Source organism: Chiloscyllium punctatum, unplaced genomic scaffold (assembly GCF_047496795.1).
Source record: "Chiloscyllium punctatum isolate Juve2018m unplaced genomic scaffold, sChiPun1.3 scaffold_238, whole genome shotgun sequence".
Taxonomy (NCBI): domain Eukaryota; kingdom Metazoa; phylum Chordata; class Chondrichthyes; order Orectolobiformes; family Hemiscylliidae; genus Chiloscyllium; species Chiloscyllium punctatum.
The window spans coordinates 261,998-334,086 of NW_027309972.1; the positions used below are offsets into that span (position 1 = coordinate 261,998).

The 72,089-nt window shown below is 54.2% G+C and overlaps 1 long non-coding RNA gene and 1 pseudogene across 1 annotated transcript; one reads left to right on the plus strand and one right to left on the minus strand.

Annotated features, from left to right (window-relative positions):
• Positions 1-8,986: 8,986 nt before the first annotated feature.
• LOC140472052 (uncharacterized) lies at positions 8,987-12,600 on the plus strand. The gene is made up of 2 exons (XR_011957353.1): positions 8,987-9,073; positions 11,669-12,600. It is a non-coding gene; the product is annotated as an uncharacterized lncRNA (long non-coding RNA).
• Positions 12,601-26,524: 13,924 nt separating this feature from the next.
• On the minus strand, positions 26,525-35,063 carry LOC140472051 (perforin-1-like; annotated as a pseudogene).
• Between the last annotated feature and the right edge of the window lie 37,026 nt (positions 35,064-72,089).

The following is a 72,089-nucleotide window of genomic DNA, read 5'->3' on the forward strand; positions in this document are numbered from 1 at the left end:
GTCCCCACTCCCCCCCTCACACACCGTCCCCACTCCCTCACACACACCGTCCCCACTCCCTCCCTCACACACCGTCCCCACTCCCTCCCTCACACACCGTCCCCACTCCCTCCCTCACACACACCGTCCCCACTCCCTCCCTCACACACCGTCCCCACTCCCTCCCTCACACACCGTCCCCACTCCCTCCCTCACACACCGTCCCCACTCCCTCCCTCACACACCGTCCCCACTCCCTCCCTCACACACCGTCCCCACTCCCTCCCTCACACACCGTCCCCACTCCCTCCCTCACACACCGTCCCCACTCCCTCCCTCACACACCGTCCCACTCCCTCCCTCACACACCGTCCCCACTCCCTCCCTCACACACCGTCCCCACTCCCTCCCTCACACACTCTCCCCACTCCCTCCCTCACACACCGTCCCCACTCCCTCACACACCGTCCCCCACTCCCCCTCACACACCGTCCCCACTCCCTCCCTCACACACCGTCCCCACTCCCTCCCTCACACACCGTCCCCACTCCCTCCCTCACACACCGTCCCCACTCCCTCCCTCACACACCGTCCCCACTCCCCCCCTCACACACCGTCCCCACTCCCTCCCTCACACACCGTCCCCACTCCCTCCCTCACACACCGTCCCACTCCCTCCCTCACACACCGTCCCCACTCCCTCCCTCACACACCGTCCCCCCTCCCTCCCTCACACACCGTCCCCACTCCCTCCCTCACACACCGTCCCCACTCCCTCCCTCACACACCGTCCCCACTCCCTCCCTCACACACCGTCCCCACTCCCTCCCTCACACACTGTCCCCACTCCCTCCCTCACACACTGTCCCCACTCCCTCCCTCACACACCGTCCCCACTCCCTCACACACCGTCCCCACTCCCTCCCTCACACACTGTCCCCACTCCCTCCCTCACACACTGTCCCCACTCCCTCCCTCACACACTGTCCCCACTCCCTCCCTCACACACTGTCCCCACTCCCTCCCTCACACACCGTCCCCACTCCCTCACACACCGTCCCCACTCCCTCCCTCACACACCGTCCCCACTCCCCCCTCACACCGTCCCCACTCCCTCACACACCGTCCCCACTCCCTCCCTCACACACCGTCCCCACTCCCTCCCTCACACACCGTCCCCACTCCCTCCCTCACACACCGTCCCCACTCCCTCCCTCACACACTGTCCCCACTCCCTCACACACCGTCCCCACTCCCTCCCTCACACACCGTCCCCACTCCCTCCCTCACACACCGTCCCCACTCCCTCCCTCACACACCGTCCCCACTCCCTCCCTCACACCGTCCCACTCCCTCCCTCACACACCGTCCCCACTCCCTCCCTCACACACCGTCCCCACTCCCTCCCTCACACACCGTCCCCACTCCCTCACACACCGTCCCCACTCCCTCCCTCACACACCGTCCCCACTCCCTCCCTCACACACCGTCCCCACTCCCTCCCTCACACACTGTCCCCACTCCCTCCCTCACACACTGTCCCCACTCCCTCCCTCACACACTGTCCCCACTCCCTCCCTCACACACCGTCCCCACTCCCTCACACACCGTCCCCACTCCCTCCCTCACACACCGTCCCCACTCCCTCCCTCACACACCGTCCCACTCCCTCACACACCGTCCCCCCTCCCTCCCTCACACACCGTCCCCACTCCCTCACACACCGTCCCCACTCCCTCCCTCACACACCGTCCCCACTCCCTCACACACCGTCCCCACTCCCTCCCTCACACACCGTCCCCACTCCCTCCCTCACACACCGTCCCCACTCCCTCCCTCACACACCGTCCCCACTCCCCTCACACACCGTCCCCACTCCCTCCCTCACACACCGTCCCCACTCCCTCCCTCACACACCGTCCCCACTCCCCCCTCACACACCGTCCCCACTCCCTCCCTCACACACCGTCCCCACTCCCTCCCTCACACACCGTCCCCACTCCCTCCCTCACACACCGTCCCCACTCCCTCCCTCACACACCGTCCCCACTCCCTCCCTCACACACTGTCCCCACTCCCTCCCTCACACACCGTCCCCACTCCCTCCCTCACACACGTCCCCACTCCCTCCCTCACACACCGTCCCCACTCCCTCCCTCACACACCGTCCCCACTCCCTCCCTCACACACCGTCCCACTCCCTCACACACCGTCCCCACTCCCTCCCTCACACACCGTCCCCACTCCCTCCCTCACACACCGTCCCCACTCCCTCCCTCACACACCGTCCCCACTCCCTCCCTCACACACCGTCCCCACTCCCTCACACACCGTCCCCCCTCCCTCACACACTGTCCCCAATCCCTCCCTCACACAACGTCCCCACTCCCCCCCTCACACACCGTCCCCACTCCCTCACACACCGTCCCCACTCCCTCCCTCACACACCGTCCCCACTCCCTCCCTCACACACCGTCCCCACTCCCTCCCTCACACACCGTCCCCACTCCCTCACACACTGTCCCCAATCCCTCCCTCACACAACGTCCCCACTCCCCCCCTCACACACCGTCCCCCCTCCCTCACACACTGTCCCCAATCCCTCCCTCACACAACGTCCCCACTCCCCCCCTCACACACCGTCCCCACTCCCTCACACACCGTCCCCACTCCCTCCCTCACACACCGTCCCCACTCCCTCCCTCACACACCGTCCCCACTCCCTCACACACCGTCCCCACTCCCTCCCTCACACACCGTCCCCACTCCCTCCCTCACACACCGTCCCCACTCCCCCCCTCACACACCGTCCCCCCCTCCCTCACACACCGTCCCCACTCCCTCCCTCACACACCGTCCCCACTCCCCCCCTCACACACCGTCCCCCCTCCCTCACACACCGTCCCCACTCCCTCCCTCACACACCGTCCCCACTCCCTCACACACCGTCCCCACTCCCTCCCTCACACACCGTCCCCACTCCCTCCCTCACACACCGTCCCCACTCCCTCCCTCACACACCGTCCCCCCTCCCTCCCTCACACACCGTCCCCACTCCCTCACACACCGTCCCCACTCCCTCCCTCACACACCGTCCCCACTCCCTCACACACCGTCCCCACTCCCTCCCTCACACACCGTCCCCACTCCCTCACACACCGTCCCCACTCCCTCCCTCACACACCGTCCCCACTCCCTCCCTCACACACCGTCCCCCCTCCCTCACACACCGTCCCCACTCCCTCCCTCACACACCGTCCCCACTCCCTCCCTCACACACCGTCCCCACTCCCTCACACACCGTCCCCACTCCCTCCCTCACACACCGTCCCCACTCCCTCACACACCGTCCCCACTCCCTCCCTCACACACCGTCCCCACTCCCTCCCTCACACACCGTCCCCACTCCCTCCCTCACACACCGTCCCCACTCCCTCACACACCGTCCCCACTCCCCCCCTCACACACCGTCCCCACTCCCTCCCTCACACACCGTCCCCCCTCCCTCCCTCACACACCGTCCCCACTCCCTCCCTCACACACTGTCCCCACTCCCTCCCTCACACACCGTCCCCACTCCCTCCCTCACACACCGTCCCCACTCCCTCCCTCACACACCGTCCCCCCTCCCTCACACACCGTCCCCACTCCCTCCCTCACACACCGTCCCCACTCCCTCCCTCACACACCGTCCCCATTCCCTCACACACCGTCCCCACTCCCTCACACACCGTCCCCACTCCCTCACACACTGTCCCCACTCCCTCCCTCACACACCGTCCCCACTCCCTCCCTCACACACCGTCCCCACTCCCTACCTCACACACCGTCCCCACTCCCTCCCTCACACACTCTCCCCACTCCCTCCCTCACACACCGTCCCCACTCCCTCCCTCACACACCGTCCCCACTCCCTCCCTCACACACTCTCCCCACTCCCTCCCTCACACACCGTCCCCACTCCCTCCCTCACACACCGTCCCCACTCCCTCCCTCACACACTCTCCCCACTCCCTCCCTCACACACCGTCCCCACTCCCTCCCTCACACACCGTCCCCACTCCCTCCCTCACACACCGTCCCCACTCCCTCCCTCACACACTCTCCCCACTCCCTCCCTCACACACCGTCCCCACTCCCTCCCTCACACACCGTCCCCACTCCCTCCCTCACACACCGTCCCCCCTCCCTCACACACCGTCCCCACTCCCTCCCTCACACACCGTCCCCACTCCCTCCCTCACACACCGTCCCCACTCCCTCCCTCACACACCGTCCCCACTCCCTCCCTCACACACCGTCCCCACTCCCTCCCTCACACACCGTCCCCACTCCCTCCCTCACACACCGTCCCCACTCCCTCCCTCACACACCGTCCCCACTCCCTCCCTCACACACCGTCCCCACTCCCTCCCTCACACACCGTCCCCACTCCCTCACACACTCTCCCCACTCCCTCCCTCACACACCGTCCCCACTCCCTCCCTCACACACCGTCCCCACTCCCTCACACACCGTCCCCACTCCCTCCCTCACACACCGTCCCCACTCCCTCCCTCACACACCGTCCCCACACCCTCCCTCACACACCGTCCCCACTCCCTCCCTCACACACTGTCCCCACTCCCTCCCTCACACACCGTCCCCACTCCCTCCCTCACACACCGTCCCCACTCCCTCCCTCACACACCGTCCCCCCTCCCTCACACACCGTCCCCACTCCCTCCCTCACACACCGTCCCCCCTCCCTCACACACCGTCCCCACTCCCTCCCTCACACACCGTCCCCACTCCCTCCCTCACACACCGTCCCCACTCCCTCCCTCACACACCGTCCCCACTCCCTCCCTCACACACCGTCCCCACTCCCTCCCTCACACACCGTCCCCACTCCCTCACACACCGTCCCCACTCCCTCCCTCACACACTGTCCCCACTCCCTCCCTCACACACCGTCCCCACTCCCTCCCTCACACACCGTCCCCACTCCCTCCCTCACACACCGTCCCCACTCCCTCCCTCACACACCGTCCCCACTCCCTCCCTCACACACTCTCCCCACTCCCTCCCTCACACACCGTCCCCACTCCCTCCCTCACACACCGTCCCCACTCCCCCCCTCACACACCGTCCCCACTCCCTCCCTCACACACCGTCCCCACTCCCTCACACACCGTCCCCACTCCCTCCCTCACACACCGTCCCCACTCCCTCACACACCGTCCCCACTCCCTCCCTCACACACCGTCCCCACTCCCTCCCTCACACACCGTCCCCACTCCCTCCCTCACACACCGTCCCCACTCCCTCCCTCACACACCGTCCCCACTCCCTCCCTCACACACCGTCCCCACTCCCTCACACACCGTCCCCCCTCCCTCCCTCACACACCGTCCCCACTCCCTCCCTCACACACCGTCCCCACTCCCTCCCTCACACACCGTCCCCACTCCCTCCCTCACACACCGTCCCCACTCCCTCCCTCACACACCGTCCCCACTCCCTCACACACCGTCCCCACTCCCTCCCTCACACACCGTCCCCACTCCCTCACACACCGTCCCCACTCCCTCCCTCACACACCGTCCCCACTCCCTCCCTCACACACCGTCCCCACTCCCTCACACACCGTCCCCACTCCCTCACACACCGTCCCCACTCCCTCCCTCACACACCGTCCCCCCTCCCTCACACACCGTCCCCACTCCCTCCCTCACACACCGTCCCCACTCCCTCCCTCACACACCGTCCCCACTCCCTCCCTCACACACCGTCCCCACTCCCTCACACACCGTCCCCACTCCCCCCCTCACACACCGTCCCCACTCCCTCCCTCACACACCGTCCCCACTCCCTCCCTCACACACCGTCCCCACTCCCTCCCTCACACACCGTCCCCACTCCCTCACACACCGTCCCCACTCCCTCACACACCGTCCCCACTCCCTCCCTCACACACCGTCCCCCCTCCCTCACACACCGTCCCCACTCCCTCCCTCACACACCGTCCCCACTCCCTCCCTCACACACCGTCCCCACTCCCTCCCTCACACACCGTCCCCACTCCCTCCCTCACACACCGTCCCCACTCCCTCACACACCGTCCCCACTCCCCCCCTCACACACTGTCCCCACTCCCTCCCTCACACACCGTCCCCACTCCCTCACACACCGTCCCCACTCCCTCACACACCGTCCCCACTCCCTCCCTCACACACCGTCCCCACTCCCTCCCTCACACACCGTCCCCACTCCCTCCCTCACACACCGTCCCCACTCCCTCCCTCACACACTCTCCCCACTCCCTCCCTCACACACTGTCCCCACTCCCCCCCTCACACACCGTCCCCACTCCCTCCCTCACACACTCTCCCCACTCCCTCCCTCACACACTGTCCCCACACCCTCCCTCACGCACCGTCCCCACTCCCTCCCTCACACACCGTCCCCACTCCCTCCCTCACACACCGTCCCCACTCCCTCCCTCACACACTCTCCCCACTCCCCCCCTCACACACCGTCCCCCCTCCCTCACACACCGTCCCCACTCCCTCCCTCACACACCGTCCCCCCTCCCTCACACACTGTCCCCACTCCCCCCCTCACACACCGTCCCCACTCCCTCCCTCACACACCGTCCCCACTCCCTCACACACCGTCCCCACTCCCTCCCTCACACACCGTCCCCCCTCCCTCCCTCACACACCGTCCCCACTCCCTCACACACCGTCCCCACTCCCTCCCTCACACACCGTCCCCCCTCCCTCACACACCGTCCCCACTCCCTCCCTCACACACCGTCCCCACTCCCTCCCTCACACACTGTCCCCACTCCCTCCCTCACACACCGTCCCCACTCCCTCACACACCGTCCCCACTCCCTCCCTCACACACCGTCCCCACTCCCTCCCTCACACACCGTCCCCACTCCCTCCCTCACACACCGTCCCCACTCCCTCCCTCACACACCGTCCCCACTCCCTCCCTCACACACCGTCCCCACTCCCTCCCTCACACACCGTCCCCACTCCCTCCCTCACACACCGTCCCCACTCCCTCACACACTGTCCCCACTCCCTCCCTCACACACCGTCCCCACTCCCTCCCTCACACACCGTCCCCACTCCCTCCCTCACACACCGTCCCCACTCCCTCCCTCACACACCGTCCCCACTCCCTCCCTCACACACCGTCCCCACTCCCTCCCTCACACACCGTCACTGCTCGCGGTTATGGAGGGAGGGAGAGTCGAGCGTGGGGTGCTGGAGGAACACAGACCGTCCGGCCGCTCTGAGGACCAGTCGTGTGGAAGGTTTGGGCCAAAGTCCTTCCTGAGGAACAAGGCCTCTCTGATTTGGGGGGGGTGGGGAGAGAAATGGGAGGGGGTGGGGCTTTGGCCAGGTCACCGAGAGAGAGATAGTGACTGTGCTGTGGGAGAGGGGTTGTGGACTGGGGATGGGGGTAGTGACCGTGCTGTGGTGAGGGAGGGGTCAGTGTCCCCGCCGTGGGAACGGGTGTCTGTGACTGTGCTGTGGGGAGGGGGATTGTGGGCTGGGGAAGGGGGGAAGTGACCGTGCTGTGGGGGGTGGGGGGGGTCAGTGTCCGCACCCTGGGGAGGCGGGTCAGTGTCCGCTCCCTGGGGACAGGGGGGTCAGTGTCCGCGCCCTGGGGACTGGGGGGTCAGTGTCCCCGCCCTGGGGACGGGGGGTCAGTGTCCCCGCCCTGGGGACGGGGATCAGTGTCCCCGCCCTGGGGACGGGGGGTCACTGTCCGTGCCCTGGGGACGGGGGTGGTCAGTGTCCCCGCCCTGGGGACGGGGGGTCACTGTCCGTGCCCTGGGGACGGGGGGTCAGTGTCCCCGCCCTGGGGACGGGGGGTCACTGTCCGTGCCCTGGGGACGGGGGGTCAGTGTCCCCGCCCTGGGAACGGGGGGTCAGTGTCCCCGCCCTGGGGACGGGGGGTCACTGTCCGTGCCCTGGGGACGGGGGGTCAGTGTCCGTGCCCTGGGGACGGGGGGTCAGTGTCCCCGCCCTGGGGACGGGGGGGTCAGTGTCCCCGCCCTGGGGACGGGGGGTCAGTGTCCGTGCCCTGGGGACGGGGGGTCAGTGTCCCCGCCCTGGGGACGGGGGGGTCAGTGTCCCCGCCCTGGGGACGGGGGGTCACTGTCCGTGCCCTGGGGACGGGGGGTCAGTGTCCCCGCCCTGGGAACGGGGGGGTCAGAGTCCCCGCCCTGGGGACGGGGGGGTCAGTGTCCCCGCCCTGGGGACGGGGGTCAGTGTCCCCGCCCTGGGGACGGGGGGGTCAGTGTCCCCGCCCTGGGGACGGGGGGGTCAGTGTCCGTGCCCTGGGGACGGGGGGTCAGTGTCCCCGCCCTGGGGACGGGGGGGTCAGTGTCCCCGCCCTGGGGACGGGGGGGTCAGTGTCCGTGCCCTGGGGACGGGGGGTCAGTGTCCCCGCCCTGGGGACGGGGGGGTCAGTGTCCCCGCCCTGGGGACGGGGGGGTCAGTGTCCGTGCCCTGGGGACGGGGGGGTCAGTGTCCGTGCCCTGGGGACGGGGGGTCAGAGTCCCCGCCCTGGGGACGGGGGGTCAGTGTCCGTGCCCTGGGGACGGGGGGTCAGTGTCCCCGCCCTGGGGACGGGGGGTCAGTGTCCCCGCCCTGGGGACGGGGGGTCAGTGTCCGCGCCCTGGGGACGGGGGGGTCAGTGTCCCCGCCCTGGGGACGGGGGGGTCAGTGTCCGTGCCCTGGGGACGGGGGGGTCAGTGTCCGCGCCGTGGGGACGGGGGCGTCAGTGTCCCCGCCCTGGGGACGGGGGGGTCAGTGTCCGTGCCCTGGGGACGGGGGGTCAGTGTCCCCGCCCTGGGGACGGGGGGGTCAGTGTCCCCGCCCTGGGGACAGGGGGGGGTCAGTGTCCCCGCCCTGGGGACGGGGGGCAGTGTCTGCCCCACACCGGGCCAGTCTCCATGTCTGATGGAGCGTTACGACTCTCTCTGCTTTGGTTGTGTTTTAGGTGAGACAGACTGAGGAGAACAGAATCGTATTGAGAGCCAGCGATAGGCACCAGCTTCACTCGCCTGAGCTGAGAGCAGTGACAGGTGACTAGAGCCAGCCTGGAGATGAGACCATAGGGTGGGACTGTTCCTGCACACAGCCCTGTGCCTGAGAGCACAGACAGACACGCTCCACACCCACCCACCCTTCCAACCAAGTGGACAGTACCCACCCCAAACAGTTCACCCAGTCACCTTCCTCCTCTCTTCCCCCATCTCCCTCCCTCCCTCCCTCTGGGTCCCTCCCCCATCTCCCTCCCTCCCTCCCTCTGGGTCTCTCCCCCATCTCCCTCAATCCCTGTCCCTCCCTCTGGGTCTCTCCCCCATCTCCCTCAATCCCTGTCCCTCCCTCCCTCTGGGTCTCCCTCCCCCATCTCCCTCAATCCCTGTCCCTCCCTCCCTCTGGGTCTCTCCCCCATCTCCCTCCATCCCTGTCCCTCCCTCCCTCTGGGTCTCTCCCCCATCTCCCTCAATCCCTGTCCCTCCCTCCCTCTGGGTCTCCCTCCCCCATCTCCCTCAATCCCTGTCCCTCCCTCCCTCTGGGTCTCTCCCCCATCCCCCTCAATCCCTGTCCCCCCCTCCCCCTGGGTCCCTCCCCCATCTCCCTCAATCCCTGTCCCCCCCTCCCTCTGGGTCCCTCCCCCATCTCCCTCAATCCCTGTCCCTCCCTCCCTCTGGGTCTCCCTCCCCCATCTCCCTCAATCCCTGTCCCTCCCTCCCTCTGGGTCTCTCCCCCATCTCCCTCCATCCCTGTCCCTCCCTCCCTCTGGGTCCCTCCCCCATCTCCCTCAATCCCTGACCCTCCCTCCCTCTGGGTCTCTCCCCCATCTCCCTCAATCCCTGTCCCTCCCTCCCTCTGGGTCCCTCCCCCATCTCCCTCGATCTGTGACCCCTCGTCCCTGGAGCTGTCTCTACTCATCCACTCGGTCCAAACTCCCTTCCCTGACTTTGTGCGCCTGGAGTGGACGTGCCCACCAATGAACCCTCTGTGCGATTGTTGGGAATGACGACGACCTCTCTGCAATCTCTCCCGGGAAGTGGAGACCCTGTCCTCTGCTCTGCTGCCCCCACCCACCAGAAGCTGGGCTGATCAGTCTGACAGAAAGAGAGTCTGTTGCGCCTTTCGTGAGTGTGTAGCGTGAATGTGCAGCTCTACTTGTTTAATGCTGTCTTTCCCTCCCGTGTGTGTCTCTCTCTCTCTCTCTCTCTCTCTCTCTTCCCCCCCCCGTCTCTCTCTGTCTCTCTCTCTCGCTCTCTGTCTGTCTGTCTGTGTGTGTCTCTCTCTCACCTCTTTTTCTCTCTCTTTCTGTCTCTCTCTCTCTCTCCCTCTCTGACTCTCCCTCTCTCCCTTTATCTCCGTCTCTCCCTTTATCTCCGTCTCTCTCTCTCTCTCTCTCGGTCTCTCTCTCTCTCCCTCGGTCTCTCTCCCTCTCTCTCTCTGTCTCTCTCTCTCTCTTTCTCTCTTCCCCCCCCCCCCCTCTCTGTCTCTCTCTCTCTCTCTCTCTTCCCCCCCCCTTCCTTCTCTCTCTCTCTCTCCCCCCCCCCGTCTCTCTCGCTCTCTCTCTCTGTCTCTCTCTCTCTCTCCCTCGGTCTCTCTCCCTCTCTCTCTCTGTCTCCCTCTCTCTCTCTCTCTCTCTGCCTCTCCCTCTCTCCCTCTCTCCCTCTCTCCCTCTCTCTCTCTCTGCCTCTCCCTCTCTCCCTCTCTCTTTCTCTCTTTCTCCTTCTCTCCCTCTCTCCGTGTCTCTCCCTCTCCCTCTCTCTCTGTCCCTCTCTCCGTGTCTCTGTCTCTGTCTCTGTCTCCCTCTCTCTCTCCCTCTCTGACTCTCCCTCTCTCCCTTTATCTCCGTCTCTCCCTTTATATCCGTCTCTCTCTCTCTCTCTCGGTCTCTCTCTCTCTCTCTCTGTCTCCCTCTCTCTCTCTCTCTCCCTCGGTCTCTCACCCTCTCTCTCTGTCTCCCTCTCTCTCTCTCTCTCCCTCCCTCTCTCTCTCTCCCTCTCTCCGTGTCTCTCTCTCTCTCCCCCTCTCTCCCCCTCTCTCCCTCTCTCTCCACCTCCCTCTCCTTCTCTCTCCCTCTCTCCGTGTCTCTCTCTCTCTCCCTCTCTCTCCCCCTCCCTCTCCTTCTCTCTCCCTCTCTCTCCCTCCCTCCGTGTCTCTCCCTCTCCCACTCTCCCTCTCTCTCTGTCCCTCTCTCCGTGTCTCTGTCTCTGTCTCTGTCTCCCTCTCTCTCTCCCTCTCTGACTCTCCCTCTCTCCCTTTATCTCCGTCTCTCCCTTTATATCCGTCTCTCTCTCTCTCTCGGTCTCTCTCTCTCTCTCTCTCTGTCTCCCTCTCTCTCTCTCTCTCCCCCTCTCTCTCTGTCTCCCTCTCTCTCTCTCTCCCTCCCTCTCTCTCTCTCCCTCTCTCCGTGTCTCTCTCTCTCTCCCCCTCTCTCCCTCTCTCTCCCTCTCTCTCCACCTCCCTCTCCTTCTCTCTCCCTCTCTCCCTCTCTCCGTGTCTCTCTCTCTCTCCCTCTCTCTCCCCCTCCCTCTCCTTCTCTCTCCCTCTCTCCGTGTCTCTCTCCCTCCCTCTCTCTCTCTCCCTCTCTCCGTGTCTCTCTCTCTCCCTCCCTCCGTGTCTCTCTCCCTCCCTCTCTCTCTCAGAGCTGGTGGAGGAGGATGAACCCATCGTTGTGCCCCAAGCTGGGAGATCCCTGAAGCTGCCGGTTACCAGTGTGCTGATCTGAAGAGGGGCCCGCTCTCTGGCTGTCCTGCTGCAGAGGGGGGGGGGAAGTGGGAGAGTGGGGAGCACCATCTGATTCCTTCGCCTTCACCTCCCCCTTCCCCTCTGTGCCCCCCCCCCCCCGCCATCAGTCAGGCTCCGATGACTGTACAGAGTCCCTGCACTAGCGGGGGAGGGGGTGGGGGTGGGGGTGGGAGCTGTCTCCGTTGGGAATGGTGGAGGGGGTGGGGGTTTGAACCAGTGATTAATAATAACGAGAGATCGCCGTCAGGAGGGAGGAGCCACCGGAGTGGGGGGGGCACACTGAGAGACCCATGGAGTGAATTCCCCCCCCCACACACACACACACTTTGTGGGAGGGAGGGGAGGAGTGGGGGGTATTAGCTGAGAGAAGGACACTAATGGCACACCGCACACAACGCTGAACACTAACTGTCCCCGCGAGCAGTCAGATCGTGTGGGGTGGGGGGAGTGACCCGAGGGGGGTGGTCAGTGCGAGTCGGTCTGGGGTGGGAGGGGAGCAGGCGCCTTTCTCTCCTCACCCCCCCTCCCCAAGCGCAGCATTCCCCACCCCTGACAGCAATAATGGCCTGCCCTTGGCGATATCAGGCTGTCACCTCTCACCGGGGGGGGGGGCAAGCTGGTACACTACAGCGGGTGGGGGGGGGAGAAGGGTGTGGACGGGGGGTGTGTGGAGGGAAGCTCATCAGGCACCATCTCCCTGTCGCAAAGGTGTTTTTGAACTACTACCAATCTGGGCTGACTTGATGTAATAAATCCGCGTGTGTACTGGGTTTGTACTTGGTGGTGGTGGTGGGGGGAGTGGCAATAAACGTCGGAAATTGGTCTCGTCTGTCCGCGTTCTGGAAGGAAGTTACTGGCGTTTGCAAATTCGCATCCGCCCACACCTTCCCGTTCGCCCCTTTGTTCTCCACCAAGCCCGTGTACAGCCTCCCACCCGCTCAACCAACTCACTGACCCTGCAGACCCGGAACAGGCTAAACGCCAAAGGGGGTTGAGTTTATCGAAAAATGTAAGGTTACACAAATGCGCGCGGAAACCGGTGTGGGGTTTTTTGCTGTTCGTGTGCTGCGCGTCTTGGCGTGCTGCACCCACTGGCGTGCTTGGAAAAGCGTTTCGTTTTAATGGCACAAAGCCTCCGACCTTGCGAGAGAATGTCAATACCGCTGTTGACCGTCTTGGCGAAGGTGCTGCAAGGGTCTGGAGCAATGGACCGTGGTCATTGAGAGCGAGTGGGTTAGGACCGTGTGGCAATGGGCAGTGCCCAAGTGAGGCGTGAAGGGCAGGGCACGTAGGCCGGGTAGATGCCCCCACATGCGTCGGGGGGGGGGGCTGCAGCTGAAGGTGGGAGTGATGCCGACCGGGGGTTGACAAGCCCCTGGAATCCAGCGTCTGCAGTTTTGTTTTTGGATCTAACCACGGCAAAGTCTCTTCTAAGGATGCCCACTTTGAGGGGGTTCTCTGCCAATCCTGAACGAGGGTTGCACCCGAAATGTTGATGTAATCTTAATGTAAAATACAGTAACTTAACCTACTCACCCCTCAACTCACTGCTCTCCACGAGTATGCCCAGCTATCGATTAAATGTCCCCAATGACTTCGCTTCCACCACCTCAACTGGCGACACATTCCACGCATTCACAACTCTCTGCGCAAAGAGCCTTCCTCTGACATCTCCTTTATTTCTTCCTCCTCATATCTTCAAACGATGACTTCTCGTACCAGTCAATCCTGCCCTGGGGAAAACTCTCTGGCTATTGACTCTATCTATTCCTCTCGTTGTTTTGTACACCTCGATCAGGTCTCCTCTCTTCCCCCTTCTCTCCAGAGAGAAAAGTCTGAGCTTATTCAACATAAGGCAAACCCTCCAGTCCAGGCAGCATCCTGGTAAACCTTCTTTGCCCCCTCTCCAAAGCCTCTGTATCCTTCCTGTAGTAGGGCGACCAGAACTGGACACAGTATTCCAAGTGTGGTCTCACCAGGGACTTGTAGAGCTGCAGCAAAACCTCACAGCTCTTAAACTCGATCCCCCTGTTAATGAAAGCCAAAACACCATATGCTTTCTTAACAACCCTATCCACTTGGGTGGCAACTTTGAGGGATCTATGTACTTGCACACCCAGATCCCTCTGTTCCTCCACCCTGCCGAGAATCCTGTCTTTAATCCTATCTTCAGCATTCGAGTTCAGCCTTCCAAAATGCATCCCTTCGCATTTATCCAGGGTGAACCCCATCTGTCATTTCTCAGCCCAGCTCTGCGTCCTGTCTGTGTCGCGTTGTAGCCTGCAGTAGCCCTCTATGCTATCGACGACACCTCCGACCTTAGTATCATCTGCAAATTTACGAACCCGCCCCTTCAACCTCCTCGTCCAAGTCATTTTACAGAAGCTACAAAGAGCAGAGGCCCAAGAACAGAGCCCGGCAGGACCCCACTCAACACTGTCTTCCAGGCAGAATACTGTCCACCAAAACCACTCTGCCTTCTGTCAGCCAACCAAGAAGTGAAACAGGAACAGATGGAAGACAAAGTGGGTTTTTTCAGTTAAGAGAAATGAACTGAATTCGATTCCCCAAGCTGTGGAAGCAGGCCCTTCGGCCCAACCAGTGCACACCAAGCCCTCCGAAGAGTAACCCAACTCGAGCCGTATTCCCTCTGACTAATGCACCTAACACTTCGGGCAACTTAGCAAGGCCAAATCGCCTGACCTGCGTGGGATTTCACTGCTGCCTCACAGAGCCCGGGACCCGGGTTCAATTCTGGCTTCCTCTGGGTGCTCTGGTTTCCTCCAACAGACCAAAGATGTGCAGGTTAGGGTGGATTGGCCATGCTCAGTTGCCCGTAGTGTTGGGTGAAGGGTCATACGTAAGGGAATGGGTCTGGGTGGGTTGCTCTTCGGCGGGTCGGTGTGGACTTGTTGGGCCGAAGGGCCTGTTTCCACACTGTACGCAATCTATAATCCATCTTTGGACTGCGGGACGAAACTGGAGCACCCGGAGGAAACCCACACAGACACGGGGGGCGAATGTGCAAACTCCGCACAGACTGTTGCCCGAGGCTGGAATCGAACCTGCGACTCTGGCGCTGTGCGTTAGCAGCGCTAACCGCTGAACCCTCAACATTACGGGAGAAAGATGCAAAAGAAAAACCGAAAGCAGTTTTTGCCAGAACCATCTACAGGGGAAGAATCTGAGTTGAGCTCAGAATGCAACTACAGAGGAGCCTTGATTATCTAACATTCGATCAACTGGGTTTCGGATTATCCGAACGAGGTCCCGGTGCTTGACGCACTGTTACCCGCCACTCGATTAAGCGAATGAACTCCCCGTCCGTGTCCTTCAGACATTCGGGATGTTAAAAATGAAGTATTCAACCAGGGAATGGAGACAGTTGCATACTCAAGTGGATGAGAAAGGAGTTGTGGTTACTCCATGAATTACCAACGGACGTTCACTTGGAAGGAAGGACGATTCAAGGCAAAACGCAAAAACATTTTTGCGCGCATGAAGCCATGGTTGGCTTTTGCCAGACATGTCCGCTCGTTGGGAGAAAGTAGGAACTGCAGATGCTGGAGATCAGAGCGACGAGTGTGGCGCTGGAAAAGCACAGCAGGTCAGGCGGCATCTGAGGAGCAGAAGAATCGACGTTTTGGGCGTAAATCCTGATGAAGGGCTTTTGCCCGAAACGTCGATTCTCCTGCTCCTCGGATGCTGCCCGACTTGCCGTGCTTTCCCAGCGCCACACTCTCGATGTCACGTAGAGTCGTAGAGCACTGAAACAGACCCTTCGGTCCAACCCGTCCATGCCGACCAGATATCCCAACATAATCTAGTCCCACCTGCCAGCACCCGGCCCATATCCCTCCAAATCCTTCCTAGTCATATACCCATCCAAATGCCTCTTAAATGTTGCAATTGTACCAGCCTCCACCACTATCTCTGGGAGCTCATTCCATACACGTACCAACCTCTGCGTGAAAAAGTTGCCCCTTAGGTCTCTTTTATATCTTTCACCCTAAACCTATGCTCTCTAATTCTGGACTCCCCGACCCCAGGGAAAAGACCTTGCTTATTTACCCTATCCATGCCCCTCATAATTTTGTAAACCTCTATAAGGTCACCCCTCAGCCTCCGACGCTCCAGGGAAAACAGCCCCAGCCTGTTCAGCCTCTCCCTGTAGCTCAAATCCTCCAACCCTGGAAACATCCTTGTAAATCTTTTCTGAACCCCTTCAAGTTTCACAACATCTTTCCGATAGGAAGGGGACCAGAATTGTACACAATATTCCAACAGTGGTCTAACCCAATGATCTGTACAGCCGCAACATGCCCTCCCAACTCCTGTACTCAATACTCTGACCAATAAAGGAAAGCATACCAAACGCCTTCATTATCCTATCTACTGGCGACTCCACTTTCAAGGAGCTATGAACCTGCACTCCAAGGTCTCTTTGTTCGGCAACACTCCCTTGGACCTCGCCATTAAGTCCTGCTAAGATTTGCGATCCCAAAATGCAGCACTTCGCCTTTATCTGAATTAAACTCCATCTGCCACTCCTCAGCCCGTTGGTTTGCTCATCTGAAGGAAATGGGTTGGATGGTGGTCGATCTTTGACCTCCCTGTACTATATCCATGTCCTGAGGATACCTTCAGTTGCTGAAGGCATTGCTGCTGTCCCTCGGCTCCCTGGCACATTTCCTCCATTTCCCTGCACCTTCACTGCTATGTCTCGAGTGACAAGAACCTCTGGCATGACTAGATGCATTGGTCACAGCTCCAGTGAGCCTGTGTAGGGAATCTCAGAAACCGAACAGGCCCTTCAGTATTTGCAGCACACATAAATAATACTTTGACCAGCACCCTTCATACCCCATTCCCGTATTTGAGGAGCCTCATACAACAACCTCAATTGATTGCCTAGGACCACCACCTACAACAAAAGTGGTAGTTGGTATTTGTTGGCCATAGTGGATGTGGCAACTAGATTTCCAGACACCTTTCCGTTACACAGTAGCATGGTTAAAAGGATTGCAGAAGAGTCACTCTTTTTTTATCAAGAGATACAGAATACCCACAGAAATACAATCAGATCAAGGTCACATTTTACATCAAAATTATTCAAGGAAGTTACGGTTAACTTAGGAATAAAGCGATTCAAATCCAACTGCGTACCATCCTGAATCGCAGGGAGCACTCGAACGCTGGCAATAAACTGTAAATACCACATTGAGGGCTTAACATTAATGCTACCCAGAGGACGAGGATAAAGAAATTCCAGTGTGCTTTTTGGTCATTAGGGATGCACCGAATGAATCAACCAAATTTAGTCCATTTGAATTCGTTTTCAAGCATGAGATGAGAGGACCACTGAAATAAATTCAGGAGAAAATTGGTGAGTCAGAGTTCAAAAATCACACATTTGGAGTGTGTGTTAAATCTTAGGGAAAGCTTAAATAGACCAGGTGAGTTACCGAGATAGTACTTAAAAGTAGGACAACGTATGATGATACAGATAGAAGACAAGAATTCAAAAACTCATTATTTTGATAGTAGCGATAAAACGTTAGTGTTCATCCCAGTGGTAGGTGAATCTTTCAAGGACCAGGTTTCGTGGGCCTTCGCAAATCGAGTGAGTAGAATTATTTAGAAAGGACGGCAGATAAGAGGAGATCTCTTCATGTGTGTCGTGTGAATATGCTGAAAGGGTAATTTGAAAGGGAAGGAAAGACTGTGTCACTGGGTACGACACAGAGTGAATAATCAAGTTGAGATGATTGTGAATTGGCTATTTCTCAAATTAGGTTGGGCAATGTGCAGGTTCTCAAAGATCGGGGTAAATTATCGAGCTACCTTCAGAGGGAAACAAATGTGACCTGGAACTACATGGGGAGATATGTAGAAATCACTGGTCGACACTAATCTAATTACGTAAGACATAGAGAAAGGAAATGCTGTTCCAATGAAGCAACATTCTTATGAACTTAACCCTGTAAAATTGACGCAAGTTTAAAAGAGATTGAAGGCATGTTCAAAGCCAACAGAATTGAGTGAGTTGCAGTGACTGGAGCTGACCCCCCACCCCCGACAGGAATGCTTCCAGTTAGGCTATTGCAAAGTGTAAACCCCTCTGCTAATTTAAACCCTACTCACTTCTGTTAAATCTCGAGGGGCAAAGAACAACTCCAGATTTCACAATTTAATGTAAAAATTAACCATTTTGTTTTTTAAGCCCAACAGAGAGCAATACAACCATTATTCACAACTCCTCTCTCTTAAACCTATCTTTTACCTCCCCCTCTGCCATACTGATCCAATTTTTTTTTAAAAACCCCAATTAAGATTTCCCCCCCCCCAAAAAAATCACATTTTAAAACCAGTCAGCTTTGTCGATTCTCCTCTGGGTTTTCTCTTCAATGTTCCAGTGCACAACCTTTTTTTTAAATGGACAGCTACCCTCCGAAGAGTCACCCACCCAGACCCATTCCCCTCTGACTAATGTACCAAACACGATGGACAATTTCCCACGGCCAATTCACCTGATCGGCACATCTTTGGACTGTGGGAGGAAACCGGAGCACCCAGAGGAAACCCACGAGGAGAGTGTGCAAACTCCACACAGTCATCCGAGGGGGGAATTGAACCTGGGTCCCTCGCGCAGTGAGGGCAGGAGTATGAGCCACTGGGTCATCCCTTTCACATAACTATTTAGTTAGCAGTCTACAACTGTTGGTGCTTGGCAGTTCTCCCCCGATGTGTGTGTGTGAGAGTGAGTGAGACGACGTGTGTGTGTGAGAGAGTGAGTGAGACGACATGTGAGAGAGTGAGTGAGACGACGTGTGTGTGTGAGAGTGAGTGAGACGATGTGTGTGTGAGTGAGTGAGACGATGTGTGTGTGTGTGAGAGTGAGTGAGAGACGTGTGTGTGTGAGAGTGAGTGAGACGACGTGTGTGTGTGTGAGAGACGTGTGTGTGAGAGAGAGAGAGACAACGTGTGTGTGAGTGAGACGACGTGTGTGTGTGTGTGAGAGTGAGTGAGACGACGTGTGTGTATGAGAGTGAGTGAGACGTGTGTGTGTGTGTGAGAGACGTGTGTGAGAGAGAGACAACGTGTGTGTGTGAGTGAGACGACGTGTGTGTGTGTGAGAGTGAGTGAGACGACGTGTGTGTGTGAGAGTGAGTGAGACGACGTGTGTGTGTGTGAGTGAGAGACGTGTGTGTGAGAGAGAGTGAGACAACGTGTGTGTGTGAGAGTGTGAGACGATGTGTGTGTGTGAGTGTGAGACGATATGTGAGTGAGTGAGTGAGACGACGTGTGTGAGTAAGTGAGACGACGTGTGTGTGTGAGAGTGAGTGAGACGACATGTGTGTGTGAGTGAGAGACGTGTGTGTGAGAGAGAGACAACGTGTGTGTGTGAGAGTGAGTGAGACGACGTGTGTGTGTGAGTGAGTGAGACAACGTGTGTGTGTGAGAGTGAGTGAGACGACGCGTGAGTGAGACGACGTGTGTGTGTGAGAGAGTGAGACGATGTGTGTGTGTGTGAGAGTGAGTGAGACGACGTGTGTGTGTGAGAGAGAGAGTGAGACGACGTGTGTGTGAGAGTGAGACGACGTGTTTGTGAGAGTGAGTGAGACGACGTGTGTGTGTGAGAGTGAGTAAAACGACGTGTGTGAGAGTGAGACATGTGTGTGAGAGTGAGTGAGACGACGTGTGTGTGTGAGAGTGAGTGAGATGACGTGTCTGTGTGAGAGAGTGAGTGAGACGTGTGTGTGTGTGAGTGAGACGACGTGTGTGTGTGAGAGTGAGTGAGACGACGTGTGTGAGAGAGTGAGACGACGTGTGTGTGTGAGTGAGTGAGATGACGCGTGTGTGTGAGAGTGAGTGAGACGACGTGTGTGTGAGAGAGAGTGAGACGACGTGTCTGTGTGAGAGAGTGAGTGAGACGTGTGTGTGAGTGAGACAACGTGTGTGTGAGAGTGAGATGACGTGTGTGTGTGTGAGAGTGAGTGAGATGACGTGTGTGTGTGAGAGTGAGTGAGATGACGTGTGTGTGTGAGAGTGAGTGAGATGACGTGTGTGTGTGAGAGTGAGTGAGACGTGTGTGTGTGAGAGAGAGTGAGTGAGATGACGTGTGTGTGTGTGAGAGTGAGTGAGATGACGTGTGTGTGTGAGAGTGAGTGAGACGACGTGTGTGTGTGAGTGAGTGAGACGACGTGTGTGTGTGAGTGAGTGAGACGACGTGTGTGTGTGAGAGTGAGTGAGACGATGTGTGTGTGTGAGAGAGTGAGACGTGTGTGTGTGAGAGTGAGTGAGACGACGTGTATGTGAGAGAGAGTGCGACGACGTGTGTGTGAGTGAGACGACGTGTGTTTGTGAGCGTGAGTGAGACGACGTGTCTGTGTGAGAGAGTGAGTGAGACGTGTGTATGTGAGAGTGAGTGAGACGTGTGTGTGTGAGAGTGAGTGAGATGACGTGTGTGAGAGAGAGAGAGTGAGACGACGTGTGTGTGTGAGAGAGTGAGTGAGACGACGTGTGTGTGTGAGAGAGTAAGTGAGACATGTGTGTGTGTGAGTGAGACAACGTGTGTGCGTGAGAGTGAGACGACGTGTGTGCGAGAGTGAGTGAGACGACGTGTGTGGCTGAGAGTGAGACGACATGTGTGTGTGTGAGAGTGAGATGACGTGTGTGTGTGAGAGTGAGTGAGACGTGTGTGTGTGAGAGAGTGAGTGAGACAACGTGTGTGTGTGAGAGTGAGACGACGTGTGTGTGTGAGTGAGACAATGTGTGTGTGTGTGAGTGAGACGACGTGTATGTGTGAGAGTGAGACGACGTGTGTGTGTGAGAGTGAGACGACGTGTGTGTGAGAGTGAGACGACGTGTGTGTGTGAGTGAGACGATGTGTGTGTGAGTGAGACGACGTATGTGTGAGAGTGAGACGACGTGTGTGTGAGAGTGAGACGACGTGTATGTGTGAGAGTGAGATGACGTGTGTGTGTGAGAGTGAGACAACGTGTGTGTGTGAGAGTGAGACGACGTGTGTGTGAGAGTGAGACGACGTGTGTGTGTGAGAGTGAGACGACGTGTGTGTGAGAGTGAGTGAGACGACGTGTGTGTGTGAGAGTGAGTGAGACGACGTGTGTGAGAGAGTGAGTGAGACGACGTGTGTGTGTGAGTGAGTGAGACAACGTGTGTGTGTGAGTGAGTGAGACGACGCGTGAGTGAGACGATGTGTGTGTGTGAGAGAGTGAGACGATGTGTGTGTGTGAGAGTGAGTGAGACGACGTGTGTGTGTGAGAGAGAGAGTGAGACGACGTGTGTGTGAGAGTGAGACGACGTGTTTGTGAGAGTGAGTGAGACGACGTGTGTGTGTGAGAGTGAGTAAAACGACGTGTGTGAGAGTGAGACATGTGTGTGAGAGTGAGTGAGACGACGTGTGTGTGTGAGAGTGAGTGAGACGACGTGTCTGTGTGAGAGAGTGAGTGAGACGTGTGTGTGTGTGAGTGAGACGACGTGTGTGTGTGAGAGTGAGTGAGACGACGTGTGTGAGAGAGAGTGAGACGACGTGTGTGTGTGAGTGAGTGAGATGACGTGTGTGTGTGAGAGTGAGTGAGACGACGTGTGTGTGAGAGAGAGTGAGACGACGTGTCTGTGTGAGAGAGTGAGTGAGACGTGTGTGTGAGTGAGACAACGTGTGTGTGTGAGAGTGAGTGAGATGACGTGTGTGTGTGTGAGAGTGAGTGAGATGACGTGTGTGTGTGAGAGTGAGTGAGATGACGTGTGTGTGTGAGAGTGAGTGAGACGACGTGTGTGTGTGAGTGAGTGAGACGACGTGTGTGTGTGAGTGAGTGAGACGACGTGTGTGTGTGAGAGTGAGTGAGACGATGTGTGTGTGTGAGAGAGTGAGACGTGTGTGTGTGAGAGTGAGTGAGACGACGTGTGTGTGAGAGAGAGTGCGACGACGTGTGTGTGAGTGAGACAACGTGTGTGCGTGAGAGTGAGACGACGTGTGTGCGAGAGTGAGTGAGACGACGTGTGTGGCTGAGAGTGAGACGACATGTGTGTGTGTGAGAGTGAGATGACGTGTGTGTGTGAGAGTGAGTGAGATGACGTGTGTGTGTGAGAGTGAGTGAGACGTGTGTGTGTGAGAGAGTGAGTGAGACAACGTGTGTGTGTGAGAGTGAGACGACGTGTGTGTGTGAGTGAGACAATGTGTGTGTGTGTGTGAGTGAGACGACGTGTATGTGTGAGAGTGAGACGACGTGTGTGTGTGAGAGTGAGACGACGTGTGTGTGAGAGTGAGACGACGTGTGTGTGTGAGTGAGACGATGTGTGTGTGAGTGAGACGACGTATGTGTGAGAGTGAGACGACGTGTGTGTGAGAGTGAGACGACGTGTATGTGTGAGAGTGAGATGACGTGTGTGTGTGAGAGTGAGACAACGTGTGTGTGTGAGTGAGACGACGTGTGTGTGAGAGTGAGACGACGTGTGTGTGTGAGAGTGAGACAACGTGTGTGTGTGAGAGTGAGACAACGTGTGTGTGTGAGAGTGAGACGACGTGTGTGTGTGAGTGAGACGACGTGTATGTGTGAGAGTGAGACGACGTGTGTGTGAGAGTGAGTGAGACGACGTGTGTGTGTGAGAGTGAGTGAGACGTGTGTGTGTGTGAGAGAGTGAGTGAGACGTGTGTGTGAGAGAGTGAGTGAGACGACGTGTGTGTGAGTGAGAGACAATGATTGTCTCTGGGTCTTTCTTTCTCACCGTAACCGAGACAGAGAGAGGGTGAAGTTGGCCCCTCCGAAAGGGACCAGGAGAAGGGGTCCCATCTGAACGCCGGCTGGGGGGGAGCTGACCGAGAGAGGAACCGTGCGGTCAGCTGTGACCCCGACAGAGCCGAGGGGATCGGGGGGGTCATTGGTACGGGATGTGTAATCCCCGCTGTGTGACAAACCACCCCAACAGCTGAGGGAGATGGTCAACGCCATTGCTGTCAGTTACCTGGCAATTTTCAACATGGCAGACGTAGTTCAAAGGTGTGCGTGTGAGAAAGGGGGAGTCTCTGTCTCTCTCTCTCCCTCTCTTCCCCCCCACCAATCAGGAACCCCTTTTAAAGAGGACCTCTCTCTCTCTCTCTCTCTCTGGGTCGGTCGCTGTCCGGACTTTGAGAAGGAAATGAGCTCGGAAATGGCACTTTCTCGCACCCCAGAAGGTCAAGCCCAGATCGGGTGGAGCTGTGTCAGCTGGTGGAAGGAGGACCATATAAAGCATTTCCCTCGTGTGTGACTGACCCCTGTGAGAGCACGGCTCAGAATGAGCTGTCAGTGACTGCCCCCTGCTGTTCAATCTCCCTGTGTGCAGCTGTCAGACTGATACCCCCACCCCCACCCCCACGCCCCCCCCCCACCCCCAATCAGTGGGAAACCTTCACAGAGTCTTTTCAGACACAGTTTGGACATGGGACACCATTCCAATGGACCCCTATCCTTTCCCATTGGACACCGACCCTTTTCCCATTCACCTCCATTCATCACAATCCCAATGGACCCCTACCCTTTCCCATTCACCACAACCCCAATGGACCCCGACCCTTTCCCATTCACCACAATCTCAATGGACCCCGACCCTTTCCCATTCACCACAATCTCAATGGACCCCTACCCTTTCCCATTCACCACAATCCCAATGAACCCCGACCCTTTCCCATTCACCACAATCCCAATGGACCCCGACCCTTTCCCATTCACCACAATCCCAATGGACCCCGACCCTTTCCCAATCACCACAATCCCAATGGACCCCGACCCTTTCCCATTCACCACAATCCCAATGGATCCCGACCCTTTCCCATTCACCACAATCACAATGGACCCGACCCTTTCCCATTCACCACAATCCCAATGGACCCCGACCCTTTCCCATTCACCACAATCCCAATGGACCCCGACCCTTTCCCATTCACCACAATCTCAATGGACCCCTACCCTTTCCCATTCACCACAATCCCAATGGACCCCTACCCTTTCCCATTCACCACAATCCCAATGGACCCCGACCCTTTCCCATTCACCACAATCTCAATGGACCCCGACCCTTTCCCATTCACCACAATCCCAATGGACCCCAACCCTTTCCCATTCACCACAATCCCAATGGACCCCGACCCTTTCCCATTCACCACAATTTCAATGGACCCCGACCCTTTCCCATTCACCACAATCTCAATGGACCCCGACCCTTTCCCATTCACCACAATCCCAATGGACCCCTACCCTTTCCCATTCACCACAATCCCATTGGACCCCTACCCTTTCCCATTCACCACAATCCCAATGGACCCCTACCCTTTCCCATTCACCACAATCCCAATGGACCCCGACCCTTTCCCATTCACCACAATCCCAATGGACCCCGACCCTTTCCCATTCACCACAATCCCAATGGACCCCTACCCTTTCCCATTCACCACAATCCCATTGGACCCCTACCCTTTTCCCATTCACCACAATCCCAATGGACCCCGACCCTTTCCCATTCACCACAATCTCAATGGACCCCGACCCTTTCCCATTCACCACAATCTCAATGGACCCCGACCCTTTTCCCATTCACCACAATCCCAATGGACCCCGACCCTTTCCCATTCACCACAATCCCAATGGACCCCGACCCTTTCCCATTCACCACAATCTCAATGGACCCCGACCCTTTTCCATTCACCACATTCCCAATGGACCACTACCCTTTCCCATTCACCACAATCCCAATGGACCCCGACCCTTTCCCATTCACCACAATCTCAATGGACCCCGACCCTTTCCCATTCACCACAATCTCAATGGACCCCGACCCTTTTCCATTCACCACATTCACAATGGACCCCTACCCTTTCCCATTCACCACAATCCCAATGGACACCGACCCTTTCCCATTCACCACAATCTCAATGGACCCCGACCCTTTCCCATTCACCACAATCCCAATGGACCCCGACCCTTTCCCATTCACCACAATCTCAATGGACCCCTACCCTTTCCCATTCACCACAATCCCAATGGACCCCGACCCTTTTCCCATTCACCACAATCCCATTGGACCCCTACCCTTTTCCCATTCACCTCCATTCACCACAATCCCAATGGACCCCTACCCTTTCCCATTCACCTCCATTCACCACAATCTCAATGGAACCCTACCCTTTCCCATTCACCACAATCCCATTGGACCCCTACCCTTTCCCATTCACCACAATCCCAATGGACCCCGACCCTTTTCCCATTCACCACAATCCCAATGGACCCCGACCCTTTCCCATTCACCACAATCTCAATGGACCCCGACCCTTTCCCATTCACCACAATCTCAATGGACCCCGACCCTTTTCCATTCACCACATTCCCAATGGACCCCTACCCTTTCCCATTCACCACAATCCCAATGGACCCCGACCCTTTCCCATTCACCACAATCTCAATGGACCCCGACCCTTTCCCATTCACCACAATCCCAATGGACCCCGACCCTTTCCCATTCACCACAATCCCATTGGACCCCGACCCTTTTCCCATTCACCTCCATTCACCACAATCTCAATGGACCCCTACCCTTTCCCATTCACCACAATCCCATTGGACCCCTACCCTTTCCCATTCACCACAATCCCAATGGACCCCGACCCTTTCCCATTCACCACAATCTCAATGGACCCCGACCCTTTCCCATTCACCACAATCCCAATGGACCCCGACACTTTCCCATTCACCACAATCCCAATGGACCCCGACCCTTTCCCATTCACCACAATCCCAATGGACCCCTACCCTTTCCCATTCACCACAATCTCAAAGGACCCCAACCCTTTCCCTTCACCACACTCTCAATGGACCCCTACCCTTTCCCATTCACCACAATCCCAATGGACCCCTACCCTTTCCCATTCACCACAATCCCATTGGACCCCGACCCTTTTCCCATTCACCTCCATTCACCACAATCCCAATGGACCCCTACCCTTTCCCATTCACCACAATCCCATTGGACCCCGACCCTTTTCCCATTCACCTCCATTCACCACAATCCCAATGGACCCCTACCCTTTCCCATTCACCACAATCTCAATGGACCCCTACCCTTTCCCATTCACCACAATCCCAATGGACCCCGACCCTTTCCCATTCACCACAATCTCAAAGGACCCCAACCCTTTCCCATTCACCACAATCTCAATGGACCCCGACCCTTTCCCATTCACCACAATCCCATTGGACCCCTACCCTTTCCCATTCACCACAATCCCAATGGACCCCTACCCTTTCCCATTCACCACAATCCCAATGGACCCCTACCCTTTCCCATTCACCACAATCCCAATGGACCCCTACCCTTTCCCATTCACCACAATCCCAATGGACCCCTACCCTTTTCCCATTCACCTCCATTCACCACAATCCCAATGGACCCCTACCCTTTCCCATTCACCACAATCCCAATGGACCCCTACCCTTTCCCATTCACCACAATCCCAATGGACCCCTACCCTTTTCCCATTCACCTCTATTCACCACAATCTCAAGGACCCCTACCCTTTTCCCATTCACCTCCATTCACCTCAATCTCAATGGACCCCTACCTATTCCCATTTTCCCTCATTCACCACCATCTCAATGGACCCCTACCCTTTTCCCATTCACTCCCATATTACACATTACCAGTGCCCAGCCTCTCATCAGTCCACAGGCCCAAGTGCAGACGAATCATATGACACAGGCTAAATTGCAAAGAGTTGGGTTTATTGAAAAAAATGTAAGATTACACTGATGCTTTGGTTTTTATGCTTGTTGCTGCACATCTGAGAGTGTTGCGCAGAATACGCGTTTGGATAAAGCTTTAAAGCATTTCAATGAGCATGCCCCCATTGACTGAGGGGCACGGCACAAGGAGCCAATGATTCGTGCAGAGCGCGGTGCGTTCAGGGGTAGTAGATCCCTGGGAAGGCCGGTTCTGGGGGTTTGGGCAGGATCGTGTCGAGGTGGAGGGTGCCGTTGCCGGTTCCCAAGTACGGAGTGAACAGCGTGCCGCAAGGGCTGGGCACATAGGCCTGGCAGGTGGTACCACCCAGGTGGGGGCCACAGGTGAAAGTGTACTCGTAGGTCACCTTGCCATACTTCAGGTAGCAGGCCTTGTCGTGGGTGCCGGAGGTCAGGCGGATGGAGCACTTGCCGAGGAGGTCATCATGTTTGATGACGTCCTGGTCCCAGACTTCGATCGTCAACTTGTGCCCGCTCTCGGCCTTGACCTGTCCCAGGTCCAGCTTGGCGTCCCACCTGGGGTTGTTGTTGTTCGAGACGGTGCGGGTCCTGGCCTGCGCCAGGCCATACTTGACCACCACGTAGCCGTCGGTGCCCGAGAAGACGTCCCCCCAGAGATCCCGGCCCTCCCGGACGGTGACCACCAGGCGGCCCAGACCCTTCCCCTTGGAGCAGCAGTTCCGGTCCACGTAATTGTCGGCGCGGCACAGGCAGGAGCAGGGTTGGCGCGGGTCGGGGTAGGACCCGTGCGGGCAGCGAGGGCCCGCCCCGCACCTCTGGCCGAGGGCGTTGCCCGCGATGTAGTCGCTGATGTAGCGCCGCAGGGTCTTCTGCCTGGGGTCGCCGGAGGGCAGCAGGTGGTGGAGCGGCGCCAGGGCGTAGCGCACCAGGCCCGGGTAGGTGAGCAGGCTCCCCGTCCAGCGGCCGAAGGCCGAGCCGTCCCCGGAGAAGAAGAGGTCGGCCCCCTGGCGGGCCCGGCCCCCCGTCACCTCCGTCTCCCGGTCGCTGAAGGCCTGGTAGACCTTATGGTAGTTCCCCATGGAGCGTGCCAACCTCTGGCACTGGCCGGCACTCACTGAGACCTGTGCCTGCAGCCCTCGCGTCTCTCTGGCCTCCAGGGCGAGGCAGTCCTTCACCTCCTCGATGCTGTAGCCCTGAGAGACCGCCTTGCAGGTCTGAATTGCTGTGACGTCCTTGTAGCGGCCGCCCAGCTGCACCGACTTGAGGAAGTGGGTGCCGTAGGTGGCCACCAGTCTCCGGTACAGGTGCCGGGAGCCCCCATTCAGGACGGTGGGGAGGTGGGAAAGGGCGCGGGCGAACTCGGGTGCCAGGAGGGGCCGGGCCTTCACCCGAAACTGGTAGTAGGCGCACTGGAACTGGTGGCTGGTGAAACTCTGGTGGTCGCGGCTGGAGTGGCTGGCGCTGAACCCCACCAGCTGGGACTTGGAGCCAGCCAGCACCTCTGTGGAGCTGCCCGATTTGGTCTGGAAGAGCAGGTCCCATCGCCAGTCGTTGGTGATGGCCGCGGTGGCGGACCTTGCCAGCTCGGCCGCCGAGCGGTAGAGCCGGCTGGAGAGCGAGCGCCGGCAGGAGCTGAGGGTGTGCCAGTCCACCAGCGAGACGGGCAGCCGCTGGGCGGCGTTGCCGAGGTGCCCGTTCCGGCAGAGGGTGCAGGTCCCGTTGGCCGAGCGCCAGGCGTTGACGTCGATGACAAAGGCGCCCTTGGTCCGCAGGGTCACCACGTCGTAGCCCAGCCCCGCCAGCCGGGCCCCCGGCACGAAGCCGGCGTTGCGGCACTGGCTGGCGCTGCTGGTGGTGCAGGCGCTCAGGGCCTCCTGGCAGAGGAGGCAGAGCAAGAGGAAGCAGCCCCGTTTCAAAGGCCCGGTTGCCATCTTGGGCATCGGTGAGCAGACCTGCAAGAGGAAAAGGAAAAGCAGTCACGCTGAGAGGTCGGAGAGAGAGAGAGGGTCACCGCCAGGGATCTCCAGCTGACCGCCAATCCGTGTCTCGGCTCCGCAGGAGTTGTTGGCACAGCTGCACGGGCGACGTAGCAGATTTTGACAGATTTATGAGCTGTTAAAAACCAGGATGCTGATCGAAGTCGATAATGAATATGACAGGTCAATGCAGTTTTTTTTAAAGTCCCCTACATTAGAGTCATAGAGATGTCCAGCCATGGAAACAGACCCTTCGGTCCAACCTGTCCATGCCCAGACCGAGATACCCCAACTCAATCCAGCTCCCCCCCCCCGCCCCCCCCCCCCCCACCGCCAGCACCCGGCCCATATCCCCCCAAACCCTTCCTATTCATATACCCATCCAAATGCCTCTTAACTGTTGCAATTGTCCCAGCCTCCACCACATCCTCTGGCAGCTCATTCCATACACGTACCACACTCTGTGTGAAAATGTTGCCCCTTTCGGTCTCTTTTATATCTTTCCCCCTCTCACCCTAAACCTATGCCCTCTAGTTCTGGACTCCCCGACCCCAGGGAAAAGACTTTGTCTATTTATCCTATCCATGCCCCTCATAATTTTGTAAACCTCTATATACACCACCAGAACGCTTGATTAGATTCCAATCTGTACCACTCTCTGAGGTAGCTATTGTTCCGTCTATACAGACCTCCCAAACCACTTGATCCGATTTCAGTCTGTAACTCCCTCCCGGGCATCTGTTATTCTGTATATAAACCACCCCGAACCCCTCGATTAGATTCCAGTCTGTAACTCCCTCCTGGGTATCTGTCATTCAGTATATAAACCACCTCGAACCCCTCGATTAGATTCCAGTCTGTAACTCGTTCCTGGGGATCCGTTATTCTGTATATAAACCACCCCGAACCCCTCGATTAGATTCCAGGCTGTAACTCCCTCCCGGGTATCTGTTATTCTGTATATAAACCACCCCGAACCCCTCGATTAGATTCCAGTCTGTACCTCCCTCCCGGGTATCTGTTATTCTGTATATAAACCACCCTGAACCTCTCGATTAGATTCCAGGCTGTAACTCCCTCCTGGGTATCTGTTATTCTGTATATAAACCACCCCGAACCCCTCGATTAGATTCCAGTCTGTAACTCCCTCCCAGGTATCTGTTATTCTGTATATAAACCACCCTGAACCCCTCGATTAGATTCCAGTCTGTAACTCCCTCCCAGGTATCTGTTATTCTGTATATAAACCACCCTGAACCCCTCGATTAGATTCCAGTCTGTAACTCCCTCCCCGGGGTATCTGTTATTCTGTATATAAACCACCCCGAACCCCTCGATTAGATTCCAATCTGTAACTCCCTCCTGGGTATCTGTTATTCTGTATATAAACCACCCTAAGCCATTCAATTCGACTCCAATCTGTGATTTAAAGTTAGATATCTTTTATTGTGTGTGTGAAAACCTCAATGGCATTCTGAAGTGTCATTCAACCTCTGATGTCTATGCTTCTATATTTTCATGGATTCTAGTCTGGAATGTATTTCCCGCTAGTTGGTATTCCATATATAAAACACCCTTAAACCCCTTGGTCAGATTCAAGTTGATCTCACTCCTGGATATCTGTTATTCCACGTACAAATAAATCCCTTTTATTCCAGTCTGTCAGTCACACCCAGATATCTGTTAGTTTGTATAGAAACCCACCAAACCCTTGGTTAGATTCCAGACTGTCTCACAAACCCAGGTATCTGTTATTCCATAGATAAATTACATGAACAACTTGATTCGATTCCAGGCTGTAACTCACTCCCAAGTTACCTGTTCATCTTTATCAAAACTCCCCGAGCCCAGCAATTAGATTCCAAATTATACCCCACTCCTGGTTATCTGTTGTTCAGTCTGTTTTAACCACCCTGAACCCCTTGATCAGGTTCCAGTCTGTAATCCACTCCCGGGTCCCTGTTATTCCACATACAAACCTCACCGCACTCGTTGGGTACATTGCCGGGTGTAACTGACTCACTGCAGTCTGTTTTTCTACACAGCAACCCCTCAAACTCTTTGATCTGATTCTCATCTGTTGCACCTTGCTAGGTATCTGTTATCCTATGCAGAGAAACAACTCAAACCCTTTCATCCAGTCTGTAACTCATTCCCAGATATCTATTATTCGATACATAAACCACCTGAACACTTGATGAGATCCCAGCGTGTAACTCAATCTCATTTATCTGTCAACTTTATAGAATCCCACCCAAACATGTCGATTCGACACCAATCTCTACCTCACCCCTGGTAATCTGTTGTCCTATCTATATGAACGACCCAGACCACTTGATCAGATTCCAGTCTGTAACTCACTCCCTTGTATCTAATATTGTCTATACAAACATCTAAATCATTCCCTGTTACAGCCTGTAACTCAGGGATCTGTAATTTGATAGATATATATAGATTCCAGACTGTAACTCAATTCAGTGGATATGTTATTCTCGTTATAAAACACCCAAATTTCGTGATTTGATTCCTGACTGTAATACAGTCCTGAGTAATGGTTGACATATCTATATGAACTACTCAAATCCCTTGAATAGATTCCAGGCTGTAACTCTCTCTCAGGTATCTGTTATTCTATACCCAAACCACCTGAACTCCTCGGTTGGATTCCAGGCTGCAACACAGTCCCCGATCCCTGTTAAGCACAGAATCCCTACAGTTTGGAAGCATGTCATTCGACTCCACCCAGACCCTCTGAAGACGGTTTGACCCAGATCCACCCCCCCCCCCATTGTATCCCTGTGCTTCCCCACGGCTCACCGACACAGCCTGCACATACCTGGCCAATTCACCCAAAGATCAACATCTTTCGGACAGCGGGAGGGGAACAGGAGCACCCGGAGGAAAACCACGCAAACTCTGAGAGAATGTGCAAACTCCACACAGACAGACAGTCGCCCGAGGCTGGGATCGAACCCGGGTCCCTGGCGCTGTGAGGCCACAGTGGGAACCATGGCGTCACCGTGTCACTGTAATGTATCAGCTCCCAAACCCCTTGATTAGACACCAGAGCCTAACTCACTCCCAGAGTATCTGTTCATCTTTATAGAAACCCACCAAACCCATTGATTGCACTCCAATCTGGACCAAGGCTCCCAGCTTCCTCTTGTATTGTCGAAATGAACCAGCCCGTACCCCTTTGATCAGAGTCTGGTCTGTAACTCATTCCCAGGGCCCTGTTTTTGGGGCTGCAGAAACCATCCAAAACCCTGGATGAGATTGCACTGTGTAACTCACTCCCAGAATATCTGCTGCATAGATAAACCACCCTGACCTATGGGATTAGATTTAAACGGGGAATTTATGGCCAAGGTATCAGTTGTTCTGTTTATGAAACACCTCGAACACATCAATTGGATTTCAGTTTGTAACATTCCCCCTGGTGACTCTGATTCCATACACTACCCAATCAGTCCATTGAGATTCCAAACCCAGAAACTGTCATTCTATATGTAAACTACTCGAAACCCCTCAATTAGATTCCAGTCTGTAACTCACCCTCAGGTATTTATTATTCTGTATATAAACCACTCTGAACCTCTCGATCGGATTTCAGTCTGTAACCCCCTCCCGGGTATCTGTTATTCTGTATATAAACCACCCCGAACCCCTCGATTAGATTCCAGTCTGTAACTCCCTCCCGGGTCTCTGTTATTCTGTATATAAACCACCCCGAACCCCTCGATTAGATTCCAGTCTGTAACTCCCTCCCGGGTATCTGTTATTCTGTATATAAACCACCCTGAACCCCTCGATTAAATTCCAGTCTGTAACCACCTCCTGGATATCTGTTATTCTGTATATACACCACCCTGAACCCCTCGATTAGATTCCAGTCTGTAACTCCTTCCCGGGTATCTGTTATTCTATATATAAACCACCCTAAACCCCTCGATTAGATTCCAGTCTGTAACTCCCTCCCGGGTATCTGTTATTCTGTATATAAACCACTCCGAACCCCTCGATTAGATTCCAGTCTGTAACCCCCTCCTGGGTATCTGTTATTCTGTACATAAACCACCCTGAACCCCTCGATTAGATTCAAGTCTGTAACTCCCTCCCGGGTATCTGTTATTCTGTATATAAACCACCCCGAACCCCTCGATTAGATTCCAGTCTGTAACTCCCTCCCGGGTATCTGTTATTCTGTATATAAACCACGCCGAACCCCTCGATTAGATTCCAGTCTGGAACTCCCTCCCGGGTATCTGTTATTCTGTATATAAACCACGCCGAACCCCTCGATTAGATTCCAGTCGGGAACACCCTCCCGGGTATCTGTTATTCTGTATATAAACCACCCTGAACCCCTCGATTAGATTCCAGTCTGTAACTCCCTCCCGGGTATCTGTTATTCTGTATATAAACCACCCCGAACCCCTCGATTAGATTCCAGTCTGTAACTCCCTCCCGGGTCTCTGTTATTCTGTATATAAACCACCCTGAACCCCTCGATTAGATTCCAGTCTGTAACTCCCTCCCGGGGTATCTGTTATTCTGTATATAAACCACCCCGAACCCCTCGATTAGATTCCAGTCTGTAACTCCCTCCCGGGGCATCTGTTATTCTGTATATAAACCACCCTGAACCCCTTGATTAGATTCCAGTCTGTAACTCCCTCCCGGGTATCTGTTATTCTGTATATAAACCACCCCGAACCCCTCGATTAGATTCCAGTCTGTAACTCCCTCCCGGGGCATCTGTTATTCTGTATATAAACCACCCTGAACCCCTTGATTAGATTCCAGTCTGTAACTCCCTCCCGGGTATCTGTTATTCTGTATATAAACCACCCCAAACCCCTCGATTATATTCCAGTCTGTAACTCCCTCCCGGGTATCTGTTATTCTGTATATAAACCACCCCAAACCCCTCGATTAGATTCCAGTCTGTAACTCCCTCCCGGGTATCTGTTATTCTGTATATTAACCCCCCTGAACCCTTCGATTAGATTCCGGTCTGTAACTCCCTCCCGGATATCTGTTATTCTGTATATACACCACCCCAAACCCATCGATTAGGTTGCAGTCTGTAACTCCCTCCCGGGTATCTGTTATTCTGTATATAAACCACCCCGAACCCCTTGACTAGATTCCAGTCTGTAACTCCCTCCCGGGTATCTGTTATTCTGTATATAAACCCCCCCGAACCCCTCGATTAGATTCCAGTCTGTAACTCCCTCCCGGGTTTCTGTTATTCTGTATATTAACCCCCCTGAACCCATCGATTAGATTCCGGACTGTAACTCCCTCCCGGATATCTGTTATTCTGTACATACACCACCCCAAACCCATCGATTAGATTCCAGTCTGTAACTCCCTCCTGGGTATCTGTTATTCTGTATATAAACCACCCCGAACCCCTTGATTAGATTCCAGTCTGTAACTCCCTCCCGGGGTATCTGTTATTCTGTATATAAACCACCCCGAACCCCTCCATAAGATTTCACTCTGTAACTCCCTCCCGGGTATCTGTTATTCTGTATATTAACCCCCCTGAACCCATCGATTAGATTCCAGTTTGTAACTCCCTCCCGGGTATCTGTTATTCTGTTTTTAAACCACCCTGAACCCCTCGATTAGATTCCAGTCTGTAACTCCCTCCCGGGTATCTGTTATTCTGTATATAAACCATCCTGAACCCCTCGATTAGATTCCAGTCTGTAACCCCCTCCCGGGTATCTGTTATTCTGTATATAAACCACCCCGAACCCCTCGATTAGATTCCAGTCTGTAACTCCCTCCCGGGTATCTGTTATTCTGTGTATAAACCCCCCCGAACCCCTCAATTAGATTCCAGTCTGTAACTCCCTCCCGGGTATCTGTTATTCTGTATATAAACCACCCCAAACCCCTCGATTAAATTCCAGTCTGTAACTCCCTCCCGGGGTATCTGTTAGTCTGTATATAAACCACCCCGACCCCCTCGATTAGATTCCAGTCTGTAACTCCCTCCCGGGTATCTGTTATTCTGTATATAAACCACCCTGAAACCCTCGATTAGATTCCAGTCTGTAACTCCCTCCCGGGTATCTGTTATTCTGTATATACACCACCCTGAACCCCTCGATTAGATTCCAGTCTGTAACTCCCTCCCGGGTATCTGTTATTCTGTATATAAACCACCCTGAACCCCCCGATTAGATTCCAATCTGTAACTCCCTCCCGGGTATCTGTTATTCTGTATATAAACCACCCTGAACCCCTCGATTAGATTCCAGCCTCTAAGTCGTACCCTGTTATCTGTTATTCTTAATAGCAACAATCTGAAAACTCTGCTTTTTCCTCTCTGTGTGCTGTATCCTGTGTCTTTGTCTGCTGGTGAGTTTGCCCTCAGTGTTGTATCTATACTTTGTCGTCATTGAGTGCAGTGTTTTGTTTAGACGTACCTCAGTGCTGTCCTTCTTGCTGAGTGTCTCTGCCCTCACACCAGTTGTGTCTGACGGAGAGTGTGGAGGACAGGGAAGTAAGGCACTTTAGTTGCCTGGCTGTTGTCCATCCCACATTTGCGTGTATCTGACGTTGAGAAGTCTCCAACTCTGGGTCGTGTGAAGTGAAGTCACATTTCTAGAATGTGTGTTCTCAGACTGCAAACATGTCAGTGGCCCCAACCCCTTCCCATTCACTCCCACGGCACACAATCCCAATGGACACCCCAACCCCTTCCCATTCACGCCCACGGCACACAATCCCAATGGACACCCCAACCCCTTCCCATTCACTCCCACTGTACACAATCCCAATGGACACCCCTCCCCCTTCCTATTCACTCCCACGGCACACAATCCCAATGGACCCCCCAACCCCTTCCCATTCACTCCCACGGCACACAATCCCAATGGACCCCAACCCCTTCCCATTCACTCCCACTGTACACAATCCCAATGGACACCCCTCCCCCTTCCTATTCACTCCCACGGCACACAATCCCAAAGAACCCCAACCCCTTCCCATTCACTCCCACTGTACACAATCCCAAAGAACCCCAACACCTTCCCATTCACTCCCACTGTACACAATCCCAAAGAACCCCAACCCCTTCCCATTCACTCCCACGGCACACAATCCCAATGGACCCCAACCCCTTCCCATTCACTCCCACGGCACACAATCCCAATGGTCCCCAACCCCTTCCCATTCACTCCCACGGCACACAATCCCAATGGACCCCAACCCCTTCCCATTCACTCCCACTGTACACAATCCCAAAGAACCCCAACCCCTTCCCATTCACTCCCACGGCACACAATCCCAATGGACCCCAACCCCTTCCCATTCACTCCCACGGCACACAATCCCAATGGTCCCCAACCCCTTCTCATTCACTCCCACGGCACACAATCCCAATGGACCCCCAACACCTTCCCATTCACTCCCACTGTACACAATGCCAAAGAACCCCAACCCCTTCCCATTCACTCCCACGGCACACAATCCCAATGGACCCCAACCCCTTCCCATTCACTCCCACGGCACACAATCCCAATGGACTCCCCAACCCCTTCCCATTCACTCCCACTGCACACAATCCCAATGAACCCCAACCCCTTCCCAATCACTCCCACGGCACACAATCCCAATGGACCCCAACCCCTTCCCATTCACTCCCACGGCACACAATCCCAATGGACCCCCCAACCCCTTCCCATTCACTCCCACTGCACACAATCCCAATGGACACCCCAACCCCTTCCCATTCACTCCCACGGCACACAATCCCAATGGACACCCCAACCCCTTCCCATTCACTCCCACGGCACACAATCCCAAAGAACCCCAACCCCTTCCCATTCACTCCCACTGTACACAATCCCAATGGACCCCCCAACCCCTTCCCATTCACTCCCACGGCACACAATCCCAATGGACCCCCAACACCTTCCCATTCACTCCCACTGCACACAATCCCAATGGACACCCCAACCCCTTCCCATTCACTCCCACGGCACACAATCCCAATGGACACCCCAACCCCTTCCCATTCACTCCCACAGCACACAATCCCAAAGAACCCCAACCCCTTCCCATTCACTCCCACGGCACACAATCCCAATGGACCCCCCAACCCCTTCCCATTCACTCCCACTGTACACAATCCCAATGGACACCCCAACCCCTTCCCATTCACTCCCACTGCACACAATCCCAATGGACACTCCAACCCCTTCCCATTCACTCCCACGGCACACAATCCCAATGAACCCCAACCCCTTCCCATTCACTCCCACGGCACACAATCCCAATGAACCCCAACCCCTTCCCATTCACTCCCACGGCACACAATCCCAATGAACCCCAACCCCTTCCCATTCACTCCCACTGCACACAATCCCAATGAACCCCAACCCCTTCCCATTCACTCCCACGGCACACAATCCCAATGAAACCCAACCCCTTCCCATTCACTCCCACGGCACACAATCCCAATGAACCCCAACCCTTCCCATTCACTCCCACTGCACACAATCCCAATGGACCCCAACCCCTTCCCATTCACTCCCACTGCACACAATCCCAAAGAACCCCAATCCCTTCCCATTCACTCCCACGGCACACAATCCCAAAGAACCCCAATCCCTTACCATTCACTCCCACGGCACACAATCCCAATGGACCCCCCAACCCCTTCCCATTCACTCCCACAGCACACAATCCCAATGAACCCCAACCCCTTCCCATTCACTCCCATGGCACACAATCCCAATGGACACCCCAACCCCTTCCCATTCACTCCCACGGCACACAATCCCAATGGACCCCAACCCCTTCCCATTCACTCCCACGGCACACAATCCCAATGGACCCCAAACCCCTTCCCATTCACTCCCACGGCACACAATCCCAAAGAACCCCAACCCCTTCCCATTCACTCCCACGGCACACAATCCCAAAGAACCCCAACCCCTACCCATTCACTCCAACTGCACACAATCCCAAAGAACCCCAATCCCTTCCCATTCACTCCCACGGCACACAATCCCAATGGACCCCAAACCCCTTCCCATTCACTCCCACGGCACACAATCCCAAAGAACCCCAACCCCTTCCCATTCACTCCCACGGCACACAATCCCAAAGAACCCCAACCCCTTCCCATTCACTCCCACTGTACACAATCCCAAAGAACCCCAACCCCTTCCCATTCACTCCAACTGCACACAATCCCAAAGAACCCCAATCCCTTCCCATTCACTCCCACGGCACACAATCCCAATGGACCCCAACCCCTTCCCATTCACTCCCACTGCACACAATCCCAATGGACACCCCAACCCCTTCCCATTCACTCCCACGGCACACAATCCCAAAGAACCCCAACCCCTTCCCATTCACTCCCACTGTACACAATCCCAATGGACACCCCAACCCCTTCCCATTCACTCCCACTGCACACAATCCCAATGGACACCCCAACCCCTTCCCATTCACTCCCACGGCACACAATCCCAATGAACCCCAACCCCTTCCCATTCACTCCCACGGCACACAATCCCAATGGACCCCCCAACCCCTTCCCATTCACTCCCACAGCACACAATCCCAATGAACCCCAACCCCTTCCCATTCACTCCCACGGCACACAATCCCAAAGTACCCCAATCCCTTCCCATTCACTCCCACGGCACACAATCCCAATGGACACCCCAACCCCTTCCCATTCACTCCCACTGCACACAATCCCAATGAACCCCAACCCCTTCCCATTCACTCCCACGGCACACAATCCCAAAGAACCCCAACCCCTTCCCATTCACTCCCACTGTACACAATCCCAATGGACACCCCAACCCCTTCCCATTCACTCCCACTGCACACAATCCCAATGGACACCCCAACCCCTTCCCATTCACTCCCACGGCACACAATCCCAATGGACCCCAACCCCTTCCCATTCACTCCCACGGCACACAATCCCAATGGACCCCAACCCCTTCCCATTCACTCCAACTGCACACAATCCCAAAGAACCCCAATCCCTTCCCATTCACTCCCACGGCACACAATCCCAATGGACCCCCCAACCCCTTCCCATTCACTCCCACTGCACACAATCCCAATGAACCCCAACCCCTTCCCATTCACTCCCACGGCACACAATCCCAATGGACCCCAACCCCTTCCCATTCACTCCCACTGCACACAATCCCAATGGACCCCAACCCCTTCCCCTTCACTCCCACTGTACACAATCCCAATGGACGCCCAACCCCTTCCCATTCACTCCCACTGCACACAATCCCAATGGACCCCAACCCCTTCCCATTCACTCCCACTGTACACAATCCCAATGGACCCCCAACATCTTCCCATTCACTCCCACTGCACACAATCCCAATGGACGCCCAACCCCTTCCCATTCACTCCCACGGCACACAATCCCAATGGACCCCCAACACCTTCCCATTCACTCCCACGGCACAGAATCCCAATGGACACCCCAACCCCTTCCCATTCACTCCCACTGCACACAATCCCAATGAACCCCAACCCCTTCCCATTCACTCCCACTGCACACAATCCCAAAGAACCCCAATCCGTTCCCATTCACTCCCACGGCACACAATCCCAAAGTACCCCAATCCCTTCCCATTCACTCCCACGGCACACAATCCCAATGGACCCCAACCCCTTCCCATTCACTCCAACTGCACACAATCCCAAAGAACCCCAATCCCTTCCCATTCACTCCCACGGCACACAATCCCAATGGACCCCCCAACCCCTTCCCATTCACTCCCACTGCACACAATCCCAATGAACCCCAACCCCTTCCCATTCACTCCCACGGCACACAATCCCAATGGACCCCAACCCCTTCCCATTCACTCCCACGGCACACAATCCCAATGGACCCCAACCCCTTCCCATTCACTCCAACTGCACACAATCCCAATGGACCCCCAACACCTTCCCATTCACTCCCACGGCACACAATCCCAATGGACTCCCCAACCCCTTCCCATTCACTCCCAGTGCACACAATCCCAATGGACACCCCAACCGCTTCCCATTCACTCCCACTGCACACAATCCCAATGGACACCCCAACCCCTTCCCATTCACTCCCACGGCACACAATCCCAATGGACACCCCAACCCCTTCCCATTCACTCCCACTGCACACAATCCCAATGGACCCCAACCCCTTCCCATTCACTCCCACGGCACACAATCCCAATGGACCCCCCAACCCCTTCCCATTCACTCCCACTGCACACAATCCCAAAGAACCCCAACCCCTTCCCATTCACTCCCACGGCACACAATCCCAATGGACCCCCAACCCCTTCCCATTCACTCCCACTGTACACAATCCCAAAGAACTCCAACCCCTTCCCATTCACTCCCACAGCACACAATCCCAAAAAACCCCAACCCCTTCCCATTCACTCCCACGGCACACAATCCCAATGGACCCCAACCCCTTCCCATTCACTCCCACTGCACACAATCCCAATGAACCCCAACCCCTTCCCATTCACTCCCACGGCAAACAATCCCAATGGACACCCAACACCTTCCCATTCACTCCCACGGCAAACAATCCCAATGGACCCCCAACACCTTCCCATTCACTCCCATTGTACACAATCCCAATGAACCCCAACCCCTTCCCATTCACTCCCACTGTACACAATCCCAATGGACCCCCAACCCCTTCCCATTCACTCCCACGGCACACAATCCCAATGGACGCCCAACCCCTTCCCATTCACTCCCATTGTACACAATCCCAATGAACCCCAACCCCTTCCCATTCACTCCCACTGTACACAATCCCAATGGACTCCCCAACCCCTTCCCATTCACTCCCACGGCACACAATCCCAATGGACCCCAACCCCTTCCCATTCACTCCCACTGCACACAATCCCAATGGACACCCCAACCCCTTCCCATTCACTCCCACTGCACACAATCCCAATGGACACCCCAACCCCTTCCCATTCACTCCCACTGTACACAATCCCAATGGACGCCCAACCCCTTCCCATTCACTCCCACAGCACACAGTCCCAATGGACACCCCAACCCCTTCCCATTCACTCCCACGGCACACAATCCCAAAGAACCCCAACCCCTTCCCATTCACTCCCACTGTACACAATCCCAATGGACACCCCAACCCCTTCCCATTCACTCCCACTGTACACAATCCCAATGGACACCCCAACCCCTTCCCATTCACTCCCACAGCACACAGTCCCAATGGACACCCCAACCCCTTCCCATTCACTCCCACGGCACACAATCCCAAAGAACCCCAACCCCTTCCCATTCACTCCCACTGTACACAATCCCAATGGACACCCCAACCCCTTCCCATTCACTCCCACTGTACACAATCCCAATGGACCCCAACCCCTTCCCATTCACACCAACTACAGACAATCGCAAGAGGCCCAACCCCTTCCCATTCACTCCCACTGCACACAATCCCAATGGACACCCCAACCCCTTCCCATTCACTCCCACTGTACACAATCCCAATGGACCCCAACCCCTTCCTATTCACTCCCACTGCACACAATCCCAATGGACCCCCAACCCCTTCCCATTCACTCCCACTGCACACAATCCCAATGGACCCCAACCCCTTCCTATTCACTCCCACTGCACACAATCCCAATGGACCCCAACTCCTTCCCATTCACTCCCACTGCACACAATCCCAATGGACCCCAACCCCTTCCCATTCACTCCCACGGCACACAATCCCAATGGACCCCAACCCCTTCCCATTCACTCCCACGGCACACAATCCCAATGGTCCCAAACCCCTTCCCATTCACTCCCACCGTAGACAATTCCAGTGACCCCCAAACCCATTCCATTCACACCCACTGCAGACAATCCTGGTGCCTTTGTGTCTAGGCCCAGCTTTGTTCCGTGGATACGTTGTTAGGGGGTGTATCTCTCCAGGATAACTGCAGCCTTTTATATGATATTAAAATCACTAACATCTGGCCGCTGTGTTTGCCCTGTGTCTGGAGCCTGGGTCTCTTGATTCAGCGGTGAACTTGGCCAATTGTCCCAGCATCCCTTGCTGTTCAGTCAAGTTTGCAATCCAATCTGAGTCGTTCTCCCAGTTGCAAGTGGCCGTGGGTTTGGAAGATGTCGGCAACTGAGTTTTGGTGAATATTTGGCAACGCATCGTGGAAATGTTAGGCACTGTGCGAGTGAGCACCTGCGGTTGGAGGGAGTGGACGTTTTTGGATGTGGTGCTAAACAAATTCAAAACTTCAGTTTGCAGCAGCGGATCGGACAGAATTGGTGGGTGTCACTGTGACCGGGATGTTTTCAGAAAGTTGTGGTAAATGTGTGAGATTCACATTCTGTACGTGTGAAGGAACATCAGGGATAAAGATAGATAGAGTAAAAATGTGGCAAAATCCCCGAGCAAAATGACTAATCACAACAAAATGTGCTCCACACCCAGTACCACACCACTCAGAAGGATTTGCAGAAAATCCCCTCTCTCTCAGGGAGATATCTGTACACTGACTGGTGTCTCTCAGTCCCCTCTCTCTCTCTCTCAGGGAGATATCTGTACACTGACTGGTGTCTCTCAGTCCCCTCTCTCTCAGGGAGATATCTGTACACTGACTGGTGTCTCTCAGTCCCCTCTCTCTCAGGGAGATATCTGTACACTGACTGGTGTCTCTCAGTCCTCTCTCTCTCAGGGAGATATCTGTACACTGACTGGTGTCTCTCAGTCCCCTCTCTCTGTCTCAGGGAGATATCTGTACACTGACTGGTGTCTCTCAGTCCTCTCTCTCTCTCAGGGAGATATCTGTACACTGACTGGTGTCTCTCAGTCCCCTCTCTCTCAGGGAGATATCTGTACACTGACTGGTGTCTCTCAGTCCCCTCTTTCTCTCTCAGGGAGATATCTGTACGCTGACTGGTGTCTCTCAGTCCCCTCTCTCTCAGGGAGATATCTGTACACTGACTGGTGTCTCTCAGTCCCCACTCTCTCTCAGGGAGATATCTGTACACTGACTGGTGTCTCTCAGTCCCCTCTCTCTCTCTCTCAGGGAGATAACTGTACACTGACTGGTGTCTCTCAGTCCCCTCTCTCTCTCTCAGGGAGATATCTGTACACTGACTGGTGTCTCTCAGTCCCCTCTCTCTCTCTCTCAGGGAGATAACTGTACACTGACTGGTGTCTCTCAGTCCCCTCTCTCTCTCTCAGGGAGATATCTGTACACTGACTGGTGTCTCTCAGTACCCCCCGCTTCTCTCTCTCAGGGAGATATCTGTACACTGACTGTTGTCTCTCAGTCCCCTCTCTCTCTCTCTCAGGGAGATATCTGTACACTGACTGGTGTCTCTCAGTCCCCTCTCTCTCTCAGGGAGATGTCTGTACACTGACTGGTGTCTCTCAGTCACCTCTCTCTCTCTCTCAGGGTGATATCTGTACACTGACTGGTGTCTCTCAGTCCTCCCTCTCTCTCTCAGGGAGATATCTGTACACTGACTGGTGTCTCTCAGTCCCCTCTCTCTCTCAGGGAGATGTCTGTACACTGACTGGTGTCTCTCAGTCCCCTCTCTCTCTCTCTCAGGATGATATCTGTACACTGACTGGTGTCTCTCTGTCCTCCCTCTCTCTCTCAGGGAGATATCTGTACACTGACTGGTGTCTCTCAGTCCCCTCTCTCTCTCTCTCAGGGAGATATCTGTACACTGACTGGTGTCTCTCAGTCCCCTCTCTCTCTCTCTCAGGGAGATATCTGCACACTGACTGGTGTCTCTCAGTCCCCTCTCTCTCTCTCAGGGAGATATCTGTACACTGACTGGTGTCTCTCAGTCCTCTCTCTCTCTCAGGGAGATATCTGTACACTGACTGGTGTCTCTCAGTCCCCTCTCTCTCAGGGAGATATCTGTACACTGACTGGTGTCTCTCAGTCCCCTCTTTCTCTCTCAGGGAGATATCTGTACGCTGACTGGTGTCTCTCAGTCCCCTCTCTCTCAGGGAGATATCTGTACACTGACTGGTGTCTCTCAGTCCCCACTCTCTCTCAGGGAGATAACTGTACACTGACTGGTGTCTCTCAGTCCCCTCTCTCTCTCTCTCAGGGAGATAACTGTACACTGACTGGTGTCTCTCAGTCCCCTCTCTCTCTCTCAGGGAGATATCTGTACACTGACTGGTGTCTCTCAGTCCCCTCTCTCTCTCTCTCAGGGAGATAACTGTACACTGACTGGTGTCTCTCAGTCCCCTCTCTCTCTCTCAGGGAGATATCTGTACACTGACTGGTGTCTCTCAGTACCCCCCGCTTCTCTCTCTCAGGGAGATATCTGTACACTGACTGTTGTCTCTCAGTCCCCTCTCTCTCTCTCTCAGGGAGATATCTGTACACTGACTGGTGTCTCTCAGTCCCCTCTCTCTCTCAGGGAGATGTCTGTACACTGACTGGTGTCTCTCAGTCACCTCTCTCTCTCTCTCAGGGTGATATCTGTACACTGACTGGTGTCTCTCAGTCCTCCCTCTCTCTCTCAGGGAGATATCTGTACACTGACTGGTGTCTCTCAGTCCCCTCTCTCTCTCAGGGAGATGTCTGTACACTGACTGGTGTCTCTCAGTCCCCTCTCTCTCTCTCTCAGGATGATATCTGTACACTGACTGGTGTCTCTCTGTCCTCCCTCTCTCTCTCAGGGAGATATCTGTACACTGACTGGTGTCTCTCAGTCCCCTCTCTCTCTCTCAGGGAGATATCTGTACACTGACTGGTGTCTCTCAGTCCCCTCTCTCTCTCTCTCAGGGAGATATCTGCACACTGACTGGTGTCTCTCAGTCCCCTCTCTCTCTCTCAGGGAGATATCTGTACACTGACTGGTGTCTCTCAGTCCCCTCTCTCTCTCTCTCAGGGAGATATCTGTACACTGACTGGTGTCTCTCAGTCCCCTCTCTCTCAGGGAGATATCTGTACACTGACTTGTGTCTCTCAGACCCCCCACTCTCTCTATCTCTCAGGGACATATCTGCACAGTGACTGGTGTCTCTCAGTCCCCTCTCTCTCTCAGGGAGATATCTGTACACTGACTGGTGTCTCTCAGTCCCCTCTCTCTCTCTCTCTCAGGGAGATATCTGTACACTGACTGGTGTCTCTCAGTCCCCTCTCTCTCTCTCTCTCAGGGAGATATCTGTACACTGACTGGTGTCTCTCCGTCCCCTCTCTCTCTCAGGGAGATATCTGTACACTGACTGGTGTCTCTCAGTCCCCTCTCTCTCAGGGAGATATCTGTACACTGACTGGTGTCTCTCAGTCCCCTCTTTCTCTCAGGGAGATATCTGTACACTGACTGGTGTCTCTCAGTCCCCCCTCTCTCTCTCAGTGAGATATCTGTACACTGACTGGTGTCTCTCAGTCCCCTCTCTCTCTCAGGGAGATATCTGTACACTGACTGGTGTCTCTCAGTCCTCTCTCTCTCAGGGAGATATCTGTACACTGACTGGGGCCTCTCAGTCCCCTCTCTCTCTCTCAGGGAGATATCTGTACACTGACTGGTGTCTCTCAGTCCCCCGTCTCTATGTCAGGGAGATATCTGTACACTGACTGGTGTCTCTTAGTCCCGTCTCTCTCAGGGAGATATCTGTACACTGACTGGTGTCTCTCAATCCCCACTCTCTCTTAGGGAGATATCTGTACACTGACTGGTGTCTCTCAGTCCCCTCTCTCTCAGGGAGGTATCTGTACACTGACTGGTGTCTCTCCGTTCCCTCTCTCTCTCAGGGAGATATCTGGACACTGACTGGTGTCTCTCAGTCCCCTCTCTCTCTCAGGGAGATATCTGTACACTGACAGGTGCCTCTCAGTCCCCTCTCTCTCTCAGGGAGATATCAGTACAGTGACTGGTGTCTCTCAGTCCTCTCTCTCTCTCTCTCAGGGAGATATCTGTACACTGACTGGTGTCTCTCAGTCCCCTCTCTCTCAGGGAGATATCTGTACACTGACTGGTGTCTCTCATTCCCCTCTCTCTCTCAGGGAGATATCTGTACACTGACTGGTGTCTCTCAGTCCCCTCTCTCTCTCAGGGAGATATCTGTACACTGACTGGTGTCTCTCAGTCCCCTCAATCTCTCAGGGAGATATCTGTACACTGACTTGTGTCTCTCAGTCCCCCCACTCTCGCTCTCTCTCTCAGGGACATATCTGCACACTGAATGGTGTCTCTCAGTCCCCTCTTTCTCTCAGGGAGATATCTGTACGCTGACTAGTGTCTCTCAGTCCCCTCTCTCTCTCTCAGTGAGATATCTGTACACTGACTGGTGTCTCTCAGTCCCCTCTCTCTCTCAGGGAGATATCTGTACACTGACTGGTGTCTCTCAGTCCTCTCTCTCTCAGGGAGATATCTGTACACTGACTGGGGTCTCTCAGTCCCCCCTCTCTCTCTCAGGGAGATATCTGTACACTGACTGGTGTCTCACAGTCCCCCCTCTCGATCTCAGGGAGATATCTGTACACTGACTGGTGTCTCTCAGTCCCCTCCCTCTCTCTCTCAGGGAGATATCTGTACACTGACTGGTGTCTCTCAGTCCCCACTCTCGCTCAGAGAGATATCTGTACACTGAATGGTGTCTCTCAGTCCCCTCTCTCTCTCACTCAGAGAGATATCTGTACATTGAATGGTGTCTCTCAGTCCCCTCTCTCTCTCTCTCAGGGAGATATCTGTACACTGACTGGTGTCACTCAGTCCCCTCCCTCTCTCTCAGGGAGATATCTGTACACTGACTGGTGTCTCTCAGTCCCCCCTCTCTCTCACAGGGGGATATCTGTACACTGACTGGTGTCTCTCAGTGCCCTCTCTCTCTCTCAGGGAGATATCTGTACACTGACTGGTGTCTCTCAGTCCCCTCTCTCTCAGGGAGATAGCTGTACACTGACTGGTGTCTCTCAGTCCCCCCTCTCTCTCTCAGGGAGATATCTGTACACTGACTGGTGTCTCTCTGTCCCCTCTCTCTCTCTCAGGGAAATATCTGTACACTGACTGGTGTCTCTCAGTCCCCCCTCTCTCTCTCAGGGAGATATCTGTACACTGACTGGTGTCTCTCAGTCCCCTCTCTCTCTCAGGGAGATATCTGGACACTGACTGGTGTCTCTCAGTCCCCTCACTCTCTCAGGGAGATATCTGTACACTGACTGGTGTCTCTCAGTCCCCCCCTCTCTCTCAGGGAGATATTTGTACACTGACTGGTGTCTCTCAGTCCCCTCTCTCTCTCTCAGGGAGATATTTGTACACTGACTGGTGTCTCTCAGTTCCCCCCTCTCTCTCTCTCAGGGAGATATCTATACACTGACTGGTGTCTCTCAGTCCCCCCTCTCTCTCACAGGGAGATATCTCAACACTGACTGGTGTCTCGGAGTCCCCTCCCTCTCTCTCAAGGTGATATCTGTACACTGACTGGTGTCCCTCAGTCCCCTCTCTCTCTCAGGAAGATATCTGTACACGGACTGGTTTCACTCAGACCCCTCTCTGTCTCTCAGGGAGATATCTGTACACTGACTGGTGTCTCTCAGTCCCCTCTCTCTCTCAGGGAGATATCTGTACACTGACTGGTTTCACTCAGACCCCTCTCTCTCTCTCAGGGAGATATCTGTACATTGACAGATGTCTCTCAGTCACCCCTCTCTCCCTCTCAGGGAGATATCTGTACACTGACTGGTGTTTCTCAGTCTCCTCTCTCTCAGGGTGATATCTGTACACTGACTGGTGTCTCTCAGTCCCCTCTCTCTCTCAGGGAGATATCTGTACACTGACTGGTGTCTCTCAGTCCCCCCTCTCTCTCAGGAAGATATCTGTACACTGACTGGTTTCACTCAGACCCCTCTCTCTCTCTCAGGGAGATATCTGTATATTGACTGATGTCTCTCAGTCACCCCTCTCTCCCTCTCAGGGAGATATCTGTACACTGACTGGTGTCTCTCAGTCCCCCCTCTCTCTCACAGGGGGATATCTGTACACTGACTGGTGTCTCTCAGTCCCCTCTCTCTCTCTCAGGGAGATATCTGTACACTGACTGGTGTCTCTCAGTCCCCTCTCTCTCAGGGAGATAGCTGTACACTGACTGGTGTCTCTCAGTCCCCCCTCTCTCTCTCAGGGAGATATCTGTACACTGACTGGTGTCTCTCTGTCCCCTCTCTCTCTCTCAGGGAAATATCTGTACACTGACTGGTGTCTCTCAGTCCCCCCTCTCTCTCTCAGGGAGATATCTGTACACTGACTGGTGTCTCTCAGTCCCCTCTCTCTCTCAGGGAGATATCTGGACACTGACTGGTGTCTCTCAGTCCCCTCACTCTCTCAGGGAGATATCTGTACACTGACTGGTGTCTCTCAGTCCCCCCCTCTCTCTCAGGGAGATATTTGTACACTGACTGGTGTCTCTCAGTCCCCTCTCTCTCTCTCAGGGAGATATTTGTACACTGACTGGTGTCTCTCAGTTCCCCCCTCTCTCTCTCTCAGGGAGATATCTATACACTGACTGGTGTCTCTCAGTCCCCCCTCTCTCTCACAGGGAGATATCTCAACACTGACTGGTGTCTCGGAGTCCCCTCCCTCTCTCTCAAGGTGATATCTGTACACTGACTGGTGTCCCTCAGTCCCCTCTCTCTCTCAGGAAGATATCTGTACACGGACTGGTTTCACTCAGACCCCTCTCTGTCTCTCAGGGAGATATCTGTACACTGACTGGTGTCTCTCAGTCCCCTCTCTCTCTCAGGGAGATATCTGTACACTGACTGGTTTCACTCAGACCCCTCTCTCTCTCTCAGGGAGATATCTGTACATTGACAGATGTCTCTCAGTCACCCCTCTCTCCCTCTCAGGGAGATATCTGTACACTGACTGGTGTTTCTCAGTCTCCTCTCTCTCAGGGTGATATCTGTACACTGACTGGTGTCTCTCAGTCCCCTCTCTCTCTCAGGGAGATATCTGTACACTGACTGGTGTCTCTCAGTCCCCCCTCTCTCTCAGGAAGATATCTGTACACTGACTGGTTTCACTCAGACCCCTCTCTCTCTCTCAGGGAGATATCTGTATATTGACTGATGTCTCTCAGTCACCCCTCTCTCCCTCTCAGGGAGATATCTGTACACTGACTGGTGTCTCTCAGTCCCCTCTCCCTCTCTCAGGGAGATATCTGTACACTGACTGGTGTCTCTCAGTCCCCCCCCCCTCTCTCCCTCTCAGGGAGATATCTGTACACTGACTGGTGTCTCTCAGTCCCCTCTCTCTCTCAGGAAGATATCTGTACACTGACTGGTTTCACTCAGACCCCTCTCTCTCTCTCAGGGAGATATCTGTATATTGACTGATGTCTCTCAGTCACCCCTCTCTCCCTCTCAGGGAGATATCAGTACACTGACTGCTGTTTCTCAGTCTCCTCTCTCTCAGGGAGAAATCTGTACACTGACTGGTGTCTCTCAGTTACCTCTCCCTCAGGGAGATATCTGTACACTGACTGGTTTCACTCAGACCCCTCTGTCCCTCTCAGGGAGATATCTGTACAATGACTGGTGTCTCTCAGTCTCCTCTCTCTCTCTCTCTCAGGGAGATATCTGTACACTGACTGGTGTCTGTCAGTCCCGCCTCCCTCAGGGAGATATCTGTACACTGACTGGTTTCACTCAGACCCCTCTGTCCCTCTCAGGGAGATATCTGTACAATGACTGGTGTCTCTCAGTCCCCTCTCTCTCTCTCAAGGAGATATTTGTACACTGACTGGTTTCACTCAGACCCCTCTCTCTCTCTCAGGGAGATATCTGTATATTGACTGATGTCTCTCAGTCACCCCTCTCTCCCTCTCAGGGAGATATCTGTACACTGACTGGTGTTTCTCAGTCTCCTCTCTCTCAGGGAGATATCTGTACACTGACTGGTGTATCTCAGTCCCCTCTCTCTCAGGGAGACAGCTGTACACTGACTGGTGTCTCTCAGTCCCCCCTCTCTCTTTCAGGGAGATATCTGTACACTGACTTGTGTCTCCCTGTCCCCTCTCTCTCTCTCAGGGAAATATCTGTACACTGACTGGTGTCTCTCAGTCCACTCTCTCTCTCTCAGGGAGATATTTGTACACTGACTGGTGTCTCTCAGTCCCCTCTCTCTATCTCAGGGAGATATCTGTACACTGACTGGTGTCTCTCAGTCCCCTATCTCTCTCAAGGAGATATCTGTACACTGACTGGCGTCTCTCAGTCCCCCCTCTCTCTCTCAGGGAGATATTTGTACACTGACTGGTGTCTCTCAGTTCCCCCCTCTCTCTCTCTCAGGGAGATATCTGTACACTGACTGGTTTCACTCAGACCCCTCTCTCTCTGTCAGGGAGATATCTGTACATTGACTGATGTCTCTCAGTCACCCCTCTCTCCCTCTCAGGGAGATATCTGTACACTGACTGGTGTTTCTCAGTCTCGTCTCTCTCAGGGAGATATCTGTACGCTGACTGGAGTCTCTCAGTCCCCTATTCCTCTCTCTCAGGGCGATAATTGTTCACTGACTGAGGTCTCTCAGTCCCCTCTCTCTCTCTCAGGGAGATATCTGTACGCTGACTGGAGTCTCTCAGTCCCCTATTCCTCTCTCTCAGGGCGATAATTGTTCACTGACTGAGGTCTCTCAGTCCCCTCTCTCTCTCTCAGGGAGATATCTGTACACTGACTGGTTTCACTCAGATCCCTCTGTCACTCTCAGGGAGATATCTGTACAATGACTGGTGTCTCTCAGTCCCCTCACTCTCTCTCAGGGAGATATCTGTACACTGACTGGTGTCTCTCAGTCCCCTCTCTCTCAGGGAGATATCTGTACACTGACTTGTGTCTCTCAGTCCCCCCACTCTCGCTCTCTCTCTCAGGGACATATCTGCACACTGAATGGTGTCTCTCAGTCCCCTCTTTCTCTCAGGGAGATATCTGTACGCTGACTAGTGTCTCTCAGTCCCCTCTCTCTCTCTCAGTGAGATATCTGTACACTGACTGGTGTCTCTCAGTCCCCTCTCTCTCTCAGGGAGATATCTGTACACTGACTGGTGTCTCTCAGTCCTCTCTCTCTCAGGGAGATATCTGTACACTGACTGGGGTCTCTCAGTCCCCCCTCTCTCTCTCAGGGAGATATCTGTACACTGACTGGTGTCTCACAGTCCCCCCTCTCGATCTCAGGGAGATATCTGTACACTGACTGGTGTCTCTCAGTCCCCTCCCTCTCTCTCTCAGGGAGATATCTGTACACTGACTGGTGTCTCTCAGTCCCCACTCTCGCTCAGAGAGATATCTGTACACTGAATGGTGTCTCTCAGTCCCCTCTCTCTCTCACTCAGAGAGATATCTGTACATTGAATGGTGTCTCTCAGTCCCCTCTCTCTCTCTCTCAGGGAGATATCTGTACACTGACTGGTGTCACTCAGTCCCCTCCCTCTCTCTCAGGGAGATATCTGTACACTGACTGGTGTCTCTCAGTCCCCCCTCTCTCTCACAGGGGGATATCTGTACACTGACTGGTGTCTCTCAGTCCCCTCTCTCTCTCTCAGGGAGATATCTGTACACTGACTGGTGTCTCTCAGTCCCCTCTCTCTCAGGGAGATAGCTGTACACTGACTGGTGTCTCTCAGTCCCCCCTCTCTCTCTCAGGGAGATATCTGTACACTGACTGGTGTCTCTCTGTCCCCTCTCTCTCTCTCAGGGAAATATCTGTACACTGACTGGTGTCTCTCAGTCCCCCCTCTCTCTCTCAGGGAGATATCTGTACACTGACTGGTGTCTCTCAGTCCCCTCTCTCTCTCAGGGAGATATCTGGACACTGACTGGTGTCTCTCAGTCCCCTCACTCTCTCAGGGAGATATCTGTACACTGACTGGTGTCTCTCAGTCCCCCCCTCTCTCTCAGGGAGATATTTGTACACTGACTGGTGTCTCTCAGTCCCCTCTCTCTCTCTCAGGGAGATATTTGTACACTGACTGGTGTCTCTCAGTTCCCCCCTCTCTCTCTCTCAGGGAGATATCTATACACTGACTGGTGTCTCTCAGTCCCCCCTCTCTCTCTCAGGGAGATATCTGTACACTGACTGGTGTCTCTCAGTCCCCTCCCTCTCTCTCAAGGTGATATCTGTACACTGACTGGTGTCCCTCAGTCCCCTCTCTCTCTCAGGAAGATATCTGTACACGGACTGGTTTCACTCAGACCCCTCTCTGTCTCTCAGGGAGATATCTGTACACTGACTGGTGTCTCTCAGTCCCCTCTCTCTCTCTCTCAGGGAGATATCTGTACACTGACTGGTGTCTCTCAGTCCCCTCTCTCTCTCAGGGAGATGTCTGTACACTGACTGGTGTCTCTCAGTCACCTCTCTCTCTCTCTCAGGGTGATATCTGTACACTGACTGGTGTCTCTCAGTCCTCCCTCTCTCTCTCAGGGAGATATCTGTACACTGACTGGTGTCTCTCAGTCCCCTCTCTCTCTCAGGGAGATGTCTGTACACTGACTGGTGTCTCTCAGTCCCCTCTCTCTCTCTCTCAGGATGATATCTGTACACTGACTGGTGTCTCTCTGTCCTCCCTCTCTCTCTCAGGGAGATATCTGTACACTGACTGGTGTCTCTCAGTCCCCTCTCTCTCTCTCAGGGAGATATCTGTACACTGACTGGTGTCTCTCAGTCCCCTCTCTCTCTCTCTCAGGGAGATATCTGCACACTGACTGGTGTCTCTCAGTCCCCTCTCTCTCTCTCAGGGAGATATCTGTACACTGACTGGTGTCTCTCAGTCCCCTCTCTCTCTCTCTCAGGGAGATATCTGTACACTGACTGGTGTCTCTCAGTCCCCTCTCTCTCAGGGAGATATCTGTACACTGACTTGTGTCTCTCAGACCCCCCACTCTCTCTATCTCTCAGGGACATATCTGCACAGTGACTGGTGTCTCTCAGTCCCCTCTCTCTCTCAGGGAGATATCTGTACACTGACTGGTGTCTCTCAGTCCCCTCTCTCTCTCTCTCTCAGGGAGATATCTGTACACTGACTGGTGTCTCTCAGTCCCCTCTCTCTCTCTCTCTCAGGGAGATATCTGTACACTGACTGGTGTCTCTCCGTCCCCTCTCTCTCTCAGGGAGATATCTGTACACTGACTGGTGTCTCTCAGTCCCCTCTCTCTCAGGGAGATATCTGTACACTGACTGGTGTCTCTCAGTCCCCTCTTTCTCTCAGGGAGATATCTGTACACTGACTGGTGTCTCTCAGTCCCCCCTCTCTCTCTCAGTGAGATATCTGTACACTGACTGGTGTCTCTCAGTCCCCTCTCTCTCTCAGGGAGATATCTGTACACTGACTGGTGTCTCTCAGTCCTCTCTCTCTCAGGGAGATATCTGTACACTGACTGGGGCCTCTCAGTCCCCTCTCTCTCTCTCAGGGAGATATCTGTACACTGACTGGTGTCTCTCAGTCCCCCGTCTCTATGTCAGGGAGATATCTGTACACTGACTGGTGTCTCTTAGTCCCGTCTCTCTCAGGGAGATATCTGTACACTGACTGGTGTCTCTCAATCCCCACTCTCTCTTAGGGAGATATCTGTACACTGACTGGTGTCTCTCAGTCCCCTCTCTCTCAGGGAGGTATCTGTACACTGACTGGTGTCTCTCCGTTCCCTCTCTCTCTCAGGGAGATATCTGGACACTGACTGGTGTCTCTCAGTCCCCTCTCTCTCTCAGGGAGATATCTGTACACTGACAGGTGCCTCTCAGTCCCCTCTCTCTCTCAGGGAGATATCAGTACAGTGACTGGTGTCTCTCAGTCCTCTCTCTCTCTCTCTCAGGGAGATATCTGTACACTGACTGGTGTCTCTCAGTCCCCTCTCTCTCAGGGAGATATCTGTACACTGACTGGTGTCTCTCATTCCCCTCTCTCTCTCAGGGAGATATCTGTACACTGACTGGTGTCTCTCAGTCCCCTCTCTCTCTCAGGGAGATATCTGTACACTGACTGGTGTCTCTCAGTCCCCTCAATCTCTCAGGGAGATATCTGTACACTGACTTGTGTCTCTCAGTCCCCCCACTCTCGCTCTCTCTCTCAGGGACATATCTGCACACTGAATGGTGTCTCTCAGTCCCCTCTTTCTCTCAGGGAGATATCTGTACGCTGACTAGTGTCTCTCAGTCCCCTCTCTCTCTCTCAGTGAGATATCTGTACACTGACTGGTGTCTCTCAGTCCCCTCTCTCTCTCAGGGAGATATCTGTACACTGACTGGTGTCTCTCAGTCCTCTCTCTCTCAGGGAGATATCTGTACACTGACTGGGGTCTCTCAGTCCCCCCTCTCTCTCTCAGGGAGATATCTGTACACTGACTGGTGTCTCACAGTCCCCCCTCTCGATCTCAGGGAGATATCTGTACACTGACTGGTGTCTCTCAGTCCCCTCCCTCTCTCTCTCAGGGAGATATCTGTACACTGACTGGTGTCTCTCAGTCCCCACTCTCGCTCAGAGAGATATCTGTACACTGAATGGTGTCTCTCAGTCCCCTCTCTCTCTCACTCAGAGAGATATCTGTACATTGAATGGTGTCTCTCAGTCCCCTCTCTCTCTCTCTCAGGGAGATATCTGTACACTGACTGGTGTCACTCAGTCCCCTCCCTCTCTCTCAGGGAGATATCTGTACACTGACTGGTGTCTCTCAGTCCCCCCTCTCTCTCACAGGGGGATATCTGTACACTGACTGGTGTCTCTCAGTGCCCTCTCTCTCTCTCAGGGAGATATCTGTACACTGACTGGTGTCTCTCAGTCCCCTCTCTCTCAGGGAGATAGCTGTACACTGACTGGTGTCTCTCAGTCCCCCCTCTCTCTCTCAGGGAGATATCTGTACACTGACTGGTGTCTCTCTGTCCCCTCTCTCTCTCTCAGGGAAATATCTGTACACTGACTGGTGTCTCTCAGTCCCCCCTCTCTCTCTCAGGGAGATATCTGTACACTGACTGGTGTCTCTCAGTCCCCTCTCTCTCTCAGGGAGATATCTGGACACTGACTGGTGTCTCTCAGTCCCCTCACTCTCTCAGGGAGATATCTGTACACTGACTGGTGTCTCTCAGTCCCCCCCTCTCTCTCAGGGAGATATTTGTACACTGACTGGTGTCTCTCAGTCCCCTCTCTCTCTCTCAGGGAGATATTTGTACACTGACTGGTGTCTCTCAGTTCCCCCCTCTCTCTCTCTCAGGGAGATATCTATACACTGACTGGTGTCTCTCAGTCCCCCCTCTCTCTCACAGGGAGATATCTCAACACTGACTGGTGTCTCGGAGTCCCCTCCCTCTCTCTCAAGGTGATATCTGTACACTGACTGGTGTCCCTCAGTCCCCTCTCTCTCTCAGGAAGATATCTGTACACGGACTGGTTTCACTCAGACCCCTCTCTGTCTCTCAGGGAGATATCTGTACACTGACTGGTGTCTCTCAGTCCCCTCTCTCTCTCAGGGAGATATCTGTACACTGACTGGTTTCACTCAGACCCCTCTCTCTCTCTCAGGGAGATATCTGTACATTGACAGATGTCTCTCAGTCACCCCTCTCTCCCTCTCAGGGAGATATCTGTACACTGACTGGTGTTTCTCAGTCTCCTCTCTCTCAGGGTGATATCTGTACACTGACTGGTGTCTCTCAGTCCCCTCTCTCTCTCAGGGAGATATCTGTACACTGACTGGTGTCTCTCAGTCCCCCCTCTCTCTCAGGAAGATATCTGTACACTGACTGGTTTCACTCAGACCCCTCTCTCTCTCTCAGGGAGATATCTGTATATTGACTGATGTCTCTCAGTCACCCCTCTCTCCCTCTCAGGGAGATATCTGTACACTGACTGGTGTCTCTCAGTCCCCCCTCTCTCTCACAGGGGGATATCTGTACACTGACTGGTGTCTCTCAGTCCCCTCTCTCTCTCTCAGGGAGATATCTGTACACTGACTGGTGTCTCTCAGTCCCCTCTCTCTCAGGGAGATAGCTGTACACTGACTGGTGTCTCTCAGTCCCCCCTCTCTCTCTCAGGGAGATATCTGTACACTGACTGGTGTCTCTCTGTCCCCTCTCTCTCTCTCAGGGAAATATCTGTACACTGACTGGTGTCTCTCAGTCCCCCCTCTCTCTCTCAGGGAGATATCTGTACACTGACTGGTGTCTCTCAGTCCCCTCTCTCTCTCAGGGAGATATCTGGACACTGACTGGTGTCTCTCAGTCCCCTCACTCTCTCAGGGAGATATCTGTACACTGACTGGTGTCTCTCAGTCCCCCCCTCTCTCTCAGGGAGATATTTGTACACTGACTGGTGTCTCTCAGTCCCCTCTCTCTCTCTCAGGGAGATATTTGTACACTGACTGGTGTCTCTCAGTTCCCCCCTCTCTCTCTCTCAGGGAGATATCTATACACTGACTGGTGTCTCTCAGTCCCCCCTCTCTCTCACAGGGAGATATCTCAACACTGACTGGTGTCTCGGAGTCCCCTCCCTCTCTCTCAAGGTGATATCTGTACACTGACTGGTGTCCCTCAGTCCCCTCTCTCTCTCAGGAAGATATCTGTACACGGACTGGTTTCACTCAGACCCCTCTCTGTCTCTCAGGGAGATATCTGTACACTGACTGGTGTCTCTCAGTCCCCTCTCTCTCTCAGGGAGATATCTGTACACTGACTGGTTTCACTCAGACCCCTCTCTCTCTCTCAGGGAGATATCTGTACATTGACAGATGTCTCTCAGTCACCCCTCTCTCCCTCTCAGGGAGATATCTGTACACTGACTGGTGTTTCTCAGTCTCCTCTCTCTCAGGGTGATATCTGTACACTGACTGGTGTCTCTCAGTCCCCTCTCTCTCTCAGGGAGATATCTGTACACTGACTGGTGTCTCTCAGTCCCCCCTCTCTCTCAGGAAGATATCTGTACACTGACTGGTTTCACTCAGACCCCTCTCTCTCTCTCAGGGAGATATCTGTATATTGACTGATGTCTCTCAGTCACCCCTCTCTCCCTCTCAGGGAGATATCTGTACACTGACTGGTGTCTCTCAGTCCCCTCTCCCTCTCTCAGGGAGATATCTGTACACTGACTGGTGTCTCTCAGTCCCCCCCCCCTCTCTCCCTCTCAGGGAGATATCTGTACACTGACTGGTGTCTCTCAGTCCCCTCTCTCTCTCAGGAAGATATCTGTACACTGACTGGTTTCACTCAGACCCCTCTCTCTCTCTCAGGGAGATATCTGTATATTGACTGATGTCTCTCAGTCACCCCTCTCTCCCTCTCAGGGAGATATCAGTACACTGACTGCTGTTTCTCAGTCTCCTCTCTCTCAGGGAGAAATCTGTACACTGACTGGTGTCTCTCAGTTACCTCTCCCTCAGGGAGATATCTGTACACTGACTGGTTTCACTCAGACCCCTCTGTCCCTCTCAGGGAGATATCTGTACAATGACTGGTGTCTCTCAGTCTCCTCTCTCTCTCTCTCTCAGGGAGATATCTGTACACTGACTGGTGTCTGTCAGTCCCGCCTCCCTCAGGGAGATATCTGTACACTGACTGGTTTCACTCAGACCCCTCTGTCCCTCTCAGGGAGATATCTGTACAATGACTGGTGTCTCTCAGTCCCCTCTCTCTCTCTCAAGGAGATATTTGTACACTGACTGGTTTCACTCAGACCCCTCTCTCTCTCTCAGGGAGATATCTGTATATTGACTGATGTCTCTCAGTCACCCCTCTCTCCCTCTCAGGGAGATATCTGTACACTGACTGGTGTTTCTCAGTCTCCTCTCTCTCAGGGAGATATCTGTACACTGACTGGTGTATCTCAGTCCCCTCTCTCTCAGGGAGACAGCTGTACACTGACTGGTGTCTCTCAGTCCCCCCTCTCTCTTTCAGGGAGATATCTGTACACTGACTTGTGTCTCCCTGTCCCCTCTCTCTCTCTCAGGGAAATATCTGTACACTGACTGGTGTCTCTCAGTCCACTCTCTCTCTCTCAGGGAGATATTTGTACACTGACTGGTGTCTCTCAGTCCCCTCTCTCTATCTCAGGGAGATATCTGTACACTGACTGGTGTCTCTCAGTCCCCTATCTCTCTCAAGGAGATATCTGTACACTGACTGGCGTCTCTCAGTCCCCCCTCTCTCTCTCAGGGAGATATTTGTACACTGACTGGTGTCTCTCAGTTCCCCCCTCTCTCTCTCTCAGGGAGATATCTGTACACTGACTGGTTTCACTCAGACCCCTCTCTCTCTGTCAGGGAGATATCTGTACATTGACTGATGTCTCTCAGTCACCCCTCTCTCCCTCTCAGGGAGATATCTGTACACTGACTGGTGTTTCTCAGTCTCGTCTCTCTCAGGGAGATATCTGTACGCTGACTGGAGTCTCTCAGTCCCCTATTCCTCTCTCTCAGGGCGATAATTGTTCACTGACTGAGGTCTCTCAGTCCCCTCTCTCTCTCTCAGGGAGATATCTGTACGCTGACTGGAGTCTCTCAGTCCCCTATTCCTCTCTCTCAGGGCGATAATTGTTCACTGACTGAGGTCTCTCAGTCCCCTCTCTCTCTCTCAGGGAGATATCTGTACACTGACTGGTTTCACTCAGATCCCTCTGTCACTCTCAGGGAGATATCTGTACAATGACTGGTGTCTCTCAGTCCCCTCACTCTCTCTCAGGGAGATATCTGTACACTGACTGGTGTCTCTCAGTCCCCTCTCTCTCAGGGAGATATCTGTACACTGACTTGTGTCTCTCAGTCCCCCCACTCTCGCTCTCTCTCTCAGGGACATATCTGCACACTGAATGGTGTCTCTCAGTCCCCTCTTTCTCTCAGGGAGATATCTGTACGCTGACTAGTGTCTCTCAGTCCCCTCTCTCTCTCTCAGTGAGATATCTGTACACTGACTGGTGTCTCTCAGTCCCCTCTCTCTCTCAGGGAGATATCTGTACACTGACTGGTGTCTCTCAGTCCTCTCTCTCTCAGGGAGATATCTGTACACTGACTGGGGTCTCTCAGTCCCCCCTCTCTCTCTCAGGGAGATATCTGTACACTGACTGGTGTCTCACAGTCCCCCCTCTCGATCTCAGGGAGATATCTGTACACTGACTGGTGTCTCTCAGTCCCCTCCCTCTCTCTCTCAGGGAGATATCTGTACACTGACTGGTGTCTCTCAGTCCCCACTCTCGCTCAGAGAGATATCTGTACACTGAATGGTGTCTCTCAGTCCCCTCTCTCTCTCACTCAGAGAGATATCTGTACATTGAATGGTGTCTCTCAGTCCCCTCTCTCTCTCTCTCAGGGAGATATCTGTACACTGACTGGTGTCACTCAGTCCCCTCCCTCTCTCTCAGGGAGATATCTGTACACTGACTGGTGTCTCTCAGTCCCCCCTCTCTCTCACAGGGGGATATCTGTACACTGACTGGTGTCTCTCAGTCCCCTCTCTCTCTCTCAGGGAGATATCTGTACACTGACTGGTGTCTCTCAGTCCCCTCTCTCTCAGGGAGATAGCTGTACACTGACTGGTGTCTCTCAGTCCCCCCTCTCTCTCTCAGGGAGATATCTGTACACTGACTGGTGTCTCTCTGTCCCCTCTCTCTCTCTCAGGGAAATATCTGTACACTGACTGGTGTCTCTCAGTCCCCCCTCTCTCTCTCAGGGAGATATCTGTACACTGACTGGTGTCTCTCAGTCCCCTCTCTCTCTCAGGGAGATATCTGGACACTGACTGGTGTCTCTCAGTCCCCTCACTCTCTCAGGGAGATATCTGTACACTGACTGGTGTCTCTCAGTCCCCCCCTCTCTCTCAGGGAGATATTTGTACACTGACTGGTGTCTCTCAGTCCCCTCTCTCTCTCTCAGGGAGATATTTGTACACTGACTGGTGTCTCTCAGTTCCCCCCTCTCTCTCTCTCAGGGAGATATCTATACACTGACTGGTGTCTCTCAGTCCCCCCTCTCTCTCTCAGGGAGATATCTGTACACTGACTGGTGTCTCTCAGTCCCCTCCCTCTCTCTCAAGGTGATATCTGTACACTGACTGGTGTCCCTCAGTCCCCTCTCTCTCTCAGGAAGATATCTGTACACGGACTGGTTTCACTCAGACCCCTCTCTGTCTCTCAGGGAGATATCTGTACACTGACTGGTGTCTCTCAGTCCCCTCTCTCTCTCAGGGAGATATCTGTACACTGACTGGTTTCACTCAGACCCCTCTCTCTCTCTCAGGGAGATATCTGTACATTGACAGATGTCTCTCAGTCACCCCTCTCTCCCTCTCAGGGAGATATCTGTACACTGACTGGTGTTTCTCAGTCTCCTCTCTCTCAGGGTAATATCTGTACACTGACTGGTGTCTCTCAGTCCCCTCTCTCTCTCAGGGAGATATCTGTACACTGACTGGTGTCTCTCAGTCCACCCTCTCTCTCAGGAAGATATCTGTACACTGACTGGTTTCACTCAGACCCCTCTCTCTCTCTCAGGGAGATATCTGTATATTGACTGATGTCTCTCAGTCACCCCTCTCTCCCTCTCAGGGAGATATCTGTACACTGACTGGTGTCTCTCAGTCCCCTCTCTCTCTCTCAGGGAGATATCTGTACACTGACTGGTGTCTCTCAGTCCCCTCTCTCTCTCAGGAAGATATCTGTACACTGACTGGTTTCACTCAGACCCCTCTCTCTCTCTCAGGGAGATATCTGTATATTGACTGATGTCTCTCAGTCACCCCTCTCTCCCTCTCAGGGAGATATCAGTACACTGACTGCTGTTTCTCAGTCTCCTCTCTCTCAGGGAGAAATCTGTACACTGACTGGTGTCTCTCAGTTACCTCTCCCTCAGGGAGATATCTGTACACTGACTGGTTTCACTCAGACCCCTCTGTCCCTCTCAGGGAGATATCTGTACAATGACTGGTGTCTCTCAGTCCCCTCTCTCTCTCTCTCAGGGAGATATCTGTACACTGACTGGTGTCTGTCAGTCCCGCCTCACTCAGGGAGATATTTGTACACTGACTGGTTTCACTCAGACCCCTCTCTCTCTCTCAGGGAGATATCTGTATATTGACTGATGTCTCTCAGTCACCCCTCTCTCCCTCTCAGGGAGATATCTGTACACTGACTGGTGTTTCTCAGTCTCCTCTCTCTCAGGGAGATATCTGTACACTGACTGGTGTATCTCAGTCCCCTCTCTCTCAGGGAGACAGCTGTACACTGACTGGTGTCTCTCAGTCCCCCCTCTCTCTCTCAGGGAGATATCTGTACACTGACTTGTGTCTCCCTGTCCCCTCTCTCTCTCTCAGGGAAATATCTGTACACTGACTGGTGTCTCTCAGTCCACTCTCTCTCTCAGGGAGATATTTGTACACTGACTGGTGTCTCTCAGTCCCCTCTCTCTATCTCAGGGAGATATCTGTACACTGACTGGTGTCTCTCAGTCCCCTATCTCTCTCAAGGAGATATCTGTACACTGACTGGCGTCTCTCAGTCCCCCCTCTCTCTCTCAGGGAGATATTTGTACACTGACTGGTGTCTCTCAGTTCCCCCCTCTCTCTCTCTCAGGGAGATATCTGTACACTGACTGGTTTCACTCAGACCCCTCTCTCTCTGTCAGGGAGATATCTGTACATTGACTGATGTCTCTCAGTCACCCCTCTCTCCCTCTCAGGGAGATATCTGTACACTGACTGGTGTTTCTCAGTCTCGTCTCTCTCAGGGAGATATCTGTACGCTGACTGGAGTCTCTCAGTCCCCTATTCCTCTCTCTCAGGGCGATAATTGTTCACTGACGGAGGTCTCTCAGTCCCCTCTCTCTCTCTCAGGGAGATATCTGTACACTGACTGGTGTCTCTCAGTCCCCCCTCCCTCAGGGAGATATCTGTACACTGACTGGTTTCACTCAGATCCCTCTGTCCCTCTCAGGGAGATATCTGTACAATGACTGGTGTCTCTCAGTCCCCTCACTCTCTCTCAGGGAGATATCTGTACACTGACTGGTGTCTCTCAGTCCCCTCTCTCTCAGGGAGATATCTGGACACTGACTGGTGTCTCTCATTCCCCTCTCTCTCTCTCAGGGAGATATCTGTACACTGACTGATGTCTCTCTGTCCCCCGTCTCTCCCTCTCAGGGAGATATCTGTACACAGACTGGTGTCTCTCAGTCCCCTCTCTCTCTCTCTCTCAGGGAGATATCTGTACACTGACTGGTGTCTCTCAGTCCCCCCTCCCTCTCTCAGGGAGATATCTGTACACTGACTGGTGTCTCTCAGTCCCCTCTCTCTCTCTCTCAGGGAGATATCTGTACACTGACTGGTGTCTCTCAGTCCTCTCTCACTCTCAAGGAGATATCTGTACACTGACTGGTGTCTCTCAGTTCCCTCTCTCTCAGGGAGATATCTGTACACTGACTGGTGTCTCTCAGTCCCCTCTCTCTCTCAGGGAGATATCTGTACACTGACTGGTGTCTCTCAGTCCCCTCTCTCTCTCTCTCAGGGAGATATCTGTTCACTGACTTGTGTCTCTCTGTCCCCTCTCTCTCTCAGGGAGATATCTGTACACTGACTGGTGTCTCTCAGTCCCCTCTCTCTCACTCAGGGAGATATCTGTACACTGACTGGTGTCTCTCAGTTCCCTCTCTCTCTCTCAGGGAGAGATCTGTACACTGACTGGTGTCTCTCAGTCCCCCCTCTCTCCCTCAGGGAGATATCTGTACACTGACTGGTGTCTCTCAGTCCCCTCTCTCTCTCAGGGAGGTATCTGTACACTGACTGGTGTCTCCCTGTCCCCTCTCTCTCTCTCAGGGAGATATCTGTACATTGACTGATGTCTCTCAGTCACCCCTCTCTCCCTCTCAGGGAGATATCTGTACACTGACTGGTGTTTCTCAGTCTCCTCTCTCACAGGGAGATATCTTCATGCTGACTGGTGTCTCTCAGTCCCCCCTGTCTCTCTCAGGGAGATATCTGTACACTGACTGGTGTCTCTCAGTCCCCCCTCTCTTAGGGAGATATCTGTACACTGACTGGTGTCTCTCAGTCCCCCCTCTCTCTCTCAGGGAGATATCTGTACACTGACTGGTGTCTCTCAGTCCCCCCTCCCTCAGGGAGATATCTGTACACTGACTGGTGTCTCTCAGTCTCCTCTCTCTCAGGGAGATATCAGTACGCTGACTGGTGTCTCTCAGTCCCCTCTGTCTCTCTCAGAGAGATATCTGTACACTGACTGGTGACTCTCAGTCCCCTCTCTCTCTCACAGGGAGATATCTTTATGCTGACTGGTGTCTCTCAGTCCCCCCTGTCTCTCTCAGGGAGATATCTGTACACTGACTCGTGTCTCTCAGTCCCCTCCCTCTCCCTCAGGGAGATATCTGTACACTGACTGGTGTCTCTCAGTCCTCTCTCTCTCAGGGAGATATCTGTACACTGACTGGTGTCTCTCAGTCCCCTCCCTCTCTCTCAAGGTGATATCTGTACACTGACTGGTGTCTCTCAGACCCCTCTCTCTCTCAGGGAGATATCTGTAAACTGACTGGTTTCACTCACACCCCTCTCTCTCTCTCAGGGAGATATCTGTACATTGACTGATGTCTCTCAGTCACCCCTCTCTCCCTCTCAGGGACATATCTGTACACTGACTGGTGTTTCTCAGTCTCCTCTCTCTCAGGGTGATATCTGTACACTGACTGGTGTCTCTCAGTCCCCTCTCTCTCTCAGGGAGATATCTGTACACTGACTGGTTTCACTCAGACCCCTCTCTCTCTCTCAGGGAGATATCTGTACATTGACTGATGTCTCTCAGTCACCCCTCTCTCCCTCTCAGGGATATATCTGCACACTGACTGGTGTCTCTCAGTCCCCCCTCTCTCTCTCAGGGAGATATCTCAACACTGACTGGTGTCTCTCAGTCCCCTCTCTCTCTCTCGGGAGATATCTGTACACTGACTGGTGTCTCTGAGTCCCCTCCCTCTCTCTCAGGATGATATCTGTACACTGACTGGTGTCTCTCAGTCCCCTCTCTCTCTCAGGGAGATATCTGTACACTCACTGGTGTCTCTCAGTCCCCTCTCTCTCTCAAGGAGATATCTTTACACTGACTGGTGTCTCTCAGTCATCTCTTCCTCTCTCTCAGGGCGATAATTGTTCACTGACAGAGGTCTCTCAGTCCCCTCTCTCTCTCTCAGGGAGATATCTGTACACTGACTGGTGTCTCTCAGTCCCCCCTCCCTCAGGGAGATATCTGTACACTGACTGGTGTCTCTCAGTCTCCTCTCTCTCAGGGAGATATCAGTACGCTGACTGGTGTCTCTCAGTCCCCTCTGTCTCTCTCAGAGAGATATCTGTACACTGACTGGTGTCTCTCAGTCCCCTCTCTCTCTCTCAGGGAGATATCTGTACACTGACTGGTGTCTCTCAGTCCCCTTCACTCTCTCAGGGAGATATCTGTACACTGACTGGTGTCTCTCAGTCCCCTCTCTCTCTCTCAGGGAGATATCTGTATATTGACTGATGTCACTCAGTCACCCCTCTCTCCCTCTCAGGGAGATATCTGTACACTGACTGGTGTTTCTCAGTCTCCTCTCTCTCAGGGAGATATCTGTACACTGACTGGCGTCTCTCAGTCCCCCCTCTCTCTCTCAGGGAGATATTTGTACACTGACTGGTGTCTCTCAGTTCCCCCCTCTCTCTCTCTCAGGGAGATATCTGTACACTGACTGGTTTCACTCAGACCCCTCTCTCTCTGTCAGGGAGATATCTGTACATTGACTGATGTCTCTCAGTCACCCCTCTCTCCCTCTCAGGGAGATATCTGTACACTGACTGGTGTTTCTCAGTCTCGTCTCTCTCAGGGAGATATCTGTACGCTGACAGGAGTCTCTCAGTCCCCTATTCCTCTCTCTCAGGGCGATAATTGTTCACTGACTGAGGTCTCTCAGTCCCCTCTCTCTCTCTCAGGGAGATATCTGTACACTGACTGGTGTCTCTCAGTCCCCCCTCCCTCAGGGAGATATCTGTACACTGACTGGTTTCACTCAGATCCCTCTGTCCCTCTCAGGGACATATATGTACAATGACTGGTGTCTCTCAGTCCCCTCACTCTCTCTCAGGGAGATATCTGTACACTGACTGGTGTCTCTCAGTCCCCTCTCTCTCAGGGAGATATCTGGACACTGACTGGTGTCTCTCATTCCCCTCTCTCTCTCTCAGGGAGATATCTGTACACTGACTGATGTCTCTCTGTCCCCCGTCTCTCCCTCTCAGGGAGATATCTGTACACAGACTGGTGTCTCTCAGTCCCCTCTCTCTCTCTCTCTCAGGGAGATATCTGTACACTGACTGGTGTCTCTCAGTCCCCCCTCCCTCTCTCAGGGAGATATCTGTACACTGACTGGTGTCTCTCAGTCCCCTCTCTCTCTCTCTCAGGGAGATATCTGTACACTGACTGGTGTCTCTCAGTCCTCTCTCTCTCTCAAGGAGATATCTGTACACTGACTGGTGTCTCTCAGTTCCCTCTCTCTCAGGGAGATATCTGTACACTGACTGGTGTCTCTCAGTCCCCTCTCTCTCTCAGGGAGATATCTGTACACTGACTGGTGTCTCTCAGTCCCCTCTCTCTCTCTCTCAGGGAGATATCTGTTCACTGACTTGTGTCTCTCTGTCCCCTCTCTCTCTCAGGGAGATATCTGTACACTGACTGGTGTCTCTCAGTCCCCTCTCTCTCACTCAGGGAGATATCTGTACACTGACTGGTGTCTCTCAGTTCCCTCTCTCTCTCTCAGGGAGAGATCTGTACACTGACTGGTGTCTCTCAGTCCCCCCTCTCTCCCTCAGGGAGATATCTGTACACTGACTGGTGTCTCTCAGTCCCCTCTCTCTCTCAGGGAGGTATCTGTACACTGACTGGTGTCTCTCAGTCCCCTCCCTCTCTCTCAAGGTGATATCTGTACACTGACTGGTGTCTCTCAGACCCCTCTCTCTCTCAGGGAGATATCTGTAAACTGACTGGTTTCACTCAGACCCCTCTCTCTCTCTCAGGGAGATATCTGTACATTGACTGATGTCTCTCAGTCACCCCTCTCTCCCTCTCAGGGACATATCTGTACACTGACTGGTGTTTCTCAGTCTCCTCTCTCTCAGGGTGATATCTGTACACTGACTGGTGTCTCTCATTCCCCTCTCTCTCTCAGGGAGATATCTGTACACTGACTGGTTTCACTCAGACCCCTCTCTCTCTCTCAGGGAGATATCTGTACATTGACTGATGTCTCTCAGTCACCCCTCTCTCCCTCTCAGGGATATATCTGCACACTGACTGGTGTCTCTCAGTCCCCCCTCTCTCTCTCAGGGAGATATCTCAACACTGACTGGTGTCTCTCAATCCCCTCTCTCTCTCTCGGGAGATATCTGTACACTGACTGGTGTCTCTGAGTCCCCTCCCTCTCTCTCAGGATGATATCTGTACACTGACTGGTGTCTCTCAGTCCCCTCTCTCTCTCAGGGAGATATCTGTACACTCACTGGTGTCTCTCAGTCCCCTCTCTCTCTCAAGGAGATATCTTTACACTGACTGGTGTCTCTCAGTCATCTCTTCCTCTCTCTCAGGGCGATAATTGTTCACTGACAGAGGTCTCTCAGTCCCCTCTCTCTCTCTCAGGGAGATATCTGTACACTGACTGGTGTCTCTCAGTCCCCCCTCCCTCAGGGAGATATCTGTACACTGACTGGTGTCTCTCAGTCTCCTCTCTCTCAGGGAGATATCAGTACGCTGACTGGTGTCTCTCAGTCCCCTCTGTCTCTCTCAGAGAGATATCTGTATACTGACTGGTGTCTCTCAGTCCCCTCTCTCTCTCTCAGGGAGATATCTGTACACTGACTGGTGTCTCTGAGTCCCCTTCACTCTCTCAGGGAGATATCTGTACACTGACTGGTGTCTCTCAGTCCCCTCTCTCTCTCTCAGGGAGATATCTGTATATTGACTGATGTCACTCAGTCACCCCTCTCTCCCTCTCAGGGAGATATCTGTACACTGACTGGTGTTTCTCAGTCTCCTCTCTCTCAGGGAGATATCTGTACACTGACTGGTGTCTCTCAGTCTCCTCTCCCTCAGGGAGATATCTGTACACTGACTGGTTTCACTCAGACCCCTCTGTCCCTCTCAGGGAGATATCTGTACAATGACTGGTGTCTCTCAGTCCCCTCTCTCTCTCTCAGGGAGATATCTGTACACTAACTGGTGTCTGTCAGTCCCCCATCCCTCAGGCAGATATCTGTACACTGACTGGTTTCACTCAGACCCCTCTGTCCCTCTCAGGGAGATATCTGTACACTGACCGGTGTTTCTCAGTCTCCTCTCTCTCAGGGAGATATCTGTACACTGACTGGTGTCTCTAAGTCCCCTCTCTCTCAGGGAGACAGCTGTACACTGACTGGTGTCTCTCAGTCCCCCCTCTCTCTCTCAGGGAGATATCTGTACACTGACTTGTGTCTCCCTGTCCCCTCTCTCTCTCTCAGGGAAATATCTGTACACTGACTGGTGTCTCTCAGTCCACCCACTCTCTCTCAGGGAGATATTTGTACACTGACTGGTGTCTCTCAGTCCCCTCTCTCTCTCTCAGGGAGATATCTGTACACTGACTGGTGTGTCTCAGTCCCCTCTCTCTCTCTCAGGGAGATATCTGTACACTGACTGGTGTCTCTTAGTCCCGTCTCTCTCAGGGAGATATCTGTACACTGACTGGTGTCTCTCAATCCCCACTCTCTCTTAGGGAGATATCTGTACACTGACTGGTGTCTCTCAGTCCCCTCTCTCTCAGGGAGGTATCTGTACACTGACTGGTGTCTCTCCGTCCCCTCTCTCTCTCAGGGAGATATCTGGACACTGACTGGTGTCTCTCAGTCCCCTCTCTCTCTCAGGGAGATATCTGTACACTGACAGGTGCCTCTCAGTGCCCTCTCTCTCTCAGGGAGATATCAGTACAGTGACTGGTGTCTCTCAGTCCTCTCTCTCTCTCTCTCAGGGAGATATCTGTACACTGACTGGTGTCTCTCAGTCCCCTCTCTCTCAGGGAGATATCTGTACACTGACTGGTGTCTCTCAGTCCCCTCTCTCTCTCAGGGAGATATCTGTACACTGACTGGTGTCTCTCAGTCCCCTCTCTCTCTCAGGGAGATATCTGTACACTGACTTGTGTCTCTCAGTCCCCCCACTCTCGCTCTCTCTCTCAGGGACATATCTGCACACTGAATGGTGTCTCTCAGTCCCCTCTTTCTCTCAGGGAGATATCTGTACGCTGACTAGTGTCTCTCAGTCCCCTCTCTCTCTCTCAGTGAGATATCTGTACACTGACTGGTGTCTCTCAGTCCCCTCTCTCTCTCAGGGAGATATCTGTACACTGACTGGTGTCTCTCAGTCCTCTCTCTCTCAGGGAGATATCTGTACACTGACTGGGGTCTCTCAGTCCCCCCTCTCTCTCTCAGGGAGATATCTGTACACTGACTGGTGTCTCACAGTCCCCCCTCTCGATCTCAGGGAGATATCTGTACACTGACTGGTGTCTCTCAGTCCCCTCCCTCTCTCTCTCAGGGAGATATCTGTACACTGACTGGTGTCTCTCAGTCCCCACTCTCGCTCAGAGAGATATCTGTACACTGAATGGTGTCTCTCAGTCCCCTCTCTCTCTCACTCAGAGAGATATCTGTACATTGAATGGTGTCTCTCAGTCCCCTCTCTCTCTCTCTCAGGGAGATATCTGTACACTGACTGGTGTCACTCAGTCCCCTCCCTCTCTCTCAGGGAGATATCTGTACACTGACTGGTGTCTCTCAGTCCCCCCTCTCTCTCACAGGGGGATATCTGTACACTGACTGGTGTCTCTCAGTCCCCTCTCTCTCTCTCAGGGAGATATCTGTACACTGACTGGTGTCTCTCAGTCCCCTCTCTCTCAGGGAGATAGCTGTACACTGACTGGTGTCTCTCAGTCCCCCCTCTCTCTCTCAGGGAGATATCTGTACACTGACTGGTGTCTCTCTGTCCCCTCTCTCTCTCTCAGGGAGATATCTGTACACTGACTTGTGTCTCTCAGTCCCCCCACTCTCGCTCTCTCTCTCAGGGACATATCTGCACACTGAATGGTGTCTCTCAGTCCCCTCTTTCTCTCAGGGAGATATCTGTACGCTGACTAGTGTCTCTCAGTCCCCTCTCTCTCTCTCAGTGAGATATCTGTACACTGACTGGTGTCTCTCAGTCCCCTCTCTCTCTCAGGGAGATATCTGTACACTGACTGGTGTCTCTCAGTCCTCTCTCTCTCAGGGAGATATCTGTACACTGACTGGGGTCTCTCAGTCCCCCCTCTCTCTCTCAGGGAGATATCTGTACACTGACTGGTGTCTCACAGTCCCCCCTCTCGATCTCAGGGAGATATCTGTACACTGACTGGTGTCTCTCAGTCCCCTCCCTCTCTCTCTCAGGGAGATATCTGTACACTGACTGGTGTCTCTCAGTCCCCACTCTCGCTCAGAGAGATATCTGTACACTGAATGGTGTCTCTCAGTCCCCTCTCTCTCTCACTCAGAGAGATATCTGTACATTGAATGGTGTCTCTCAGTCCCCTCTCTCTCTCTCTCAGGGAGATATCTGTACACTGACTGGTGTCACTCAGTCCCCTCCCTCTCTCTCAGGGAGATATCTGTACACTGACTGGTGTCTCTCAGTCCCCCCTCTCTCTCACAGGGGGATATCTGTACACTGACTGGTGTCTCTCAGTCCCCTCTCTCTCTCTCAGGGAGATATCTGTACACTGACTGGTGTCTCTCAGTCCCCTCTCTCTCAGGGAGATAGCTGTACACTGACTGGTGTCTCTCAGTCCCCCCTCTCTCTCTCAGGGAGATATCTGTACACTGACTGGTGTCTCTCTGTCCCCTCTCTCTCTCTCAGGGAAATATCTGTACACTGACTGGTGTCTCTCAGTCCCCCCTCTCTCTCTCAGGGAGATATCTGTACACTGACTGGTGTCTCTCAGTCCCCTCTCTCTCTCAGGGAGATATCTGGACACTGACTGGTGTCTCTCAGTCCCCTCACTCTCTCAGGGAGATATCTGTACACTGACTGGTGTCTCTCAGTCCCCCCCTCTCTCTCAGGGAGATATTTGTACACTGACTGGTGTCTCTCAGTCCCCTCTCTCTCTCTCAGGGAGATATTTGTACACTGACTGGTGTCTCTCAGTTCCCCCCTCTCTCTCTCTCAGGGAGATATCTATACACTGACTGGTGTCTCTCAGTCCCCCCTCTCTCTCACAGGGAGATATCTCAACACTGACTGGTGTCTCGGAGTCCCCTCCCTCTCTCTCAAGGTGATATCTGTACACTGACTGGTGTCCCTCAGTCCCCTCTCTCTCTCAGGAAGATATCTGTAAACAGACTGGTTTCACTCAGACCCCTCTCTGTCTCTCAGGGAGATATCTGTACACTGACTGGTGTCTCTCAGTCCCCTCTCTCTCTCAGGGAGATATCTGTACACTGACTGGTTTCACTCAGACCCCTCTCTCTCTCTCAGGGAGATATCTGTACATTGACAGATGTCTCTCAGTCACCCCTCTCTCCCTCTCAGGGAGATATCTGTACACTGACTGGTGTTTCTCAGTCTCCTCTCTCTCAGGGTGATATCTGTACACTGACTGGTGTCTCTCAGTCCCCTCTCTCTCTCAGGGAGATATCTGTACACTGACTGGTGTCTCTCAGTACCCCCTCTCTCTCAGGAAGATATCTGTACACTGACTGGTTTCACTCAGACCCCTCTCTCTCTCAGGGAGATATCTGTATATTGACTGATGTCTCTCAGTCACCCCTCTCTCCCTCTCAGGGAGATATCTGTACACTGACTGGTGTCTCTCAGTCCCCTCTCTCTCTCTCAGGGAGATATCTGTACACTGACTGGTATCTCTCAGTCCCCTCTCTCTCTCAGGAAGATATCTGTACACTGACTGGTTTCACTCAGACCCCTCTCTCTCTCTCAGGGAGATATCTGTATATTGACTGATGTCTCTCAGTCACCCCTCTCTCCCTCTCAGGGAGATATCAGTACACTGACTGCTGTTTCTCAGTCTCCTCTCTCTCAGGGAGAAATCTGTACACTGACTGGTGTCTCTCAGTTACCTCTCCCTCAGGGAGATATCTGTACACTGACTGGTTTCACTCAGACCCCTCTGTCCCTCTCAGGGAGATATCTGTACAATGACTGGTGTCTCTCAGTCCCCTCTCTCTCTCTCTCAGGGAGATATCTGTACACTGACTGGTGTCTGTCAGTCCCGCCTCCCTCAGGGAGATATCTGTACACTGACTGGTTTCACTCAGACCCCTCTGTCCCTCTCAGGGAGATATCTGTACAATGACTGGTGTCTCTCAGTCCCCTCTCTCTCTCTCAAGGAGATATTTGTACACTGACTGGTTTCACTCAGACCCCTCTCTCTCTCTCAGGGAGATATCTGTATATTGACTGATGTCTCTCAGTCACCCCTCTCTCCCTCTCAGGGAGATATCTGTACACTGACTGGTGTTTCTCAGTCTCCTCTCTCTCAGGGAGATATCTGTACACTGACCGGTGTATCTCAGTCCCCTCTCTCTCAGGGAGACAGCTGTACACTGACTGGTGTCTCTCAGTCCCCCCTCTCTCTCTCAGGGAGATATCTGTACACTGACTTGTGTCTCCCTGTCCCCTCTCTCTCTCTCAGGGAAATATCTGTACACTGACTGGTGTCTCTCAGTCCACTCTCTCTCTCTCAGGGAGATATTTGTACACTGACTGGTGTCTCTCAGTCCCCTCTCTCTATCTCAGGGAGATATCTGTACACTGACTGGTGTCTCTCAGTCCCCTATCTCTCTCAAGGAGATATCTGTACACTGACTGGCGTCTCTCAGTCCCCCCTCTCTCTCTCAGGGAGATATTTGTACACTGACTGGTGTCTCTCAGTTCCCCCCTCTCTCTCTCTCAGGGAGATATCTGTACACTGACTGGTTTCACTCAGACCCCTCTCTCTCTGTCAGGGAGATATCTGTACATTGACTGATGTCTCTCAGTCACCCCTCTCTCCCTCTCAGGGAGATATCTGTACACTGACTGGTGTTTCTCAGTCTCGTCTCTCTCAGGGAGATATCTGTACGCTGACTGGAGTCTCTCAGTCCCCTATTCCTCTCTCTCAGGGCGATAATTGTTCACTGACTGAGGTCTCTCAGTCCCCTCTCTCTCTCTCAGGGAGATATCTGTACACTGACTGGTGTCTCTCAGTCCCCCCTCCCTCAGGGAGATATCTGTACACTGACTGGTTTCACTCAGATCCCTCTGTCCCTCTCAGGGAGATATCTGTACAATGACTGGTGTCTCTCAGTCCCCTCACTCTCTCTCAGGGAGATATCTGTACACTGACTGGTGTCTCTCAGTCCCCTCTCTCTCAGGGAGATATCTGGACACTGACTGGTGTCTCTCATTCCCCTCTCTCTCTCTCAGGGAGATATCTGTACACTGACTGATGTCTCTCTGTCCCCCGTCTCTCCCTCTCAGGGAGATATCTGTACACAGACTGGTGTCT